At 29.9% G+C, this 72089-nt stretch overlaps 3 protein-coding genes and 2 pseudogenes across 4 annotated transcripts; all 5 read left to right on the top strand.

Annotated features, from left to right (window-relative positions):
• The first annotated feature begins 1791 nt into the window (after nucleotides 1-1791).
• LOC111286926 (pleiotropic drug resistance protein 1-like) lies at nucleotides 1792-9727 on the top strand. The gene is made up of 24 exons (XM_089757220.1): nucleotides 1792-2239; nucleotides 2785-2905; nucleotides 2999-3087; nucleotides 3204-3288; nucleotides 3402-3561; nucleotides 3722-3798; nucleotides 4106-4159; nucleotides 4246-4336; nucleotides 4425-4726; nucleotides 4813-5094; nucleotides 5183-5499; nucleotides 5614-5774; nucleotides 5870-5973; nucleotides 6060-6216; nucleotides 6299-6427; nucleotides 6509-6669; nucleotides 6788-7120; nucleotides 7531-7821; nucleotides 7916-7999; nucleotides 8105-8238; nucleotides 8381-8608; nucleotides 8698-8869; nucleotides 8979-9233; nucleotides 9345-9727. Exons 1-24 carry the CDS (start codon nucleotides 1902-1904, stop codon nucleotides 9609-9611), a joined length of 4392 nt encoding a protein of 1463 aa, XP_089613346.1. The 5' UTR covers nucleotides 1792-1901; the 3' UTR covers nucleotides 9612-9727.
• Nucleotides 9728-26632: 16905 nt separating this feature from the next.
• LOC149510699 (putative 2-oxoglutarate-dependent dioxygenase AOP1) lies at nucleotides 26633-28379 on the top strand. Its single transcript, XM_089757198.1, has 2 exons — nucleotides 26633-27582; nucleotides 27912-28379. The coding sequence occupies exons 1-2, from the start codon at nucleotides 27497-27499 to the stop codon at nucleotides 28300-28302; spliced, it is 477 nt and encodes a 158-aa protein (XP_089613324.1). The 5' UTR covers nucleotides 26633-27496; the 3' UTR covers nucleotides 28303-28379.
• A 16767-nt stretch (nucleotides 28380-45146) lies between these two features.
• Nucleotides 45147-49372, top strand: LOC149510698 (uncharacterized; annotated as a pseudogene).
• Nucleotides 49373-51234: 1862 nt separating this feature from the next.
• LOC111284129 (large ribosomal subunit protein uL10-like) lies at nucleotides 51235-53239 on the top strand (annotated as a pseudogene). Its single transcript, XR_016335093.1, has 2 exons — nucleotides 51235-52717; nucleotides 52901-53239. The product of XR_016335093.1 is annotated as a large ribosomal subunit protein uL10-like (transcript).
• Nucleotides 53240-63671: 10432 nt separating this feature from the next.
• On the top strand, nucleotides 63672-71816 carry LOC111280602 (pleiotropic drug resistance protein 1-like). Its single transcript, XM_089757186.1, has 24 exons — nucleotides 63672-64328; nucleotides 64874-64994; nucleotides 65088-65176; nucleotides 65293-65377; nucleotides 65491-65650; nucleotides 65811-65887; nucleotides 66195-66248; nucleotides 66335-66425; nucleotides 66514-66815; nucleotides 66902-67183; nucleotides 67272-67588; nucleotides 67703-67863; nucleotides 67959-68062; nucleotides 68149-68305; nucleotides 68388-68516; nucleotides 68598-68758; nucleotides 68877-69209; nucleotides 69620-69910; nucleotides 70005-70088; nucleotides 70194-70327; nucleotides 70470-70697; nucleotides 70787-70958; nucleotides 71068-71322; nucleotides 71434-71816. Exons 1-24 carry the CDS (start codon nucleotides 63991-63993, stop codon nucleotides 71698-71700), a joined length of 4392 nt encoding a protein of 1463 aa, XP_089613312.1. The 5' UTR covers nucleotides 63672-63990; the 3' UTR covers nucleotides 71701-71816.
• Nucleotides 71817-72089: the final 273 nt, after the last annotated feature.

Raw genomic sequence — 72089 nt, 5'->3', positions numbered from 1 at the left:
TAATTGAAATTCTATGTCGTTCCATAAATCTCTCTCTACTTATATTAAGATTTGGATTTAAACTAATTTTAAGATGAATTATGTTATGTGATATATAATTAATAACCAAGAAACTGAGAAAAAAAAAAAAACAATTGTCACATTTGAACATTCAACCTTACAACTTTGTGATGTGATGTACTTACTAAAAAGCAAGATACAGCGAAAAATCATAGAAGAAAAAAAAAAAAAAAAACCTAGATAACGGCATGTCTGATCTGAAGTAATTTTCTATCGGTTTGAAAAGTTACTTCTAAAAGAATTTTTTATCCTTTTTTTTTTTCTTCTACGTTTTCAAGTTGTCCAAAAAGTCAAGAATTTTCTTCTATTTTCCACCAAAACGTGCATAGATTTGATCCTTTTTCACCCTAAAATTCTCTGATGCTTTTAATCCGATTCCTTAAAATTACCTAGAAGTTAGTATAATTTTTTTTAAATTAATGTATGTCATAGGTCAGCAACTATGTAACCTAAACATCTAGACATAACAAAAAGATCTCCCGATAAAAATATATTGTCTAATAATAGAGATGTAATTTTATACAAATTTCATGGAAAATATTCAGTTTTTTTTTTTTTTTTAATCTCAACAAGAATGAATATAAATATTAAATTTAAAAAATAAAAATAAGAATGAGTTTAATTTTAAAATAAGCTTCTTGTATGAGGACGAAAATATAATATATCATTTGTTTTGTGCTCATATTTTATATGTATTTATATTTATTTAATAAATAAATTTTTATTAGAATTTTAAACATTGTTTTTTTTTTTTTTTAAGTTTTGATATATTTTAAAATTGTTATTGTTTAAACTTATTTTAATATATATTTGTTGTTCGTAAATTTTACTTATTTTTTTAAAATAATTATGGGTAACAAAAATTCTTAATATTTGTCTTCATAGTAATGGTCATGAATATAAATTTATAAAAAAAAAAAGAAAAAAAAAAAGGAGACACTACAAAAAATCTTGAACTAGGAGAAAGAATACTTTATCTGTCTATATCCGTTTTATTATCAATAATAGATATCATATTGGTTTTTTATGATTTGCCCTATTAAAACAAAGTTTATAAATTTTTGCCATTAATTTTTTTTAATGAAATTACAAATACAAAAAAATTATAACCATAATCAATTTACTTTCATATATAAAAAATTATTAAATACAAAATCAAAATATATAAATTAAAGAGCAAAAATATATGATTTTGGATTCTTCTAAACACAAGAAAAACATATCAACTTTTACTATTAATTTTCCACTCATTACTTTTTTTTTTACAAAGTTTTCCGGCCATTAACCAAAACAGAAGAGAAAAGGGGGTTAGAAATAGTTTGAATTGGATTAGTCTAATTAGCACGTGAAAAAGAAAAAGAAAAAAACAAATTGAAAAAGTTGACTCCAAATTTTGCTGAGGAATAAGACACGGCAAGAGTGGGAGACAAGAATCTTACAAATAAGTTACCATTCAATTTCAAAAAAGATGGCATGGAATGGATTTTGTCTGCATAAATTATTCAATCCCCACGAGCCACCATGGAAAAGGCCGCCAGAATTGTTGCAAACAAACTTTGTATATATGGCACAAATAACCTTACTTTTCTTGCACCAGGTTTTTCCATAACCTCATAGTGGGTTTTGTCTTCTGTTCTTACAGTTTCAAAACTCTTGACATTTCTTGTCCGGGTTCAAAGACAAAGCCTGATAACAAAACAAAACAAAACCAAACTTCTTCTTTTCCTCAATTCATCAAATTCTTGAGTTTCTAGGTTTTTAACAGGAAACCCCCTTCTTTTTTTTTTTTGATTCTTTGATTTGAGCTCTGGGAGCGTGAAAGTTTTGATATTGATTTGGTAATGGAGGGTGGTGATATTTATAAAGCGAGTAGTAGTTTAAGGAGAAGTTTACGAGCAGGTAGTTCTTCGATATGGAGAAACAATGGTGTGGAAGTTTTTTCAAGGTCATCTCGAGAAGAGGATGATGAAGAAGCTTTAAAGTGGGCTGCACTTGAGAAACTACCAACTGTTGCTCGTCTCAGGAAAGGAATACTGACCAGCTCTCAAGGTGGTGCCAATGAAATCGATGTTTATGACCTTGGATGGCAAGAAAGGAGGACTTTGCTTGAGAGGTTGGTCAAAGTTGCAGAGGAAGACAATGAGAAATTCTTGTTGAAGCTCAGGAAACGCTTAGATAGGTATGAAGTTGTTATATTTTAATGTTTGGTTACCAAGAAAACAGAAATGGAAAGAAATATTTTTGGAGGGAAAGATTTGGGGTCCGTTTGAATTACGCCACACCAAAAATCTACTTCTTTTTGGGTTAATTGCATTGTGTGATGTATGTAAATAGCAACTGGTGGTGCAATTGATTGCTATATTGTAAAAATGAAAATTTTACCCATTAGCATTCAAAAAGATTTCCACTATGAATTTTAATCTCACGTTACCTTATTTTTCTGTCATCACTGTTTTTAATATTGCGAAACCAATTTTAGACAGTTAGATTATTTTGATGTAAAATGAAAATTCCGACCATCAATTTCCATTTGCATTAAAATTAAAATTTTTGTTATCAATTTTAATTTCTTCATTATAGTATTCAATTTTAATGTCATCACTACTTTAAATATTACGAACCCAATCTCTCTGCACGTCCGGACACTTTAAATAAAATTGTAGGAACTCTATTCTAGTCTTTTATTATCCGTAACAATAATCATTTGCTTTGGATTTTTTTCAGGGTTGGCATTGATCTTCCCACAATTGAAGTTAGATTCGAACATCTAAATATTGAAGCTGAAGCTTTCGTAGGAACCAGTGCTTTGCCTACAGTTCTTAATTTCACTACTGGTATATTTGAGGTAGCAACCTGGAAAATACTCGTTACTTCAAAATTGTACAGATTTTCTTTTTTAGGATTCTTTCTCACGTTTCACTTTGTATTCTGATTAAAGGGCTTGTTGAATTATATGGGTATTCTTTCTAGTAGAAAGAGAAAGCTGACCATCCTCAAAGACGCCAGTGGCATCGTTAAGCCGGGCAGGTAACATGGCGATCTCAATTCTCATCAACACCTGATTTGGATTTTTCCCTCTGAAACATAAAGTTGGGAGGCCCTGCAATTCATCACTGATTTTTCTTTTCATGTATTTATTACAGGATGACGTTGCTTTTGGGTCCTCCAAGTTCTGGAAAGACCACTCTCTTATTGGCTTTAGTTGGGAAGCTTGATCCTGCTCTCAAGGTCCTCTAGACAATTCGCTTTTCTTTCAATGCTTTCCGTTCCAGGCTTCTTGTTTTTGCATTAAGTTCTGTCTTTTCTCTTTTTTCTAATTTGGAAGTGAAATTCTTTTGCAGTGTTCGGGGACAGTGACTTACAATGGGCATGGCATGGATGAGTTTGTGCCTCAGAGAACAGCTGCCTATATCAGTCAACATGATCTTCACATAGGAGAAATGACTGTGAGGGAAACTTTGGCCTTTTCTGCAAAATGCCAAGGGGTTGGAACGCGTTATGGTAAGTTTGATTGATTTCCACACTTTCGATTTTTTCTTTTGACTTTCTTTTTTTGGTCCAAACTCCGAACATAACATATAATATATATTTTTGGAACAATCTACCTGTTTTCTTTCTTTTTATTCTTCAAAGCATGAAATTTTGTTGTTTTGGAGTACAGAGATGTTAGCAGAGTTGTCAAGAAGAGAGAAACAAGCAAACATTAAACCTGATCCTGATATTGATGTCTTCATGAAGGTAAGAATTAAGAAGCCATTGTAGTGTAAAATATGGACATCTTTTATTCCCAAGGCAGAAGGCATCTCACTTTGGATTCTGCTTCAGGTGTCCTGTAAAATTAGTTCCATATGTCGCTTGAAATCATGTTCCATGCACTCAAGCCGATTCATTAACTTGGATTTGTCTTTTCGTTCATAACAATGGGAAATAAAATGGATTGAAAATCAGAAACGGAATTCAAATTAAGATTAATTTTATTTGACTGAAATCTCCATATAGAGAATCTTGTATTCATCGTGATTTACTGTGATTTTTAAAATTGCAGGCTGCAGCAACCGAAGGTCAGGAAGCAAATGTAGTCACAGATTATATTCTAAAGGTAATGTTAGAGAAAGCTGAAGTATACTGAAAGATATTAAAGGAGCACTAAACACTTATTGAATACCGTTGCCATAAATTTTGTAGATTTTAGGACTGGATGTATGTGCAGACACTATGGTAGGAGATGAAATGTTAAGGGGCATCTCTGGAGGACAAAGGAAGCGTGTCACAACAGGTAATTCATGAAATCAATTAAACCATTAAGTCCATTACCAAAGTACGAAATTTTATATCGTGGAATGTAATTATGTCAATGCAATTAGGTGAAATGCTGGTTGGACCAGCAAAAGCACTGTTTATGGATGAGATATCTACTGGTCTGGACAGCTCTACAACTTTCCAAATTGTGAACTCCCTCAAGCAAATTGTTCACATCCTTAATGGAACCGCAGTCATCTCTCTTCTCCAGCCAGCTCCAGAGACATATGATTTGTTTGATGACATTATTCTCCTTTCTGATGGCCAAATAGTATATCAGGGTCCTCGAGAACACGTGCTGAGCTTTTTTGAATCTATGGGCTTTAGGTGTCCTGAGAGAAAAGGTGTGGCTGACTTCTTGCAAGAAGTAAGTCTTGACAGAGGTTTTGTTCCTTTCTTCATTGGGATAAAGTTGCTCTTCTATCACATTTAACTCGACTTTGTTCATTGCAGATTACATCCAGGAAAGATCAAATGCAGTATTGGGTACGTAGAGATCAACCTTACAGGTTTATCACGGCTAATGAATTTGCTGAGGCATACCAATCATCCCATGTGGGAATGAAACTTGGCAATGAACTTAGAACTCCATTTGAAAAAACGAAGAGCCACCCAGCTGCTTTAACAACTAGAAAATATGGTGTTGGAAAGCGGGAGTTGCTGGAAGCTTGCATCTCAAGGGAATATCTGCTGATGAAGAGAAACTCTTTCGTCTACATCTTCAAGTTTACGCAAGTGCGTACTAATGATATTTAATTCTTGTACCACAATTATTATGGTTCATATGACTGTGACTAACTTTTCTTTTCCTTTCTGCTACAAGCTCACAATAATGGCATTAATTACCATGACACTCTTTCTGAGGACTGAGATGAAGCGAGATTCAGTTGAAGGTGGAGGAATCTATATGGGGGCCTTGTTTTTTGGCTTGACTATGCTCATGTTCAATGGGATGGCTGAGCTTTCTATGACTATTGCTAAGCTTCCCGTCTTTTACAAGCAAAGAGACTTCCTATTTTTTCCTGCATGGGCATATGCTCTACCAACTTGGATACTCAAGATCCCAATCACATTTGTAGAAGTTTCCATATGGGTATTTCTTACCTACTATGTCATTGGATTTGATCCAAATGTTGAAAGGTGAAAAAAAGAAATGACAACAAAAATTCATGGCGAACTTGATTATTATATACATGGTTGCTTGCTTATTAGCTCTGATCCAAATTGATGTGCAAGTAATTTTGTCTGGCGCAGGTTGTTTAGACAATACCTTTTACTCGTTCTCGTTAATCAGATGGCTTCAGGATTGTTTCGTTGCATTGCAGCTATAGCTAGAAACATGATTGTTGCTAACACTTTTGGGACATTTTCTTTGCTTGTACTTTTTGCATTGGGTGGCTTTGTCCTGTCACGAGGTATGATAAGTCTTAGACACAGAACAGGAATCAAACTTTAAATGAAAATTAAACTTTAAACAGTTCTAACCATTTTACCTTGTTTAATGAGACAGAGGACATAAAGAGTTGGTGGATATGGGGTTACTGGATTTCACCTATGATGTATGGACAAAATGCAATGATGGTTAATGAGTTCCTTGGGAACCAGTGGAGACGAGTAATATTTTGAATTTGCAATGTCTATGATTCTGCTTTTATCTCCTAACAATCAGCTGATCTTTTATATTTGCTTTCATATTGAAGGTTCTTCCGAACTCAACAGAATCACTGGGCATTGAAGTTTTGAAGTCTAGGGGTTTCTTCCAAGATGCACGCTGGTATTGGATCGGAGTAGGGGGATTGATTGGATTCAATTTATTGTTCAACTTTTGTTTTACTCTAGCTCTTACCTATCTAAACTGTGAGTAGTGCTTTACCTGCTTAAACTTATGCATCTTTGGAAGGGGGGCTAATTGTTTACTATTTGTCAAATAAATATGCAGCATTTGAGAAGCCTCGGGCTGTAATATCTGATGAACCTGAAAGCATCAAACAAGCCAAAGGAGTTGGAGTTGGTGGAAGCATTCAGTTATCAAACCATGGAAGTAGCTCAAGTCATGTAACTAAATCAGGTATTATAGCTCATCTATATTTGTGTCAGTGTGTTTGTGTACAAGCCATTTTGTATAATGCTAAATCTAATTGACATGCAGAGAATCAAGATGACATTCAAAGAAGCATCTCTTCTAAGTCCTCATCTATGACTGAGGCAACTGTTGGGGCCATAGGCAACAAGAAAAAGGGAATGGTTCTTCCATTTGAGCCACATTCTATCACATTTGATGACATTATCTATTCTGTTGATATGCCACTGGTAACGTAACTTTCCATGTACAAATACCATCTATGTCCGGTGGTTGGATTGTATCTTGTTTCAGTTTAATCAGGTCCAGATATATGAGAGTTTATTTGATTGAATTGAGACTTTGTAGGAAATGAAAGAGCAAGGTGTCGCTGAAGATAGATTGGTGCTATTGAAGGGTGTTAGTGGTGCTTTCAGACCAGGTGTTCTCACGGCTCTAATGGGTGTTAGTGGTGCTGGTAAAACCACTCTGATGGATGTGCTTGCTGGCAGAAAAACTGGTGGTTATATCGATGGGAACATCACAGTTTCAGGTTTCACAAAGAGGCAAGAAACATTTGCTCGAGTATCCGGATACTGTGAGCAAAATGACATTCACTCTCCTCATGTCACTGTGTATGAATCCTTGCTCTATTCTGCTTGGCTTCGACTACCGACAGAAGTTGATGCTGAAACCAGAAAGGTTGGCATTCATGAAACCTTAAGCTGTTTCAAGTCTCTTATTCTACTTTGGCACCTGTTAGAGGTTTTTACAAAGATAAGCCAATAGAAAATTCTATCTCAAACTCCACATTCAAGTTGAGAAGTTTTGAATGTGATAAAACATCTCTTTACTTACCCCTGCATTGCCTACAGAGTAGGATGAATTTAAGAAAGTCAACAGACATATATAACTGAGTTGAAAATGAAAAGGATTCTTTTTACCAATTTTTGTCTTGTTTCAAATAAACTTTTTTATTGCATTGACCATGGAGTATATAGGTCATTTTATCTAGATTGAATTTCTGACAACAGAGTCCAACAAAATAACACATTTTCCTAATGATCACTTTGGCCTGGATTAAGTTGGTTTATTTCAATATATATTTTCAGATGTTCATCGAGGAAGTCATGGAGCTTGTTGAGCTGAATCCATTAAGGCAAGCACTAGTTGGTTTACCTGGTGTAAATGGTTTATCAACTGAGCAGCGAAAGAGGCTTACTATTGCAGTTGAGCTTGTGGCAAACCCCTCTATTATTTTCATGGATGAGCCAACTTCAGGGCTTGATGCAAGAGCTGCTGCAATTGTTATGAGAACAGTTAGGAACACAGTGGACACCGGAAGAACAGTTGTGTGTACCATCCATCAGCCAAGTATTGACATATTTGAAGCATTTGATGAGGTGAAAATTTTTTAAAAGTAACCTGAAAAAAATTTGCTGCTATTTAGTTGGTTCTTTATGTAATTGTGTAACAAAAATAGACATGCCATTGCAGCTATTCCTTCTGAAGCGTGGAGGACAAGAGATATATGTGGGGCCATTAGGACACCATTCTAAACATCTTATTAAGTATTTTGAGGTGAGATGAAATCAATGATCACAAATTAAAAAGTTAATTAACTTATTCATTTCTCAGTTCACATGAACTATATATATCTAATACTATAATGTTCATTTCCTCCAGGGAATTGAAGGAGTTAGCAAAATCAAGGATGGCTACAATCCTGCAACTTGGATGTTGGAAGTTACCACAACAGCACAAGAATTAGCTTTAGGTGTTGATTTTGCTAATATTTACAAAAACTCAGAACTGTACAGGTAATAGGCTACTCAGGTTCAACATTGCAACAAAAAGTGTAAACTGATTCAAACTAATCACTTTAATTCATCATAAGATCTATACATGGCCTAGCTATCTTAGATACCTTGAATTTGCTACTTATATGTTTCATTTGTTCAGGAGAAATAAAGCTCTTATTGAAGATTTAAGCAAACCTGCTCCTGGTTCAAGGGAACTCTATTTTCCAACTCAGTACTCTCAGTCATTCTTGACTCAGTGTACAGCTTGCTTATGGAAGCAGCACTGGTCATATTGGCGCAACCCACCATATACTGCCGTCAGATTTCTTTTTACAACCGTTATAGCATTGATGTTTGGGACACTGTTCTGGGACCTTGGCTCTAAAACGTAAGCTACAACTCAAGTACAATGGTTCAAGCTTCAATGTTGGTATTTATCAGCTTCATATATCTAATTGTCACATTGTGAAATTACAGGAACAGGAGGCAAGATCTGATCAATGCAATGGGTTCAATGTATGCTGCTGTTCTTTTCCTTGGCTTCCAAAACGCCTCATCTGTGCAGCCTGTTGTGGCGGTTGAAAGGACAGTCTTTTATAGAGAAAAAGCTGCTGGCATGTATTCTGCCATGCCATATGCCATTGCCCAGGCAAGTTTTTTCTTTTTTTTTTCTTCCACATATTGAAGAGTCCAAAATGTAGAGAAAGTTGTACAAAATTTTAGTACATTATAGTTGATTTCCACTTTTGCAACTGCAGGTTGTGATTGAGATACCTTACGTTTTTATTCAATCTACTGTGTATAGCATTATAGTATATGCGATGATCGGGTTTGAATGGACTGCTGCTAAGTTCTTCTGGTATCTCTTCTTTATGTTCTTCTCCTTACTCTACTTCACCTTCTATGGCATGATGGCTGTGGCTGTCACACCAAACTACCACATTGCATCCATAGTTTCCTCAGCATTCTATGCATTATGGAATGCCTTTTCAGGATTCATCATCCCACGACCTGTAAGCACTGCTTTCACATAACTTTTTCTTTTCAAGTTCTTGATATATATCTTTAGCATACACCTCCTGAGGACTGACATTCTTCTCGCTTTCCAACTTGTTGAATTGCAGAGTATTCCTATATGGTGGAGATGGTACTATTGGATTTGTCCAGTAGCTTGGACCTTTTATGGATTGGTTGTTTCACAATTCGGAGACATACAAACCCCCCTTCTGGATGGCGACAGCGAAGAGACAGTTGAACAATTCTTGAGAAATTATTATGACTTCAAACATGATTTTCTGGGAGTAGTTGCAGCTGTAATTCTTGGTTTCGCTGTACTCTTTGGAGCAATCTTTACAGTGTCCATAAAGGCGTTCAATTTCCAAAGACGCTAGAATGTTTGGTTTGATACTTAATGTAGAGGGTTAAAAGGATCCATCTTTGTAATGTCAAAATGTTCCTTTATGTTTTTTTATTACCATATTAAATCTATGACATTTGAATTCTTATACATTTATTTCAAGATACAAATTCTTTCATTGTAATTGAAGATTTTGTTGTATGTAAAGTAACTATGAATCAATGAATAAAACTCTTCTTTCATATTTACAAAAATCTACAATTTCCGGTACCAAAGTCCATTTTTTCTTCAATTCTGTATTTGAAAATCTGAACACATACACTTGAAATTGGAATGCTTTGCACGTATAAATTCTTGGATACAAAATCAAATGATTTGGCGAAAGGGAAATGAAAAGCCAAACTAATTAAATATAGTGCATGGTGAAATGTTGATAGTTTGGGGCATTTTTCAAAAATATGATTCTTTTAAAATTTCATTTTATTCATGTAATCTCTTTAAAATTACATTTCAATAAATTTAAAATTTAAATCGAATATTTATAATTCTTTCACGATGCAATCTCCGTTGTATAAAAAAATATTTATGTTCTTGTGACAAAGCCCAGCAATTACTAGTTTTTAGTTTTTATTTACATGCTATGGTAGCAAAATCCAGCGACAAAATATCGGTCCTGAGGCCTGAGTCTATTGTTCATCACTTGGATCTTTGATAGAATTTTTTAAGGCACGTCCCAACTCAAGATTTTATTATATAAATAAAAATAATTTTAATCTAAAAATATATAATTAAAAACTCTCCAAAATCATCCTCCTAATCGTTTGATCTAATCCAGATACTTGATCTGTGAAAGTTTGTACTGTTTTGCTTTCAAAAATAATTTTTCAAGAGATTTATAGTTATTTCATTTAAAATCAAACAAATGGGAGGCTTTTTTTTTTTTTTTTTTGTAAATGGGGAAATTAAGGGGATTCCAATATAGTTTTTTAATCGAAGAAAACACGATAAATCATTAAATCAAATGTTAAAATGTAAATAAATAGTTTTTAAGTACAAATTAGGGTTGGGATGAAATGAAGGTAAAATAGGAGGTTGACTAAAGAAGGAATTTCATTATGGAGGAACAAAAGCGATGAACCAGAAACTTGTGTTTCCTTGGGGGCCATAAAGTGTTAGTCAGGTCTTCGATATTTTCAAACATAGTTGCATCGCTAATCCCCAGTGTTTCATGCAATGGTGCTTGCGGGAGTTGCGGCAACCTGCTAAAATAAAAGGCTGCTAACATGCCGTTTCCTTTCTTTTCCATTTGGTCAAATTTTTATATTTTTTGTATTGATAGAAATCTGACAGCCTTGAATCTGATTGTAGAAATATCACGAACTCCATGACCAAGAACTCTTTGGGCTAGAAATCAAATTCAAAATTTTAATTTTTAGTTTATTTTTAAATAAAATTTTAATTTTTTAAAAAAGTTTTGAAATTTTTATTTTTTTCAAATTTTTTTCAGATTTTTAAAAGTTTTAATTTCCAATTTTAAAAAATCATATTAATATTTTTTTGAAAATTTTTTAAACATTTGAATGTTTGTTTTTTTATTTTGATCTTTGATTTTTCTGTTTTTATTTTGAAAATTTTATAAAACATTTCAACATATATAATTTTTTTTATTTTTTGGAAAATTTCATTTTAAGATATTTTTATTTCATTCTAATGTGATAGTGTCACATCCCGTGTGAACATTATCAAGGCCAAGGCTTGAGCACTAGTGCAAAGAGACCAAACTCTCGCCTAAGCAGCAGGCCACAAGAATAAGTCCTTACTAGAGTTGCCTGATGAGCTTAAAGACCTTGTGGGAAAAGCTTCTAGAAAGCCCTAGAAGAATGGTGCGGGCATTGGGCATGAGAAGGCTTTAGATAAGCCTCACCCAGGCCACTATTTGGAAAAAAAAAAGGGCAAAAATACTGTAACGCCTAGCAAAGAAGCCTGGAGCCTTTTAGAACCAGTGCACCGCAGAGTGCTTGGAACTAGCCCCCTTCTAGACACTGCCCAATCGACCTTATATATGGCTAAGGGCTTTGAAACCCTCTAAAATGTATATAAGAGCTACACACTTGGCTCTCTAGTGATACATAGGCCATGGGGGTTCATGTATAAATAGGGGTGCCCCCTCTCTTTCGGAACACATATAAGAGTTAGTGATCTTGTAAGCCATTTAAGCTACTCAAGCACAATTGTATAAAGCAACAGTTTTTCATCAATAAAGGATCTTGTATTCTTTCGCCAAGTGCCTTCTTAGTGTGTATACCTACTCAACTTTGTTAGAGGCTAACTTACGCATACTTAAACGACATTTTCCTATTGAAGGCCACACGATTGCTAGGCTTAAGAGTAAAGCTCGTGACAATAACAGATCCACTAATGATATAACAATGACAAGGCGACAACTAATATTTTATCATTAGTTAAATAAACCACGTCATAACAAAGTTAACCCTTGAAGTAATGCAAATTTAGGTATTGAATTGTGAATTTTTAATTTTTTTTTTAAGTATCAAACCAATAAAAAATGACATAATAAAAAGGTTAAATAAGTATTTAGCCATTAAAAAAAACCTAGAGGAGCATGATTATGAGAGCCACCTTAATGAGAGAAAAACTTTGTTTAGATTATTGTTATAATTTATTAGTCCGAAGACTTGATTGTTAGATGTAAAAATTTAAAATCATACAGATATAAAAAGTAACCATCAATCATTTTTAAAGTGTGATTGGCCATAAAAAATTTTTATCTTTTTAATAAAATAATAAAACAAGTTTAAAGTTTATTAAAAAAATAATTTTAATTTACGAAATAAGATTGGATTTGGGAGTTGGTTATACGTCGAGAAAGATTAGCACCCCACAATGCCCATAAAATTGGTATCAATTAATCATGCATTATCATTGGTTTTGGATAAAAATGATTTCATTTTAAGATTTAATAATAATTCTCTTTCTTTTTAAGAAATAAAATAAAAAAATTTATTTAGAAATGTTGAAAAAATCTATAAATTAAAGAAATAATTTAAAAATTTCCAACATAAAGATAGAATTTGAAGATAATCTTTTTCGTCTAAGATTTATCACAATATTTTCTTAAAAATAAAATAATATTCTATGACAATAATAATTATTGGCAACTCTCCTATATCTAGATAGAGTATAAAAAATTATATTTCTTAAAATTTTATTTTAATTTTATTTATTTATTCATTTTTTAAACTAATTTTTTAGAGAACTTTTCATGTAGTAAAAAATGAAAAAAAATGATATAATTAATATTAATTATCAATAATTAAAATAAACATACATATATGCATGATAAATGTAAACATTAATCTAAAAATGAGATATACGCAAGTGACAATAAAATGCGAACTTTAGAAATTGGATTTTAAAATATAAATAGGCCACCTGAACTCTCTAACATTTAGCTAAAATTTGGATACGATTATTTATATTTAAAATCTTAATTTATTATTTATTATTCTTTATTTAATATTTTTTAAAAAATAAAATTATATGAAAATTTTTAATGAAATAAAATTTCTTAAATATCTTATCATTTAGGTAGTATTTAAAAATAAATTATTTCACAAAATGATTTCATATAAAACCTTGAATTTTGGGATGGTCTCAGGGTTTTAAGTGGATGAAGATTTCAAGGTTTTATTTAGAGTTTTAACTAAGGCTCAGAGTTTCAAGATTGTATTTTAGGGTCTTGGGTTTTATCTAGGGTTTAGGGTTCTACTTAAAGCTTTGTTTTAGGGTTTAAAAATCTGAGCTTAAACTTGTGTTTCCTTGGGGGCCATAAAGTGTTAGTCGGGTCTTTGATATTTTCAAACATAGTTGCATTGCTAATCCTCAGTGTTTTATGCAATGGTGCTTACGGGAGTTGCGGCAACCTGCTAAAATAAAAGGCTGCTAACATGCTGTTTCCTTTCTTTTCCATTTGGTCAAATTTATATGTTTTTTGTATTGATAGAAATCTGACAGCCTTGAATCTGATTGTAGAAATATCACGAACTCCATGACCAAGAATTCTTTGGGCTAGAAATCAAATTCAAAATTTTAATTTTTAGTTTATTTTTAAATAAAATTTTAATTTTTTAAAAAAGTTTTGAAAATTTTATTTTTTTCAAATTTTTAAAAGTTTTAATTTCCAATTTTAAAAAATCATATTAATATTTTTTTTGAAATTTTTTTAAATATTTGAACGTTTGTTTTTTTATTTTGATATTTGATTTTTTCTGTTTTTATTTTGAAAATTTTATAAAAAATTTCAACATATATAATTTTTTTATTTTTTGGAAAATTTCATTTTAAGACATTTTTATTTCATTCTAATGAGATAGTGTCACATCCCGCGTGAACATTATCAAGGCCAAGGCTTGAGCACCAGTGTAAAAAGACCAAACCCTCGCCCAAGCACGAGGCCACAAGAACAAGTCCTTACTAGAGTTGCTTGATGAGCTTAAAGTCCTTGCGAGAGAAGCTTCTAGAAAGCCCTAGAAGAATGGTGTGGGCATTGGGCATGAGAAGGCTCTAGATAAGCCTCACCCAGGCCACTCTCTAGAAAAAAAAAGGGCAGAAGTACTATAACGCCCAACAAAGAAACCCGAAGCCTTTTAGAACCAGTGCACCCTAGAGTGCTTGGAACTAGCCCCTTTCTAGAGACTGCCCAGTCGACCTTATATGTGGCTAGGGGCTTTGAAACCCTCTAGAATGTATATAAGAGCTACACACGTGGCTCTCTAGTGATACATAGGCCATGGGGGTTCATGTATAAATAAGGGTGCCCTCTCCCTTTAGGAACACACATGAGAGTTAATGATCTTGTAAGCCATTCAAGCTACTTAAGCACAATTGTATAAAGCCACATTTTTTCATCAATAAAGGATTTTGTATTCTTTCACCAAGTGCTTTTTTAGTGTGTACATCTACTCAACTTTGTTAGAGGCTAACTTACGCATACTTAGACGACAGTTTCCTATTGAAGGCCGCACGATTGCTAGGCTTAAGAGTAAAGCTCGTGACAATAGCAGATCCATTAATGATATAACGATGACAAGGCGACAGCTAACATTTTATCATTAGTTAAATAAACCATGTTATAACAAAGTTAACCCTTGAAGTAATGCAAAATTAGGTATTGAATTGTGAATTTTAATTTTTTTTAAAGTATCAAACCAATAAAAAATGACATAATAAAGAGGTTAAATGAGTATTTAGCCCTTAAAAAAACCTAGAGGAGCATGATTATGAGAGCCACCTTAATGAGAGAAAAACTTTGTTTAGATTATTGTTATAATGTATCAGTCCAAAAATTTAATTGTTAGATGTAAAAATTTAAAATCATATAGATATAAAAAGTAACCATCAATCATTTTTAAAGTGTGATTGGTCATAAAAAAATTTATCTTTTTAATAAAATAATAAAACAGATTTAAAGTTTATTAAAAAAATAATTTTGGTTTATGAAATAGGATTGGATTTAGGAGTTGGTTACACGTTGAAAAAGATAAGCACCCCACAATACCCATAAAATTGGTATCAATTAATCATGCATTATCATTGGTTTTGGATAAAAATGATTTCATTTTAAGATTTAATAATAATTCTCTTTCTTTTTAAGAAATAAAATAAAATAAATTTATTTAGAAATGTTGTAAAAATCGATAAATTAAAGAAACAATTTGAAATTCTTCAATATAAAGATAGAATTTGAAGATAATCTTTTTCGTCTAAGATTTATCATAATATTTTCTTTAAAATAAAATAACATTCTATGACAATAATAATTATTGGTAACTCTCCTATATATAGATAGAGTATAAAAAATTATATTTCTTGAAATATTATTTTAATTTTATTTATTTATTTATTTTTTAAACTAATTTTTTAGAGAACTTTTCATGTAGTAAAAAACGAAAAAATGATATAATCAATATTAATTATCAATAATGAAAATAAACATGTATATATGCATAATAAATGTAAACATTAATCTAAAAATGAGATATACGCAAGTGACAATAAAATGCGAACTTTAGAAATTGAATTTTGAAATATAAATAAACCACATAAACTCTTTAACCTTTAGCTAAAATTTGGATATGACTATTTATATTTAAAATCTTAATTTATTATTTATTATTTATTATTTTTTAAAAAATAAAGTTATATGAAAATTTTTAATGAAATAAAATTTCTGAAATATCTCATCATCTAGGCAGTATTTAGAAACAAATTATTTCACAAAAGGATTTCATATAAAACCTTGATTTTTGGGATGGTTTCAGGGTTTTAAATGGATGAATATTTCAAGGTTTTATTTAAAGTTTTAATTAAGGCTTAGAGTTTCAAGATTGTATTTTAGGGTCTTGGGTTTTATCTAGGGTTTAGGGTTCTACTTAAAGCTTTGTTTTAGGGTTTTATTTAGGCTTTTGAGGTTTTAAGAATTTACAAACTTCTTTAAAAATTTTTAACATCTAGATAAACTTTCAGAACAAACTCGTATTTTATAATTTTTTAAATAATGAATTTTTATATATTTTCCATTTTTATTAAAATTTTATTATTCTTATTATTTATTATTTTAGGTGGAAATAATAATAATAATAATATTATTATTATTATTATTATTATATTTTAAGTTTTATGAATTTATCTTGGAATTTTTTCACTACAATTTTTGTTGTGAATTTGGCATTCAAAGTGTAAAGGATTAAAGTTAACAAGTTGAAAGAAAAATAAAACCTACATGAAGATAGAATAAAATAGTAGCTAATTGTAATCACATCTACAAACTATTAAGTTTCAAACAGTAGCTAATTTGCTTAAGGGAAATTTTGCTGAGCTAAATAACTACTAAAACCAATTAAAGAAAGGTTTAAATGAAATTTAAAACAAAAAAATATATATACAAAGAGAAGTAAGCTAAACACCCAAGGATCTAACAACTAAAGAAACTTAAACTAAAAAGTAAGGTTTTAAATTTTATGAGCAAAGGATCAAGATATCAAAGCTAAGCACAGAAGATTTAAGCATGACATGCTCGAAAAGGTTCAAAGAGATTACCTTTCCTACGAGCTTCAACCCCCCCTTTTTTTTTGGTTGTTTTTCTGTTGAATATTTCCAGGTTTCCTTTTAGCTATTGCCTTTATACTTTTTCTTCTAATTTTACAATTTTTTTTTGCTACTCTTTTCAAGGTTTTCACTATAAGTTTCTTGATGCTATTATTGGTTCTTTCATTTTTTGTTTTGCTGAAAGTACCTCCTCTGTGTCCACAGTTTTGTTTTGTATTTTCCCACCATAGTTTTTCTTTTTGGCTGCTTCTCCTTTTCAAAAACTCTACCCTTTTTTCTTTTGTCTTCCATTTTTCATTCTGGTCTTTTTCGTGTTCTTCCTCATGCTACTATTGCATGATCACAAATTTTTATGGTTTTTGCATCTTGTCCTACAACTTCTCCTCTCCTATTCTTTTTGTATTTTTTTTAAATTTTCCTGTAATTTTTCCTTTTTGCCATTTTTCCCTTGTTCCCACTGTTGCCTCTATTTTTTTTTTAGTTTCTAGCTCTTCGTCTAAGTCACTTACTGCTAGTACCTTCTGGCAACTTTACCATCCGCTTTCTTTTCAAATTTTTTTACCCATTCACCTTTATATTTTACTTTTCCTTTCGCCCCTTCCTTTAACTGCCTTTCATTTGTTGCTTCTTCTCAATTCCTGGTTCACTCATTTTTGGTCACTCTCTTACTTCCTTTCACCACCCAACTTTTTTTTTTATTTTTTTTCCATTGCTTTCATTCCCTATTTTCTCCTATATTTTGTGTTTTCTACTCCTTTTCTTTTCTGCATTCTATTTTTTGTTGTTTAGTTTTTGGTTCTTTTTCTCTTCTTTTTCCATTAAACCATGGGTCTTTTTTCTCATTTTTACTTGCCTTTTTGCTTCAACAATTAGCAAAACTACCTAATCCACGTTTCTCCATACCTCCTTGCCATCTTCCTTGCACGTGCTTATGCATTTTTCTTCAAGCATAATGGCTTTTCATGCATTTTTTTTTTGGTTTGTTGTTTTTGTTTTTTTCACATGAAACTTGCTTCCATCAGTTTTTTTTTGTACTTTCATGTCCCATGCATGTATGTTTTTAAATTGAGTAGGTTAAACTTTTTTATTATATATATTTATTTTTATTTATATTATTTTTTATTATATATGTTTTAATATGTTTTAAATATTTCTTTATATCTATTACATACGTATTTTTTATTTTTAATATTTTACTTTTTATTATTATTATTTTTATATATGTAACGGCCAACAATGAGACATTGATGGGCTTTAAGAATAACTTTTTTATCATGCTTTTTATTGGAATGTTTCGGGTATTATTCAGGCCACTGTAATGGATCTCATTATGGTGCCCACACTGGGCTTCCTTCTCGAGCATCTAAACATGGACTATTAATGAACCCAAAAAATTGATGATCAAGGTACAATTACAAAAATAAACTCAATTTAAAAAATTAAAATATCCCGAATAAAATTAAGTATTTAAAGCTATCTTTTTTTGCATATTTTTGAGAATCATGAATAATGCAAAGACATAAACAACAATTTTATTTGGATATTATTTCCTAAGGTAATTTGGGCTGATGATTTACTAATTTGGGCTTATGATTTCTCAATGCCAACTAACATTGAGCTTATATGTCAGCTAGACTGAGCTTAAATTTCGATTGATGCTAGCTAAACTAACCTTACAACTTCATTGGTGCTAGCTAATATTGGCTTACATACTAACTAAACTAGGCTTAAATTTTGATTGATGCCAATGAAACTGGTTTAAAACTTCATTGATGCCAACTAATATGGGCTTACATGCTAGTTAAATTGGGTTTAAAACTTAAATGCTAGCTAAACTGAGCTTAAAATTTCACTAATGCTAGAAAAATTAGACCTAATTTTTTTTTAAAAAAAATTGGCAATCCCTACTAGAAATAAAGGAGGTGAAAAATTTCTTTCCAAATGGATTGAATAGCTTAGTGCATTGAGGTTTTTGTTCATTCAAAAGGGTTTCTCCATATGAAAGGAATAAAATAGGCTTATACTTTTCCATGTAAGCTCATAAATGGAATATAAGTTCTTCTAAAAATATGAATCCCTTGAATACCAAACATGTTCAACACTTTCTTTGACCTTCAAATGTAATATTTTGATATATGTCAAGCTTTAATATTTTCAGATCTTTCAAAAAAGCTTGGCTTATCTCTGTTCAGCATCTACAACATTTACCATTAGGAGTGGCCTTAAAGATTTGCCATAGACTGCCTTTTTTAGGGTTTTCACCCTAGAGTCACATTTTATTTTTTTATGTTTTTTTTTTAATTTTTTATTGATTATCACATCATGCACTTAAAAAATCAAAGCTAATCAAAAGGGATTAATGATCCAAAAAGAAAATTAAGTAATAAATAGAGACCAAAAGGTTTATTGATTTCAGAGCCATTTTCTTAAGAGAAGCTTTTCAATTTTTAAGCGTCCATACTTGATCCAATGTGAATTTTTCACAGGACGTAATGTAAGCTAACATTCAGGTTTTCGAAAGGAAATGGTAAATAGGCTTAAAGCAAGTATTTAAGGGTAATTAAAACCAAGAAACATTATTTTTTTTGAAGGATTCATTCTAAAGTATATGTCTTTTCATTTTCTTGTGCTTTTCACCCATTTATTTCATTTCTATTTTACTTTATTTTTTTTCATTTTTCCTCTTTTTTCTCACATTTTTCTTTTGTATTTTTTCATTGAGTGGATTCAAAAACTTTTAACAATTTTTATATTAGGCTTTTGCCCTAACATACATGATTTCATTTGGATATCACCATTTTTTTAACACCTACATGCATTTTTTTTTCTTAGTGTGAATGGTGATATTTATAGTTAGGATTTATTTTGAAAGAATTCTATCAAGCTCAATGGTGTAGCAAAGGATAAATTTCTACATTAGTTAAAGGATGATGAAATACAACCATTTGTCATTTTAAGCATAGTCACTTAAATTGAAAAGAAAATCCTATTGGAAAAATGAATTTGAAGAAATGTTTTTCACTTCAAAAGTTTTTTTTTTTTTTGAAATTATTGGTTTTCTTGACTTTTTTTTTGGCTTTTTGCATTTTAACTTTTAGCTTTTTCCTTGTTTTTTCTCCAAAAATTTTAGATTTGTCAGGACTCTATTTGGATTTATTTGAATTCCTTAAGTGCATGATATCATAACCATTTTTCTTTTTCTTTTCTTCTTTTCTTTTTTTGTGACATGCCTTCTATAAACTCATACCTAAATTCACTTTGCCACTAATGCATTTAATGAAAGATGCTCGAGAGAAAGAGTCATGTGAAATGAATAAGAAAAAATTCAAACGGTCTATGTCACTCCACAAAAATAGAACAAATGGGTTAATCATGACTAAAGTAATCTTAAGAGGCAATGAAGACTTTTTTTTTTCTAATCAATGTGCTCCCAAGAGATTGGACTAGATCAATTTTAAGATAGCAAGTTGATAAGTTGGTAAGTCTGAGGTCATTTTAAAAGATTTGGAATGGCTTTGATTTTGAAATTCTTTTAAGCTACAGCGTAACATTGAAATATCACATTACCACATATGAATTCTTAAAAAAAAAAAATTTGTATGCCTAATCTTATAGGAATCCCAATTTTTCTTTTTCAATTAGCTGTTTCATTGTTCATTGCCTTGAAAAAAAATATCACCTTTTGATATCATACATTATCAGGTGAGAACAAGATTCATGAATTCAAATTCATGGCTTTTATAGGGTCACAGTTGATGAAATGGACTCAACTAAATAATTTAAGGTGCTAAGGTATTTGAGAAATTTCTAATAGTGATCGCCAACTTATTCGAGACTCAAAACTTTCCTTTTTTTCCCTTTTTTCTTCTTTTTTCTTTTTTTTTTTTCACTTTTTCCATTTTCCCGTTTTTAAATGCATTTCTCTTTCTATAATCTTAGGATTTAACTATGTGAGATTTTATTCAAATATAATAATTTTCCCTTTTTACTAATTTTCTTTCAAAGTAAACCTATAAATCCAAAACTTAAAAGAAGTAAACAAACCTCAAATGATAATATAAATCTGTGAAACATTATGATGCACAATGTCCATTCATTCAATGCAAACATTCAGACTTGACCGAAAAATTCATATTCCCGATAGTGCTATTGAGATGACATTCAAAGTTATAGAAACAAAAGTTCCCCACTTGGCGTTTCAACTTTAGCATCATTATTTTGCAACTCCATCACTATCAATCATTAAAACTACTAACAAGTTCTTTAAACTTCACGGGATCTATGTCAATCAAAGCCTAAATTGTATTTTTTAAGGTAGTACAATTTCTATGAAATGCCTTTCGATCCCATCATGGAATTCACACTTAACATTGGGATTATACCACTCGGGTAAAGAGACCTTTTAGGTTTTGCAAGGATAACTGAAATCCTATGATTTTTATAAGGTAAAGAGCTCAGCATAAGACATTGGGAATGAATGATACATTTTGACTCTATTTCTTTTACGACTTTTTGAATGGTTTAGGTTGATCTTTTGTTCTGTGAATCTTTTTTTTTTTTTTTACCTTTTTTTGCTTTTTTTTCCCCTAACTTTATTTGCATTATTATTACCCTTAAACATAAACTATATCAAAGTGCCTCACATATCCTAATTTGGGTAATTTTTATGAAAGAAATTAGCTTGGCTTTTAGCTTTAAAATAATTTTTACAAAAGGTTAACACCACTGATGGCTCCATGATAACTTCTTTTTATGTATTTTTGCTGATGACTGACTTAAAACAAATGCCTTTTTCTAAAATATGATGCTTATATAATATATACAATAGAATTAAAGAATATAAAAATAAAATGAATCAATAATTCAAAACAAACAAATACTAGAAATAACATAGCAACCATATAATACAAGAAAATAACAGAATATAACAGCATCCTAACTTTTGGTTATTTTCTAAAAAAGCAATCATGGCTCTAACCTAGGCAGGCTTTCTATGGCTGATGCTGGTTAAGATTTATTCATCAAAAGGTTCTTAAATCAACCTTACTTCATCTTTCATTGCAGACTAATAAGGTAAACCAATCCTCACTTATTACAAGCTATAAATGAAAACGGTTCGATCTACGTGAAAATGTTTTGCTAGTAAATACAAATGTTATCACCTCATGAGAGTGTAGTTACTTCACTTCCTCTTAATAAGAACAGAGGTCGGGACAATAACTCATGTATGTAAATGAATATGCAAAAAATGTGCAAAGTGATATATTAATCAAATTAACATAAATAAATCACAAATACAAAATCAAAACAAGATAATAACTAACATGCGATTTATTTTATTTGTTTTTTTATTGCTTTTGAAAAACTTAAAATAAATGGAATTAAATTAAATATTAAATAAAACCAATTAAATCCAAAACTTTCAATAGTGCATGATTAAAAATTTTTGGCATGGCTCTTAAATATCCCAGTTGAGTCGCCAAGCTGTCATAACCTATTAATCCGAAAACTCGATTGTTAGACATAAAAATTCAAAATCGTTCAAACATGGAGAGTCGTCACCAATAAAAGTAAAATAATATTATGAGAAATATAATTTTTGTTACTTTATCTTTTTAATAAAACAATAAAATGAGTTTAAAATTTATTAAAAAGATAATTTTTATGTGCATGATTAAAAATTTTTACTTGACTCTTAAAATATCTGTAGTAGAGTCGTCAAGTTATCATAACGTATTAATTCGAAGACTCAATTGCTAGACGTAAAAATTTAAAATCATTTAAACACGAAGAGTCACCACTAATATTTTTTAGGGTGTGATTGGCTACCTAAAAATTTTATCTTTTTAATAAAACAATAAAATGAGTTTAAAATTTATTAAAAAGATAATTTTTGTCTACAAAACAAAATTGGGTTCAAAAGTCAATTACATATAGGAAAAGATTAGCACCCCCATAGTACCTATAAAATTGGTATTAATTAATCATGCACTATCATTGGTTTTGGATAAAAAAGGCTTCATTTTAAGATTTAATAATAAATCCCTTTCTTTTTAAGAAATAAAATCAATAAAAAAAGTCTTTATTTAGAAATGCTATGAAAATCTATAAATTAAACAATATCTTAAAATTCTCCGACACAAAGCTAGAATTCAAGGATAATCCTTTCTGTCTAAGATCTATCATAACATTTCCTTAAAAATAAAAATAATATTCTTTGACAATGATAATTATTGATGATGCTCCAACATCTAAGCAAAGTACCAAAAATTATATTTCTCGTAATATTATTTTACTTTTATTTATTTATTCATTTTTTAAACTAATTTTTTAGAGAACTTTTCATGAAGTAAAAAAACAAAAAAAAAATTAATATTAATATCAATAATTAGAATGAGCATATATATGCATAATGAATGTAAACATTAATCTAAAAATGAGAAATACACAAGCAACAATAAAATGTGAACTTTAGGAATCGAATTTTGAAATATAAAAAGACTACCCAGACTTTTTAACCTCTAGACAGAGTTTGGATGTGATTATTTATATTTAAAATCTCATTTTATTATTTTTTAAAAAATGAAATTATATGAAAATTCTTAATGAAATAAAATTTCTTAAATACCCCATCATTTAGGTAGTATTCAAAAATAGATTATTTTACAAAAGCATTTCATATAAAACCTTGAATTTTGGGATGGTCTTAGGGTTTTAAGTGAATGAAGACTTCAAGGTCTTATTTAGGGTTTTAACTAGGGCTTAGAGTTTCAAGGTTGTATTTTAGGGTCTCGAGTTTTACCTTGGGTTTAAAGTTCCACCTAGGGTTTTATTTTAGAGTTTTATTTAGGCTTTCTTTTTCAAGGTTTTGAGGTTTTAAAAATTTATGAACCTCTCTAAAAATTTTTAATATTTAGGCAAACTTTCGGAGTAAGCTTGTAATTTGTAATTTTCTAAATAATGAATTTTTATATATTTTATATATTTTTTATTTTTATTAAAATTTTATTATTCTTATTCTTTATTATTTTATTATTTAATAATTCTTTAACTTTTAGGTGAAATTATTATTATTATTATTATTATTATTATTATTATTATTATTATATTTTGAGTTGCATGAATTTATCTTAAAATTTTTTCACTCTAATTTTTGTAGTGAATTTGGCTTTCAAATTGTAAGGGATTAAAGTTAACAAGATGAAAGAAAAATAAAAACTGTAGGAAGATTGAATAAAATAATAGCTAATTGTAATCACATCTACAAACTATCAAGTTTTAAACAATATCTGATTTGCCTAAAGAAAATTTTGCTATACTAAATAACTACTACAACCAATTAAAGAAAGGTTTAAATGAAATGTAAAACAAAAAAAAAAAATACAAAGAGATGTGAGCTAAATAGCCAAAGATCTAACAACTAGAGAAACTAAAACTAAAAAGTAGGGTTTTAAATTTTATGAGCAAAGGATCAAGATATCAAAGCTAAGCATGGAAGATTTATGCATGACATGCTCGAAAAGGTCTAAAGAGATTACCTTTCCTGCGAACTTCAATCCTCACTTCTTTTTTGGTTTTTTTTTTTTGTTGAATATCTCTAGTTTTCCTTTCAGCTACTGCCTTTTTACTCTTTCTTTTAATTTTTTTTTGCTACTATTTTCAAGTTTTTCGCTACAGGTTTTCTATTGTTATTATTAGCTTTTTCACTTTTTGTTTTGCTTAAAGAACCTCCTCTACATCCCTAATTTTTTTTTATCTTTTTACGTTGTAGTTTTGTTTTCTTTTCTTCGGCTAGTTCTCCTTCTCCCTGAGAGCTTTGCCTTTTTTTTTTATCTTTTATTTTTCGTTCTGGTCTTTTTCGCATTCTTCCCTATGCTACTGTTATATGATCAATAGTTTTTCTTGTTTCTGCATCTTGTCCTCTAACTTCTCTTTGGCCATTCTTTTGCATTTTTCTTTTATTTTATTTTTTTTTGTAATTTGTTTTACTATATCTCCCTTGTTTCCACTGCTACCTCTATTTTTTTCTAGTTTCTAGCTCTTCGTTTATGTTGTCTGCTGTTAGTAGCTTTTGGCAGCTTCATCATCCCCTCTTTTTTTAAAATTTTTTTACCTAGTATCTATTCTGTTTTCCTTTTCCTTTTACCTTCTCTTTCAACTGCCTTTCATTTTTTGCTTTTTCCCCTTTCCTAGTTCACTCGTTTTTGGTCGCTATTCTGCTTCATTTCGCCAACCAACTTTTTTTTTGTTGCTTCATTCTCTATTTTCTTCTGTATTTTGCATTTTGCATTTTTTGTTCCTTTTCTTTTTTACATTTTGCTTTTTTTTTTTGGTTTGGATTTTTTCTTCATTTATTGGCACCTTTTTTTTTTGTCTCTTTTTTTTTTTTTGTTTTTGGTTCTTTTTCTCCCTTTTTTTCATTGAATCGTGCCTCTTTTTTTCTCATTTCTAGTTTTTTTTTTCTTTGGTAGTTAGCAAAATTGCTCATCCCACGTTGCACCATACCTTCTTGCCATTTACCTTGTACGCCCTTATGCATTTTTCTTCATGCATAATGGCTTTTCATGCAGTTTTGTTTTTCTTCTATTTTGTTGTTTTTGTTTTTCCATGTGAAGCTTACTTCCATCAGCTTTTTTTTTTTTTATATACTTTTATGTCCCATGCATGCATGTTTTTAAACCCAATAGGCCAAGCTTTTTTATTATATATATTTATTTATTATCATTTTTATTTATATTATTTTTTATTATATATATTTTAATATTTCTTTATATCTATTATATACATATTCTTTATTTTTAATATTTTAGTTTTTATTTTTTTATATTTAATGACCAACAATAAGCCATTGATGGGTTTTAAGAATAACTCTTTTATCAAACTTTTTATATGGTTATTTCGAGCATTATTTGAGCTAATGTAACGGACCTCATTATGGGATCAACATTGGGCTTCATCCTTGATCATCTAAAAATGAATCGTTAATGAATCTAAAAAATTGATGATAAAAACCTAATTATAAAAGCAAACCTGATTTAAAAAATATATATCTTGGACAAAATTAAGTATTTACAACTACCTTAATGTGAATGAGAGGTATATAAATTCCAATTTTTTTCTTTGTTTCACATCTTGTTGCTCCCAGGGGGCATGATCCTCAGAGCTAACTCAATATGAGAAAAATTTTGTTTACTTATTTCTTTTTTCAGGAATTTATTCAATTTTTCTTCCTTCATTAAGGCCCATTCGCATTAATAAACTATAAAATTGTCAACATCTAACAACTAAACAATTTGGCAAGAAATAATAACAAAAATAAAAAGAAAATGACTTTTATATGGTCTCTGATTCAATATACATGTTTATTATTATTGTTATTATTGTTATTGTTGTTATTATTATTAATGTAATACATTTATTTATTAATATGAATAAAATTATTTGATTGTGAGTTGTGACCTTATATGATCGGTTTTTAATTGTGAAGAATAAATTTAAAGAAATGGAATTCTTTCTTTATTTTTTTTAAATGAAAATGTTACGAAATTTTGTTTGTCAAAGTCCTAGTCATTGGACCTTCCTATATGGTCTTCGAAGATCAAGCCATTTTTCTTTTCATTTTTAGCCAAAGAAAAAAAAATCAATCCACATGAATGCTTTATGAGGGAAAGGAAAAAAAAATTAATACGGGTTTATATCCTTCTACATTATTGTTGCTTGTGTTATTAAATATATTATTAAATATTTTTATTGTATATAGGGAAAAAAATTACCATTATTTTAAAATTTGATTTTCCTGCATTATTGATATGATTGTAAGAAAATTGGATAAGTTATTATTTGATTATCTTTTTACATTTAATCAAATGTATTTTTTTTTTTTTTTGGCTTTTTTCTCTCCAGAACCATTTCCTTTTAACTCAGAAATTTTGTTTTGTTGTAACTAAGGTAGTCAGATATTAAATTTTGAATATTAAAATTCCAAAAGACAACATGACTGTTAATTAACTATAAGCTTACCGATAAGTGACATTATTGCTTGGAGCATATTTCGCATTGCAAGCTTTTATTCATTTTGATTTGAAATTCGTTTGACAATATCAATGAACCGTGCTTAAATGTAATTGTCATATATTTAATAAAATTCCGATTAAAAGATCTCATTTAATAGCAAAAACATCATCAAACATTATACAAAATTCCAATTAAAAATAACAATTATGGCGGACTTGTTTTCAATCATAGAAGCAAGTAGCCACCTGCAGTTGCTTTCAATGTAATTTTTTAATAGAAATCGCAATGTCAGTTTGATTCTTAATAGATCTCATAGATTTGTTTATAAAATAAAAAAAGCGTCATCCAAGTGTAAATTCAAGTCTTTATAAACATAATACAACAAATTCTCATAAATTTAAGATATGAATTGAAATTGTCACATTAATGAAACACCCCAAAGATCGAACTGTTCCGTTATTGTTTACATTAGGAAGAAAACAGAGATGAGCTCGGAAACTGCAGTTAGGCTTTCCGGTGATAGATTTCTCAAAAAAAAAAAAAAAAGACCTGAAGCCAGGCATCCCTGAGTGGAATTTGGTGAAAGCCCAAGTCCGGAGAGCACTCCAGGAGCACAGGTGTTTCGAGGCTTTGTTCGACAAAGTCCTGGACGTTCGGAAGGCAGTATTTGGAGACCTGGAAGAGCTATTTGACCTGCCTTTACAAACTAAAAAGCGCATTGTTTTCAAGAATCTGTTTATTGGCTATTATGGGTCTACGATACCACTGTATGAAAGCATGATCATTGATGATGCAAACATTGCTGAAAACTTTGAACAACGCCTGACTAGCATCTTGTGGCCTGAAGGAAACACACGATTCAGGTCCAGAAGAATAACTCTTTCATTTTACTTCCTGATTAAAATTCTTTTAACAAAATGTTATTTTTGGAAGACAACTTCCCAATTTTCTTGTTTTAGATTACTAGAAATTGAATTTTAATCACTGAAATTTTTTATTTTTATATTTAAAATTGTCAAAAATTAAATTTTAATCACTAAAATTAAAAATAAAATACTATATCAACTGACTATTGGGAAAACTTGCTAATTTTCACCCTTTCTTTTGACAGCAAAAGTATGCACTCATTCCATTTAAAATACTTAGTTTTTATGAATATAGTATATATAATTAACAGCTCTGCCTTTGGCAGCAAAAGTCTGCTATCTTTCTCAGAGCTAGCGTCAGGATTAGAGAAGACAATTAGAATCATGATTTTGGAGAGTTTTGGTGTGGAGAAATACATGGATGAGCACATGGATTCCGCCAATTATATTCTTTGGGTCATGAAATATGAAGGCCCCCAAACCAGCGAGGCAACTCTTGGGTCACGTGCTCACTCTGACCAGAACATGGTTACCCTATTGTATCAAAATGAGGTTAATGGATTGGAGATTCACACCCAAGACGGCGACTGGATTAGTGTAAAACCTTCATCGGACACTTCCATAGTCATGATTGGAGAGTCTTTCAGCGTTAGTCACTTTAATATGAACATATCGTTTTTAGAAAGCACAAATGGAGGAGAAAATTACTGTTTTTAGTATAATGCGCGTATAGTTTAACTTTTTAACACACTTCAATCTCTAGTTAAACTATTGTGTTATATTAAGCCTTCTACTGGGATTGAAAGTTGTTTAAACTAAAGCTCCATTTGTTTCGCAATAAATAATTTTTTGAAAATAATTTTTGAAAAATATTTATATTTTTTGAATTGAAAATTTTTTGTTGTTGTTTGGATTAGTTAATAAAAAATATTTCTTTTTTGCTTAATTGTTTTCTAGAAAATCTATTTTTTTCAAATAATATTAATATAACTATTAAAATATTAAAAATTATTTATTATTAAAATGTATTGAAATTATTTATTATAAAAATTATTAATATTAAAAAACAATTATATTTTAATAATATTTAATATTAAAATATTATGTTAATATAAAAATACTTAAAATAAAACTATTTATTATTCTTTATATTATTTATTAATATAGTATAATATTATTTATTAATAATATTTATTAATATATTATATTAATAGTATATTATTTATTAATAATATATTATTTATTAATATATTATAATATTATTTATTAATATTATATTATTTGTTAATATTGTAAAAAATTGATTCCTAACCAGATTTGATTAAGTGTCATTCATTTAGTATTTTGGTTGTTTATTAAATAAAAGAGATTTGATTCATTGATCAAATTCGTACTTGGTAGTTTTCATTTGTTGTTAGAGGATTTTTAAGTGATTTGTTATTATTTTTTGGATATTATGGGATTTGTCAGATTTGATGCTTTAGCTATATATATATATATATATATTCTTGTACTCTAGAAAGTTTCTTAAGAATTCATAAATAAAATTCTTATGAATTTTTTCATGGTATCAGAGCATTCAGCATGAACTATCAAAGCCTATATATATATTTTTCTTTTTATCTTTCTAACTATGCCATGGCCAGTAGCACAAGTGTGTTCGAGCCCTCTATTTTGCCTATCATTGATCATAAATTCAATGAACAAAACTTCATCCAGTGGTCTCAATCAATGATGTTGTTTGTCTATGGAAAAGGTAAGAAAGATTATTTAATGGAAATGGCTATTTCACCCAGCAAGAATCACCCGAAGTATTGAACCTGAAGGTTGGAAAATTGCATGGTAGATGGTTGATCAATTCTATGACCAACGAGATTGGTGAAAATTTCATTTACTACAAAACTACCAAGAAAATTTAGGATGCTATGAAAGAAACCTACTCCAACGTAGACAATATGTCTACAATATTCGAGATCAAAAGCACTCCGCATGACTTATGACAAGGAGACTCCTCTATCATGAAATATTTTAATTCTATAACTTATTATTAGCAGCAATTAGATATCTTTAAAGAAATAGCATGGAAGTGCCCTGATGATAGCCAATAATATAGTAAAATAGTAGAGAAGGATCGAGTTTATAAGTTTTTACTTGATCTAAACAAGAGCCTTGATGATGTTCGTGGGAGAATTCTTAGCATCAAGCCATTACCCAGCATCTGAGAAGTTTTCTTTGAGGTCCGTCGAGAAGAGAGTAAAAGGAAAGTGATGTTAAGGACATCATACAATCCATAAGAGACAAAAAATTCAGCCTCTACTATATAAGGACCAAAATCCTACCAATATGGTAAAAATCGATAAAAGAAAGGTAGCAGACCTTAGGTGTGACCACTATTAAAAAGCAAGACACACAAGGAAAAATTGTTCGCAAATCCATAGGAAACTTACTGACTACAAACCATATTTTACTAGAAATTAAGAGAGTTATGAAAATTCTGCTACCACTAAGACAACTCCAACACCTTCAAAATCAAGCCTGTTCAATAAAAAGCAATTGGAACTCTTTCAAAAAATTGTTCAATAATCTCTTAAGAACACTAAGTTAGTTGTAAGCATAGTATTTATTGCACAAAAAGATAACTCTCTCAATGCTATACTTGTGCTAAGTGAAAAATTAAGATCTTGAATTGTTGATTCAAGCGCATTAGACCACATGACTGGTGATGCATCGGTGTTCCATAAATATAACTTATGTTCTAAAAACCTGACCGTTTGAATAACAGATGGGTCACTTTCCTAGGTAGCTAGGACAAGTTTAATCATTATTTCAAAGACATAACACTTGACTTTGTTCTTCATATCTCTAATTTAAATTGCAACCTTCTCTCTATCAGTAAAATTACAAGATCTTAATTATGTTATTAAATTTCTTTTTAACATGTGTGAATTTTAGGGCTTGGATTCAAGGAAAAAGATTGGCAATGCTATGATGTGTGTTAAACCTATGTCTTTAGAGATGAAGAGTCTAAGAGACAATCATTGAAGTGTACTTGTTCGGTTTCATCTTCTAGTAAGAATAAGAAAAATACAATTATGTTACGGCACTATCATTTAGGACATCTAAATTTCTTGTACCTTAAAAAATTATTCCCTGATTTATTCAATAAAGATTTTGAGTTTTATCAATGTGAAATTTGTCAATTTTTCAAACACACTCACAATTCTTATCCAAGTCAACCATACTAATCAACTCATCATTTCTCTATGATCTATAATGATGTTTGGGGATCATCGAGGGTTAATAATATTACAGGCTTTAAATGGTTTGTTACCTTCATTGATGATCACACAAGAGTTACATGGCTATTCCTCATATGGTTGTTCTTCATGAAAGAAAAGTTAAAGGTTAGTTCAATATTTCAAAATTTCAATAAGATGGTGCAAACTTAATTTTAATAAAAAATTCAGGTGCTTGAAATAGATAATGGGTGAGAATACTATCACTCAGTTCTTGGATCTTACTTGTTAGATCGAGAAATTATTCATTAGAGCTCATGTACTGAAACTCCTCAACAAAATAAAGCTGTTGAGCAAAAAAATAAACATTTAATAAAAGCTGTAAGATCTATTATGCTAGCCTTTCATGTCCCAAAACATTTCTAAGGAGAGGCAATCCTAACAACGGCCTTTCTTATCAATAGGATGCTTTCTCGAGTGCTAAAATTTCAAACCCATTGTCAAACACTTCTCAAAACCTACCTTTATATCTAACTCATTTCTTCCATACCAATCAAAATGTTTGGATGTACTACCTTTGTTTATCTACACCAACAACAATGCAATAAACTAGACACCATATCATTCAGGTGTATATTTCTTGACTATTCACCAAACTAAAAGGCTACAGATGTTAATCACCAACTACCATAGAGTTTTACACTTTTATGGATGTCACATTTTTTGAGAATCAGTTATTCTATCATAAAGCCAATATTCAGGGGTAGAGTTTTAGGGAATATTAACTTTGGAAGATTGAATCATCATCTAATCCTTCATCCACTTATCTGTCAATTCAAATTCCTATTTAAAATAATTATTATTCTTTTTCTGAGTCAACTAGTCATCCTGAGTCTTCAAAATCTCCTGAAACCATGTAAGAGACAAAAGCTAAGGAAATGATTGTATACTTAAGAGACTGAAATCATAAAAAAAGATAGGGACTTGTACATCTCTAACACAGAACCAAGATTCTGAACTAAATCTAGGGACTTTTGAAATTCATACAGGTAACACAATTACTAAACCTATCTCTAATGATTTTCATAATGATCTTGATCAGTCCATTGCTATAAGAAAATGTGTAAAATCATGTACTTAGCACCCTATTAGTAACTTTGTTTCTTATAAAGGGTTGTTTTTTACTTATCGAGTATTGGTTACATCATTAACTAATGTTCATATACCGGATACCATTCACGAAATGCTTGAACAACCAAAGTGAAAGGCTATGGTATTGGAAGAAATGCAAGCACTAGAAAAGAATGGCACATAAAAAATTATTGATCTTTATAAAAAAAAAAGTCCAGTGGGATGTAAGTGGATTTTTACTATCAAACACAATACAGATGGAAGTGTGAACAGATTCAAAGCTTGTCTTATGGCTAAGAGGCTCTCTTAGTCTTACAAGATTGATTATGAAAAGATGTTTGCTATTGTAACAAAACTAAATTTTATCCATGTGTTGCTATCGCTTGCTGAAAACCTAGATTAGCCTCTTCACCAACTTGATATCAAAATACATTTTTGAATAGTGATCTAGTGGAAAAGGTTTACCTGATGATTTCTCCATGGTTTGACAATCAGGACAACATTGACAAGGTGTGTAAGCTTCAAAAATCCTTATATGGCCTCAAACAATCTCCTTACGTCTGGTTTGATCATTTGACTAAGGCTGTTAAAAAAATGAGTTTTCACAATGCCAATCTGACCACACTATGTTTGTCAAACATTCACCAAATAGCAAGATTGCTATTATGATTATTTATGTTAACGATATTGTCCTCACAGGAGATTATGAAGAGGAAATAATTGGATTGAAGACTCTTTTAACTAAAGAGCTTGAAATAAAGGACTTGAGATAGCTTTGATAATTTCTGGGTATAAACGTAGCTTGATCAAGAAATGGTATTTTTGTTTCACAACAAAAATATGTATTTGATCTTTTTAAAGAGATAGGGATGCTCGGGTGTAAACAATGGATACTCCAATGGACCAAAATGTCAAGATAGGAATCAAAAATGGAAATCCTCTTATAGACCAAAATAGATACCAGAGACTTGTGGGAAAATTAATTTATTTAGTGCATAATAGACCTAACATTGGCTTTTTTGTAAGTATGGTGAGTAGATTTATGAACAATCCTATAAAGACACACATGGAGGCAATATATTGGATCCTTCAATACTTGAAAAAGAAATCCAGGCAAAGGGTTGCACTTAAAAAAAATACTAAATAGAGATGTGAAGATTTTCTCATATGTAGATTGGGCTAGTTTTGTGACAGACCAAACATCAACTACAAGGTATTATACATATGTGTGGGTAACTTGGTCTCCTAAAGGAGCAAGAAACAAGTAGTGGTAACTCGAATTAGTGCTAAAGCTGAATTTAGGGCTATGTCTCATGAAATTTGTGAAGAAATTTGGCTTAATAGAATGCCATAAGAATTAAAAAAGTTAGTTGAGAATTTAATGAAATTATTTTGTGATAATAAAGTAGCTATTAACATTGCCAATAACCCTATTCATCATGATTGAACAAAACATGTAGAGATTGATAGCCACTTCATCAAAGAGAAGATTGAAAAAGGTGTAGTCAAATTGGTCTACACTTCAACAGAACATCAGACAGTTGACATCCTCACCAAAGCTCTTTATAATGGCAATTTCGAGAATTTAAAGTCTAAGTTGGGTATAATTGATATCTACCACCTAACTTGAGGGAGAGTATAGAAAACCGATTCCTAACCAGATTTGATTAGGTGTCGTTCGTTTGGTATTTTGGTTGTTTCATAAATAAAATGGATTTGTTTCATTAATTAAATTTCTACTTGATAGTTTTCATTTATTGTTAAAGGATTTTAGGTAATTTGTTGTTATCTTTAGGATATCATGGGATTTGCCAAATTTGATATTTTAGCTATATATATACTTTTGTACTCTAAAAAGTTTATTAAGAATTCGTAAATAAAATTCTCATGAATTTCTTCAAATACAATATTATTTATGAATATATTATAATATTATTTATTAATATTTTTATTAATATATTATATTAATAGTATTTATTTATTAATATAATATTATTTATAAGTAAATTATGCATAAAAGTATTAATAAATAGTTATACTCATAAACATTTATTTTTTGAAAAATATCTTTTTTTTTCAAATTCGTAAGATAATTTTCAAAAAAATGGTCTCATTTTCCATTGACTAATAAGTTATTTTTTGTTGACCAGCTAGTTTTTTACCAAACAAACACTTGAAAATGCAAAAATTATTTTTTGAAAGTCATTTTTCATGAAACAAATGGAGTCACTACAAAAAATTTTTCATATACTGAAACTTGATTATACTGACTATCAAATTGCATTAGTATAAGAGATTTTTACTAATGGATTTTTAATATCGTCATAATATACTATACCTTTACCATCACTTTATATGACCGTCGGTATAAATAAACTTTTTCTGATAGTATATAACTATTCGTCAATATAAGTATACTAGATACTGACATTTATCTATACTAAAGGTCAAATTATGTAACTAAAAAGTATTTATACTAACGAATTTTTGTTACTGTCAGTATAGACAAAGTGCCTATATCAACAATTTGTAAATTCGTCGTTATAGGTAAACTTTTTTTGACAGCATATAAATATCTATTAGTATAAATATGTTATATACTGATGGTTATAATAACCGTCAGTATAAGCTAAAAAAATATTTATTCCTAATTTTAAAAAATATTAATTCATAATATTTTCCTCTAATAAAAATTTTCAAAAGCTATAATTATTAATAAATAAAATTTGTAACTTAATTAATTTTAAATGATAATAAGTTTTAAATAAAATTTGTAAGTGTTATATTAATTAATAAATTTATAATTAAAAATTAGACTAAAAATTTTTTAAATTTAAATATTATATTAATTTGGTTTCAATTAATATTTCAGTTTTAATATGGTTTCATAAAATTTTAAAATCATTCTAGATCGAAAGTCAAATTATAAATAATCTACATATATAGTGGTATTTATATTCATATAAATATTTTTCTATATTATTTGTAAAAGTTGTTTTATAAAATAATATTTATTATTTACTGTATTAGCAATTTGGGACTCCAAAATTTAAGAAAAGGGAATGAATTTTAAAAATAATCACAAGGCGTTTGACAAAAAAAAAGTCTTTAATTTTTTGTAAGGGAATATTCAATGTGTTTTTTAGGCAAAAATGCCTTGAATATTCCCAAAAAAAAAGTAAGAATTATTGAAGGCATTTTTGATAGAAAACACCTTGAATAATCTCCTTTAAATGAATAATTCATTGATTATTAAAGACGTTTTTAGTCAAAAACACCTTCAATAACCCTATTTAATATTTTGTAAGGGATTATTCAAGATATTTTTTTGGCTAAAAATGCCTTCAATAATCCCATTATAAAAATTAAAAGGGATTATTCAAGGTATTTTTGGTCATAAACGCCTTGACTAACCCCATTCAATTTTTTCTATGGGATTATTCAAGGCATTTTCTCAAAAAAAAAAAAAACACTATCAATAATCCAAAAAAAATGGGAGGGGATTATTGAAGGCATTTTTGGCCAAAAACATCTTCAATAATCCACTCATAAAAATTTAAGGGGATTATTCAAGTCATTTTTGGCTAGAAAAGCCTTCAATTTAAGCCATTTGACTTGACTAAAAAATAGGGAAATAGCCATTACCATTTTGAAAAGCATGTTTGGAAATGAATGCAAGTTAGATGTAGGTTTATGCCCTGAAAACATTTGCTTTATATATATGTTACTACGAATTACATTTTGTAATTTATATTATGAATATTGTAGTATTTCAATAAATTGATCACACATCTGAATTTATAATTGATAATGTTGCCATATAAATATACCTTTTTCAAATAATCATACTCAATATATGTGTATTCATATAAGCTGCCAATTGATATAAAACAAATATATACCAATAATATTAAACCAACACACCAATCTAAAAACTTAAATTATCCATTCAACATTGCATGTTAAAAACATCCCATATAAAATGAAATGCAACTATTTACACCCAACCAACAATTTCCAACCTTAAGGTGCAGCGAATGATAATACATATTTAGCCCACTATTTATGAACTTCTTCAAGTTCTTTTCTTGTGAAGCTTCCTTTACTCTCTCACTATAAAAAAAAATCAAAAGTAAATGTAAGTAAATGAGAACATAATTTAGCTTTTTTTTTAAAGATATTACGATTGTATGAAATTAATACTAACCTTAAATGGTGTAGTCATAAAATGATATAAAACCATCTCCTTCATAAAACAAAGGACATAATATTCACATTCAGTATATCTTGGTTAATGAGGTACCTGAAAAATAAATTTAATGGGTTTAAGAAACATTTATCTAAACAAACTCCGCATAAAAGAATAATCTACATTGACCAGTAGTGACACCCGATTTATCTTTTCTTTTTATCAATTACAGATATTCTCCTAAATTGAACAAAAAAAAGTACTTAATAAAAATAAAAGTAATTATGAAGAAACACAAGATAATATAATAACATGTAATACCTTTTTATAAAATTCTGAATATCAGGGCTAGACTTCATCGTTGGTTAAGCAAAATTAAATAAGTATGACATTAAGGAATGGTATCAATCACAATAAGCTATCAATGATGACTGCAAAATAATAAGAATGATATACTCATATTAGGCATCATTTTAGATTCTGTAAGGTTGAAATAATTATTTGCATGAAAATAACTTACGCAGCATTATATGGGATCAAAAAATAATCAACCTATTTTTGCAAGCATTGACCCATATGACGACCACGAAAAATGACAATGCCACTCTGCTCACTAATGAAATTCAGATCAATGAATCTAAATCTATAGATCATTTGTTTTGCCTTGATCTCTTTATATAGGAAGCTACACGATAACAATCAATAATACTAGTTAGTAACACACCATAACATAGATTAATACATATTGACTTTGCATATTTAAATTTATAAGCTAACCTCATACAGATAACAATATCAGTAGTTGATATTTCATCTAGGATACAAAATGCCTTAATCTCAAGCTCCGCAATGTAAGAAACTGATGTATGATCAAATAACCCATCCTCGGACTCAACAGTAATGTAGTTTCCTCCAAATAAATATCAAGTGCATAATTAGATAACACATCAATGGAAGCTTGAACAAAGGTCATCTTCTGAGTCCCAACATCTTGCTACAATATATAATGAAATATAAATGTTAAAACCAAATCAATAAATATAATAAACAAATAAAAATTAAATGAATAAATAAAATCATACTTCATGGCTAGTACCAGAGGTCGGGTTTTTTGCCTGACTTGCAGTGGAAGCTTATCCTAGATGGGTGATGCTATCCGACTAGCCTATAGGCATGCTAGGCTACATTGCTACCAACATTGCCTCTAAAGTTGTGAGTTGTTACTATTGATCATTCAGGCATTCCTTTTGGTTATCAAGTCTTTACTATTGTTGTTTAATGATTGCTTCATATTGTTCATTCATCATTTGAGGGGTTTTGAGTTGATTACTAAAACACTTTGATGGTAACACAAATCTACCAACCCCACGAACTCAACCATGTCTTTATTTCACTCCTAATGCTAAAGACAAGGGATCTTCGTTATAGTGGGTTGCCAGTTCATGAGATTTAATTTTAGTAGCAAAATCATCCTAAAAGATAATAATACGATGGGCCATAATAACAAATCTATACAAGTATAGAGTCATGCATACAAGCACAAAGCCAATCATACGTGATATAATGAACAATTATACATATAATCTCTTTAGCCATTTTTTTGGTTGCTTCATCTACAAATGATCCATCCTTTCGCATATGTCCTTTTTTCCACACATTTTATTTACAAACTTTACTGCCAAAGCTAAATGATTCCTAATAAATTAACGTTATATAAGAATTAGAATCTATTAAACGAATGTTCAGAAATATTCATTTATGAGTATAAAATAAGTGTGTGAATACTTACAAGCTCATACTTGACATTTGCATAACCGTTTCTTGATGTATGATGGTGATATACTTATTTGGCCCAAATGTTCTTTTGTTGTTCTTTGATTTTCTAGAAAAAAAAAAAAGAAATTACATAAATCACATATTAAGATATCAAATATATTCCATAAAATCTTATAAACAATTTTTTGTAATGGGTATGTGTACCGAGAATTATTCTGATAGTCAATCTTGAACAAAATTCGTCCAATCTTAATAACTTATAACATTTATATATGACGAAGGTGGAACAGCCAAGACATCACCATGATCAACGAACGGTAAAATATATTAGGTATTCAATTTGTTTTTAAAGTCTCTAAATGCTTTCCCAATCGATTGCAACATAAGCTTTTTACACTCAATTGGGATGTCGAATAGTTCATAATAAACTTAACACAATTAGTATGAAAACATTGAATTTTAATTAAATAATTATTTAACAAATTTTATGAAATAGTTGAATAAACATACCACAACCGACTCCATATATGATCCCTTAGATCATTAGGGATACATCTTCAATTATGGTATGTAATAAAAATGCTACTACGGATGATCGCTCCAATATGACTAGCCAACTTGGCAGCTCTATCAAACATAGACTGTCCATTTTGATTGAAGTCAATATGAATTTTTGTGTCAGTCACTTGAATTTGTTTAGTTTGTTCCCTTGCATTTTTTTTTCAACTATAGGTGTGTCATCTTCATGTTTAGTAGCATGAGAAGTATGTTGTTCGGATTCCATAATACTTGCAATTTTGATCATAATTATATGAAATAAACCAAACTGTCTCTCTAAATTTCACACAATACGTAATAATCATACTACAGTTACTACACCAATATACGTAAAACATCCTCAAACCAATAATATTTTATGAATACAAGTCATACTGTGATTCTTACCTTAAATAAAAGTTCCATGCAAAATAAATGATGAGTAAAAAACATACACGCGATTTCCATAATACCATTCAGCAAACCAAAATATTTAAACCAAACTATAAAGAAACACTATACATGCAATGAAGGAAAATTAAACGACTAAGGTGACGATGGAATCAATGAAAAATATATATAGTAAAGAACGAAAAAATACCTATATCAAAGAATATAAATAATACAAAAAACAAATAAAATAAAGATATATCGATAAAAAAAAAAGTATGACGGTGTTCAGTTGTTGAAGATTGACGGTGACAAGAGACATAAAGAAACCAAAAGGTAAACTAAATGGGTTTTGAGGTTTAGTTTGATTGTAATACAACTTTTAATCATTCTCTATAATAACAGTTTGGGATTCCAAAGTTCAAGATAGGGGAATGAATTTTAAAAATGATTAGTAAAGGTGCTTTACCAAAAAAATGCCTTCAATTTTTTGTAAGGGAATATTCAAGGCATTTTCTGGACAAAAATGCCTTGAATAATCCCAATAAAAAAATCATAAATTATTTAAGGCATTTTTGGCAGAAAATGCCTCGAATAAGCCTCTCTAAAATTTGAAGGAGATTATTAAAGGCATTTTTGATCAAAAATAATTTCAATAATTCAAGAATTATGAAAGGTGTTTATGGTCAGAAATGCTTTCAATAACCCCATTCAATATTTTGTTAAAAATTATTCAAGATGTTTTTTGGGCCAAAACGCCTTCAATAATCTCCTTATAAATGCCTAAAGGAAATTATTCAAGGTGTTTTATTATAAAAATGCCTTGAATGATCACAAAAAAAAAATGAGAAAGGATTATTAAAAGCATTTTTGGCAGAAAACGCCTCGAATAATCAGTTTCAAAAAATTAAGGGATTATTAAAGGTGTTTTTGGCAAAAAATACCTTCAATAATCCAGGATTTATTCAAGTCATTTTTTGTCAGAAACGCCTTCAATAATGTAATTCAATATTTTGTTAGGGATTATTCAAGGTATTTTTTGGGTAAAAACGCCTTCAATAATCTTCTCATAAATGCTTGAAGGGGATTATTCAAGGTGTTTTATCAAAAAAATGGCTTGAATGATCCAAAAAAAAAAAGAGGATTATTGAAGGCATTTTTATCAAAAATGCTTCAAATAATCTCTTCAAAAAAATTGGAGGGGATTATTAAAGGCATTTTTGGCCAAATACATCTTCAATAATCCAGGATTTATTCAAGGCATTTTTGGCTAGAAACGCCTTCAATAGTCCCATTCAATATTTTGATAGAGATTATTCAAGGCATTTTCTAAGAAAAAATACCTTCAATAATCTCCTCATAAATGCCTAAAGGGGATTATTTAAAGCCTTTTTTGTCATAAATGCCTTGACTAACCCCAAGGGATTATTCAAGTCGTTTTATCACAAAAACACCTTAATTATCCCAAAAAAAGGAAGGTAATTTTCGAAGGCATTTTTGGTAGAAATTACCTTAAATAATCTCCTTTAAAAATTGGAGGAGATTATTAAAGGCATTTTTGGCCAAAAATACCTTCAATAACCTCATTTAATATTTTCTTAGGGATTATTCAAGGTGTTTTCTAGCAAAAATACCTTTAATAATCTCTTTATAAATGCTTGAAATGGATTATTCAAGGCATATTATAAAACATTTAAAATATTTAAAGTTTTTATAAAAAGAACAAACTGAGGTTTATGAAATCAAATTTTAGGTTTGGAAATCAATTATACATAGGGAAAGATTAGCACCCCCATAGTGTCCACTGAAGATAATACCAATTGATTGTATGCTATCTTTGAATTTTGGTAAGAATGATATTATTATAGTGTTTAGAAATTAATTCCCTTTCTAATTCCAAAAACTTGAATTTTCTTTTATCTTTTTGAAAGCAAATCAATCTTTTGAAAACAAAATATTTTATTTTTGGATTGAAGTGAAAATGCTTTAAATAGTAAGATATTTTTTTCACTCTCATATATTTAGGTAGAGCTTCAAAAATATTTCTAATTTAAAGGTTTTTAATTGCCCCACAAAGACCAAGATAACACCTCATGTAAATAATAACCATTGAGAGTCATCTTAAAGTTAGGCTAGATATTGATGGCTATGTTTAATTGAAATGTTATCTTATTTAAAAATATAATTTTTTGAAAACATATGCATGGTGTGCATGAATATAATAAAAATGAACAAATGAATGAATGATATAATATGAATGCATGATGATTTAAGTATGTACAACAAAATACAAATGAAAATGTAAATGAATACATGGGGTCAAGGGTTAATTTAAGGTTTGGGGTAACTTTTAAGGTTTAGGTTTTTAGGGCTTAGGGTTTAGATTTTAGAGTTTAAAGCTTAGGTTTTAGAGTTTAAGGTTTGGGGTTTAGGATTTAGGGTTTCATGGAATTATACATATGACATAAACAAATCATAACAATGTCAATAATAAAAATGTAAATATGCATGCATGACAAATACATGACAAGAGAACAAACTAATTATAAACCTATGCATTTACAAAACTAAATTACAAACAAGATGTGTATGTGAAAACAAGTTAAAAAATTATCAAACATAAAAAAATTTTCAAAATTTGAAAGGATGTGCCACAATTGTTCTTCATTAAAAGTTAACCAAACAAACATCAAAACATCACCGAACAACTTACTAAACTACATTTTTTTTCATTGAAAATTAAACCAAATATATAATAAACTTGACAAGCATAGCAAAACACAAGTCATTATGCATAAATCAAACAACATTTAGCCAAAAGTGAAGAAAGAGGATTCGACCAAGCATGGGGATGACTTGATCGAATGCCTCCATGGCCATTCCATAATCATACAATCATTCATCAAGCTAAATCATACTTCTCTTACTTACCAAATCATCAAATAATGGTATAGATCATAAGAAGAATTTGACCAAACATGAAGTAAACTAGAAAAAAAAAGTGCAAACAAGCCATGAACAACTAGAACATGAACCAAACACCAATATATATCATTATATAATCAAAATTCACATAAAACACAAATAAACTCATCATTTAAACTTCATAAACAACCTTTGGAAGTAAGACAAACAACAAAAAAAGCCAAAAAAAGGTTTAGCCATGGTGAAAGGTAGGTTAGTCGAACCTTCAGATAGTGTTAATGGTGGTCTTAAGTTTTTGTTGCTTGGTTTTCTAACTTCAATCCAAGCTATAAACTAGTTGAATGAAGTTTGATTCAAGTTTTGAGTAAAAAAAAAAATTAACTACAAACTTTCAAGAAACTAAAGAAAATGGAAAAATCAATATGAAAATATTATGTAAAATGTGATGAGAATGCCAAAAATGCAAGATAAAAACTAAAGAGATTATACCTTCAAGTTAGCAAAAAAATTTTTTTTTCTTTTTTTTTTCTTTTTTTATCTTTTTTTTTTTCGACTACAGTCCAACCTTTTTTTTGCAAAAACAATCTATCTCTTCCCTAAAAATAATATAAAAATATCCTCCACAATTGAGTTTTAGCCCTTGGATTGAAATTCCATCCAATGACCCATATTTCTCCCTTGTTTTCTTTGCAATAAGCCATTTTTTATCGTTAGATTAAGCTCCCCAAGGTGATCTTATGATCTAGAATGAACACTACCAAAGATTAGATTTTTAATGTCATTAGGATCAAATGAAAAGACCATTTTACCACTTATTATAAAGTTTTTGGTTTTTGGGTCTTTTTCTTAGAAACATTATTTCCTTGTTCATTGCAATTTTAAAGCACCACAAATCATAAAATAATATAGAATTAAGATCCAAAAATTTTCATGAAAATCCAACATTGAAAAGGTCAAATTACGAAATTACCTTTTTAACTTATGAAATTACCCTCAAGGGGTATTTTGGCAATTTCAGACCTCTCGAGGTACTGCCAAGGTTTTCAATGCATCAAAAATTATTAAATATTATAAAAACATTTTTGAAATGTTCTGCAAAAAATCGATCTCAAGAAAGTCAAATTACAAAATTACCTTTAAGGAGTAGTTTGGTAATTTCACATCCTCTAAAGTACAATCACAGTTTTAAAATTTCCAAAATCATCAAATAATATCAAATCAGGATCTAGAGTTTTTCAAAAAATTCTGACCTTGAAAAGTAATCTGAGTTTTTAATAAATAAAAAATTATTAAAAAATATTCAAGTATGATCTAAAAGTTTTCACCAAAATCTAATTTCGAAAATGTCAAATTACAAAAATATCTATATAGGCATTTAGGTAATTTTACACTTTTCAAAGTGCGATCAAACTTTTTAATATCTTAAAAATCACACATTTCAATTGAAAACCTTATTGATCCCAATTTGGTTGCGAATTGTGAAAGTTGACCCGATTTTCATCCATTTGAACTATTTTTTATCAAGTTTGACTTTTTTGACCATATTTGAACTTGGGCATTTGAGTCAAATTGGTCCAAATTTTGATTTTTAAAACTTATCAAAATAGAAGAAATATTGGATTTGTACTAGGTTGAATTTTAAAAGCTTCACAATTGACCAAATTTTACCCAGATAAAATTAAGTGTCTATACATTCCATTTTACATGACCAAAAGCATTTTTTTTCTTTATTCTCTTATATTTTCTCACATATTTTAGGACAACTTTCCTTTGTCCATTTAGAACATCTAGCCTTGTTATGTGCAATCCTTTGAATGACATAATGCCTAATTTTTTCAAGCATAGAAATAATGCTTGTATGATGGCAGCATTAAATGCCTCTACTATGCTATTGTCAATTACATCACACAATGATCTGGTATTAAGAAAGCTTTAGACTTATACTTGGGATTTACTTTCAACAAATCAATAAGAGCTGTCCTTTTAAATTCTCCAAGCTCCTTGACTCTTTTCCTAATGTCAACCTCTGTTCTGGCTTTGGAACACATCTAGAATTGCGTTTCTAAGTCACTGTCTCTATTATTACGTTTCTTCCAATTAATAAGTAATGTCTAGCACAATATCTATATTCAATTTTTAGTAACAAAGTTTCAATAGAATGAATTAAATGATGTAATTTAAAAATCCAAAAAACAAAAAATAAATCAATAATAATTTATTTTAAATATATTAATAATGAATATAAATGTTACAAAAAAAAATTTTATCTTTTGCATATCACTCATCATAGTAGATTTAACACCATTTTTCAAATGAAGGTTTGGTACATCCTTTTCAATGAACCATGCCTATCTTTCAAATGAAGATTAGATACAACCTTTTAAAATTTTGTTTATAATTTTTAATTTTAAAAAAAGTAAATTTATTTGTAAGTTGATTATAGCAATGCAAATTCTTATATATTGTGTTAAATATGGACTTTTCTCAAAATTTAAGTTGTTTTACAATTTATCCTTATATGTCATTCTTTCTCCAATTATCTATTCATGAATTTCTCAAAATTTATTTGGAAGTGAGAGTTTTTATGTGTAATTCTTCCTAATTTTCTAAATTGGTAGAAGAAACATAAAAATTCCTGCTTTTAAAAATTTTGAAAATTTATTTTTGTTTTTATTTTTTGAAAACAGAAAACATTATCAAATACCAAACATGTTTTTGTCGTTATTTTTTTTAATAAAAATTAAAAAAAAAGAAAATAAAAATAGTGTTAAACGATATGTAGCTTTCTTATTTGTTGCTCTATAATCATCTATAAAGCAAATTTTTATTTTTAATTTTATTTGCATAAATGACAGGTTTTGGACAAATTGTTTGTCGTATAATCCTTAAATTTTTTATGATATTAAATCATTAATTAAGTTAGTAAAAGGATACTAAATTCAAAATAATATATTAGAAGGATATTTATAAGGTTCAACACATATTTTGTCCAATTTCTCAAGCAACTTTTAGAAAATAAAAATTTAACCACTTTTTACAAAATAATAATTAATTGAAAAATTGAAGTCTAGTTTTCTGAAAATTTAAAATCTAAAATTTCAAATCAATATCTAGAAAGAATTGGGACAATAAAAATTTGATAGATGATCAAAAAAATTCTTATAAAGAAAATTTTTTTATAGGAAGAATTTTTTTAATTATTAATCACTCAAATAAATTTATTTTTAATCAATGAAGCTTTGATTTAATAGCAAAGAGGAGCTTCTAAAATTTTGAAATCGCAAATTATAATTTTACTATATGTGAATTTAATTTAATTTTTATTAAATTTATCTAATTATATTTTAAATTATTGACTGATTATTTAAATAAATGTAATTCTTGATCATACTAGTTATTGATTTTTTTTTCCCTATCTATAGACAATATATTGTTTTTGAAATATCTATTCAGTTAATTATTAAGTACACACGCCAGCATAACTTTGGTTAAAATTAATAGAAAGTAAAAAATTAAAATTAAAATTTAAAAAAAAAAATGGAGGGACAAACAAACGGACATTGACCTGTTAACGCTACAACACTTACGAAGTCTTTCACTTTAAGCATTCTCCATGATCCAAACTTTCACTGACTGAAGTTCCCAGAAACTTTGCAAGAACTTAAACCGGCACAACCAAAAATTTCAGGTTTGTCTTTCTTGTACTCAATTGAGTCATTGAATTTGGAAAAGCACCCACCAAGCAATAAGCTTGAATCTGATTCTAATGGTCGTGCTGCAGTCTTTATATGGCAATGTAGCAAAGCTGCAGTCTTTGTAATTTTTGTTTTGTGTTATGAGAAATTGGGTGTTGATTTTTAGTGGTATCTTCTAGGAAGTGGGTAGCTAAGAAATATTGAAAAAAGTGATTGAATATTGAAAATTTGGAAGCATGAGGAGTGTTTGTCTAGCTGTTGTTTGTATAATGTATGAGATGTTTATCATAGGGTTAACAAATTATGTCTCAGAAGTGGAGTTTGAGTTCAAAAAAGGATATTCTGTGGAAGTGGATTTCAAGTATGAAAGAATTGATGAGGTAAAGAAACATTGTAAACCAGTTTATAATCTGCTTCTAAATTTAAAGCTGAAGATAATAGGATAGCTGATATAAAAGAAGAGCTGAATTTTGGGTGTGGGGATTGGCGGCAGGATGTAGGTGATGCTCCCATTATGCCGTTTGATGATAGAAATATGCCTAAGAATTTATCACAGGCTCCTTCGATTATAGCTTCTTTCTGGATCACGGATGTTGATCTCGACTATCGGACTAACAAGTCTGTAAGTGTCAGTGGCATTTCGATGTTGGGGTTAACACTAGATACTTCATTTGCAGAGAGGCCGTATGAGGGAAGTCCTCGATTTCAGATATGGTCTAGTCATACACAGCTTGCAATTTCATTTGAAGGGATTTACACTGAAACCAAACAGAATGGTGGGGAAAGAGTGATGTGTTTGTTGGGGAATGCAATGTTGCCATCTAGGGCGTCTGACTCAAAGAATCCACGGGATTGGTTGAAAGGCTCTGATCTAAATTACAACCAAGCACCTCTTTTGCAAGATGATCGGATATTTCTTGTTCTTCATTACCCATTGACACATTCATTGACTAATAGGGTGATACGAGGGGAGTTGAAAAGTTTAAATCCAAAATCAAATGAGAAGTACTTTGATCAAGTTAACATTTTGGCCCAGATGCTCAGGTCAACAAAATATGAGTTTGGCTCTGAGAAGATTGTATCCAAGGCATGTAATCCTTATCCATATTGAGAAAACTTGATGAATGCTGGCATCAATGTCACAAAGGCAATAGCTTCTGTGCAATTCTTGAGCAAGTTACTAATAGTGGAACTTCCACCGTTGTGCCAAACTGGAAATGCAATGGCACGGATAACTACTGTAGTAAGTTGGGTCCTTTTGTGAAAGATAAAGAGATTAAAACCACAAATGGAAGCTTCAATACGTTACATGCAGGATGTGAGGTGCAAACCAACTAATGGGCATCAAAATGCTAGTATGGCCAGAGTTGCTGCAGTTTTTCAGGCTGCTCCTGCATCAGAGGATCAGTATAGAATGAGACGGAGCTCCGGGCTTAGCAACATGACTCTAGCTACTGAAGGAATATGGAATTCTTCTAGTGGGCAGCTTTGCATGGTTGGTTGTCTTGGCATAGTAGATGTAGAAGGGAGTAGCTGTAACTCTCGTATCTTTTTGTATATTCCTCTCTCATTCTCCATAAAGCAACGAAGCATAATTGGTGGGAGCATTTCAAGTATTGATGAAAGTAATAAGGTGTACTTCCCTTTATCATTTGAAAGGTTAGTGAGGCCCTCAAAGTTGTGGAATTACTTCAGAGCACCACATCCCTATTATAGTTACTCAAACTCCAATCAGCTGGTGTAATCCTAGAAAAAAATGACCCGTTCAGTTTTGGAACTCTAGTCAAGAAATCCTTGCTGCAGTTTCCTAAACTGGAAGACACAGATGACTTTCTATCCAACCTTTCTATCCTTGCAGAAGATCTGACCCTTCAAATCTCTGCAGTTCCTGATCAGTTTCCAAATTCTCATCCCCCAAGAGTAGATATTCAGATGGATATTTTTACACTTGGTCCATTGCTTGGGCGCTATTGGCACTCAAGAAATCCAACCACCAGAGAAGAAGACACACCTTATCACATTAAAGCTAAGCACACTGAAAAACAGCTCCTTTTGAATGTATCAGCTCAACTAACAACTATCAGAAAAGATGATAGCAATTTTTCTGTTCTTTTTCCAGAGGGTCTTTATGATCCACATTTTGGACGGATGGATCTTGTTGGCTGCAGGGATGTCCCGGCCTCGTGGAAGATCTTAGTTCAGACCATGGATCTTGAATCCGGGTTGGATTGCTTGACAGAAGTCATAGTGTCATACTCGTACCCTCCCACTACAGCTCTGTGGCTGGTCAATCCAACTCTGAGAATTTCAATAGCCGGCCAGAGAAATGAAGATGACCCACTATATTTTGGAATGAATAAGCTTCAAACTCTTCCAATTATGTACAGAAAGCAGAGGGAAGAGATTCTCTCTCGCCGGGTGTTGATGGAATCCGCTGTATTTTGACTCTTTCATTAGCAATTGCTTGCATTTCAAGTCAACTGTTTTACCTCAAGCAGAATGCTGATTCATCTCCTTTTATTTCCCTTGTCATGCTGGGTGTCCAAGCCATTGGGTATGGTCTTCCTCTTATTACTGGTGCCGAAGCTCTCTTCAAGTGAGAGGCTTCTGATTCTTATGAAATGCGATCTTATGATCTTGAGAAAAGTCAGTGGTTGAATTTAATTGATTACATGGTAAAGCTTCTTGTTCTAATGATGTTTCTTCTCACTCTTAGGCTTTTTCAGAAGGTGTGGAAATCTCAGATCAGATTACTTTCATGAACCCAACCTGAATCACATCGTGTCCCAAGTGACAAGCGGGTACTTATTGCAACCCTTACCATGCATGTCATTGGATACATAGTTGTTCTGATCATTCATTCTGTGAAAACTAGTCAGATACCACTTCGAACAGATAGGTTTATAGATTCAAGGGGTCACTCCCAATTGCTACGGGAATGGGAAATTGAACTAGAATATTGGCCTTGTTCAGGATTTCTTCTTGCTCCCTCAAATCATTGGTAATTTTATCTGGCAAATCGATTGTAAATCTCTTAGGAAACTATATTTTTGGGATTACGGTTGTCAGACTTCTCCCTCGTCTCTATGACTATATAAGAGCTCCAGTTTCCAACCCTTACTTCGCAGATTAGTATGAGTTTGTGAATCCAACTTTGGGCTTCTACTCTAATTTTGGGGATGTTGCCATTCTCATCACTGCAGTTTTCCTTGCAGCTGCCGTCTATTGTCAGCAAAGGTGGAATTATGAGCAACTTAGCCAGATTCTTGCCTTCAGACAGTGTAGGCTTCTTTCTGCAGGATCAAGAGTTTATGAGAGGTTGCCTTCCAAGTCATTTGAAGCTAAGCTTGCTTCTGATGTTAATGGGAACACCTCACATAAGCTAGAGCACGATGATGAAGAATAATTTAATGCCTCCTCAGTATTACTGACAGAAGAGTTGTTGTAAAACATATGGGAAAGTAGGTGATATTTTCATGTTTGTTTTCCAAGTAGAACATTTTGGCTTCTAAAACTGCAATTAAAAGCTTTATCTTGTCCTGCATGCTTTGACAGTTTCCCATCAATAGAAAACAATTAAAAACAATTATCTGAACTTCATGCTGGTTTTATCTTAGTCTAAAAGCACCATTCTTGCTGGTTAAATTTTCCATGGCTAAAGGCTGCTCTGCTACTCTTCTAAGGGTGTGTTGCCGAAAGAAAATAAAATCATTAGATCATGTTTTACATAGAACTTTCGAGTCTTCTTATGTTACTTGCTAGCATAAAAGGATAGTATTTCTGCCTCTGCATTTGTACTTTTCCAACACATGCTATTATTGAAACTTCATTTTATTTCGAAAATTTTTTTTAAAATTAAATTTTATCCGAAAAGTTTTTTGAAATTGAAAACGAACTTCAACCGCAAATTGAACTGGATTGGGAAGTTTCGGACCCAATTGAAAAAAATTTATTCCTACCTTAATTTTTGGTTTAATTTTACCCTTTAATTTTACTAAATAAAAAACAGAAAAGGGAAAGTTTCAATAAAAATTGCTGAAGATGATTTTAAAGGGGCATTTGGTTCAAAACAATCCATGCATTTTTTCTTAGAATCTTATTGTTTGGTATTTGATTTCAATATGTAATTTAAAAAAATCTCATGTTGAGGAAAAGTAATAAATTTTCAATAGTATCAAAGTTTTGGAATAAAAAATCCACATCTTCCTGTGATATTATAGAATTATGGGAAAAAAATTATGTTATTTTTAAATTTGACCTAAATAAAAAATTATAAAATAGTCGTTACTATTTTAAAAAACATGTTTGAAAGCAACTGCAAATCAATTGTAGATTTTTACTACTAAAATTTTTTTTTTATATTACAATTAATGACGTTTTCACATAAAAATGCCTTAAATAATTTTGTTTAATTTTTTTAAAAGATCATTTAAGTCATTTTCTGATAAAAATACCTTAAATAATTCTATTCATTTTTTTATTATTATTTAAGGTGTTTTCTGGCTAAAAACACATTAAATAATACCCTATATAAATATCTTAAATAATCTCCTAAAAAAATTGAACAATATTATTTAAGGCATTTTCTAACAAAAAACATCTTAAATAATCCAAAAAAAATCTTATAAGTAATCCTAAAAAAAATCAAACTTATAAACTTAAGATTAATAACCATACACTCTAACAAACTAAATTACTCTAATTTTTTTATATATTTTATCTTTTAAATCTTATAAGTAATGAAAGAGATTATTTAAAACACTTTTAGTCAAAAACGCCATAAACAATCCTCTTACCACAATTTTAAAGCGCTAAAAGAAAAAGGTTGAACTTTACATTTTTATGATTAATAATCATATGCTCTAACCGATTAAGCTATTCTAAATTTTTTATGTTTTATTTTTTAAATTTTATAAGTAATAAAAAAATTATTTAAAATGTTTTTAATAAAAAATACTTTAAATAATACGATCAAAAAAATTAAAATGTATTATTTAAAATATTTTTTTTATAAAAAACATTTATAAAAAATGCTTTAAATAATGTCCTTTAAAAATTTTTAAAGGATTATTTAAAACATTTTTTATTAAGATATTTTTAAATCAAAAATATCTTAAATAATCTCCTGATATATTTTTAAAAAAATTATTTAAGATTTTTTAAATAAAAAACACTTCAAATAATCTCCTTATATTTAGAAAAAAATTATTTAAGATATTTTTAAAAATAATCTCTTTTAAAAAACATTAAAAACTATTTAAAATATTTTTGAACCAAAACACTTTAAATAATTCTCTCATATTTTTTAAATGATATTTATTTAAAATATTTTTAGATAAAAATAACTTAAATAATTTCTTTTAAAAAAATAATCAAATAAACTATTTATTTATTTTTTATTGTTAAAAACATTATTTTTCATTTGAATATTTATTATTAATAAAAATTAATAAAAAATTATCATATATATATTAAAAAGATTGTGATAATTATTTAAATATTAATATATAAAAAAATTTTTTAATCAAATGAATGAATTATACTTAAAAAAAAACCTGCAAATATCACACTTTCTAAAAAGATCATATATATTTTTTTAAATTTAAAATTTTACGAGTTAAATGTCTTTAAAAAATTTTAAAATTTAATTTCAAAATTAATTAACATTAAAATCATATAAATTAAGTCAAATCACGTTCAGATTGGTTGATTGATTTCCCGTATTCAAAGGGATTAAATCCCTTACGAGCACACAAAAAAAAATAGGGGAGGCCATCCATCAGCCAAATTACTGGCATACACTAAACCCCCACATCTGGCACCCAATCACCATCATCGTCAAAACAGAACACCATCAAACCTCTTTTGTCTCCTCTCCCGTTAACCCAACATCAACCACGAAGCAATCGCCACAACACAGAGCAATCAACAGCTTCCAATCAATTTCCAGAACACCAAGCGGTCTGGAGCAAAGTCAAGGAATTCTCGGTCAAGGAAGCCAGTTCCAGAATTAGTCAGTAACCCAGAAGTGTCAAACAGGAATCCCAGCAAACCGTGAGCCTTAATCAGACACCGATCGGCTGCAAGAACCGAGAGCTAACACAATTGGCTAAAAATAAAGCAAAAACAGAAAGTCACAAATAAGGCATCAAGCAAAGAAGCAACAACAAGCAAGAAGGCAATCCAGGCAGAACAAAAAAAATCCAAAATTTGAGCCAATTTCCAGAAATAGCAGTTTAATACGTACACAGAATCCAAATAGAACCAAGAAACATTCATCAAATACAATTCCAGAAGCTAGAAATTGCACAAACCCAAATCCAAAATCAGTCCCCAGTTCGCACCCGAGTCAATCCAGCAAAAATTCAATTCCTAGAAACAAGAATTCATAGAAAATCCCAAATGCCCACAATCTAGTCCCGAAACCACCATCACCTGCCTCACTTCGTTTAAACCTGAAATTTCCCACACATCAACCCAGAACCAAGTTCACAAACAATATAGAATAGCAAGGAAACCAAAACCCAGAAAACCCATACTTCGAACCGAACTCACATAGAGCTTCCAACAGCCAACGTAGATAAAAGAATTCAGAAGCAATTAACAAAAAAAAAAAAAAAAGCAGCCAAAGCCCTCTAGGTTTTTTTTTCGCTCTCAACCACTCGCAAATAGAAGCAGAGGTTAAAGAGACGGCGTCGTCTGGCTGTCCGCCTTGGCTAAGCATCAGGCATCGTCTTGGCCCTCGATTTTGCCCTCTGTACAACTTTTTATCTTTAATACTAACTCTTTCGCGAAATGGCAGTGAAACCCTCCAAGGCAGACAAGAAAATCATGTTCGACGCGAAACTGTGCCAGCTCTGAGACAAGTATACCCGGATCTTAATCGCCGCAGCCAACAACGTGGGTTCGAACCAGCTCCAGAATATTCGCAAAGGTCTCCGAGGTGCCTCAGTTGTTCTCATGGGTAAAAATACTATGATGAAAAGGTCGATTAGGATGCATGCTGAGAAGACCGGGAACCAGGCTTCCTTAATCTTAACCCTTTGCTTCAGGGAAATGTGGGTTTAATCTTTACAAAGGACTTGAAGGAAAAGAGTGAGGAAGTTGCCAAGTACAAGGTTGCAGCTCCTGCACGTGCTGATCTGATTGTGCCCATTGATCTGGTTGTTCCACCCGGCAACACCGGGTTTGATCCTTCACAGACCTCTTTCTTCCAGGTGCTTAATATTCCAACCTAGATTAACAAGGGTATTGTTGAAATTATGAACAGGCAATCGGTTTAATGGTTAAGATTTATCTTTTTGACGAAAAAATTTTATGTTCAAATATCATTGAGATTATTTTAAATATAAAATTATCTTAACTTATTAAATATGATATATTTTTATTTTAATTTAAAAACTTGAACAATTTATTTAAATTTTTAACTTCCAAAGGGTATTGTTCAAATTATCACTCCTGTGGAGCTTATCAAGAAGGGTGATAAGGTTGTGTCATCCGAGGCTGCACTTCTTGCCGAGCTGGGAATTAGGCCCTTCTCTATGGTCTTTTTGCCCTGTGTGTTCATGACAATGGCTCAGTCTTTAGTCCAGGTGTATTTGACCCACTTCGGCCGTATGCAGTAGCTTGCATCAGGCACCCAGCCCGGTGGTCAGCCCAATTACTCCAGCTCGTGTGCCACCAAGAATAATCTTGGGCTCATTTGTGAACCCAAATCATCAAGGCCTTATTCCAGACTTGGATTAAGAGTTAACTTGGACCCATTTCATGTTCAATTTTTTCGACTTCAACTTTGACTTGACCCAACAATTAGTATGACTTTTTATCTTACCTTTTTATTTATTATTTATTTGGATCAAGATGTTTTAAAATATATAAGATGATAATAATAAATTTTTTTTAAAAAATAAATTTATGAGTTCTATCAAATTATTAGAGAATCTTTATGAGTTTAAAATTTTTTTATGAATTTTACTAAATTATTAGAGAATTTTATAACCTAATTTTTATATAAAAATTATTTTTTAATCATACTAAATTATTAAAGAATTTAAATCTTGAATTAAATCTTATCAAATTATTGAATGGTTTAATAGATTTTCTTAAAATAAATTTCATATATAATTTTACAATAAAATATCATTTAACTATTAAAAGATCTATATCAAAATAAGTTTTATTAAATTATTGAAAGATTTTATTGATTTTTTAAAATAAAATTTAAATGAATTTGATGACGAAATCTTTTCAGAGTAGAATACTAATCTTCATTAATAATTTTGAGGTAAAAAAATTATCTTGAATTACTATCAAGCTATTAGAGTAATTTTAAGATCAAGTTCTGATAATTAAATTATTTGGCTAATTATCAAAATGTTTTAATGCTTGGTTAAGTTAAAATCAAACTAGTATCATTATTTGAATGGGTATTATGAAGGTGCTATAATTTTTTTCATACGTAATCGTATTTTCAAACTTAAAATATGATTTTGTGAATCAAAATTTACTATTTAAAGATATTTAAATCAATCTTAAAACTCTTTTTTAAATACGATAAATTTTATCAAGTGAGTAATAATATCTCAACAAAAAAAATTGATAACAACTCTCAAATTTTATGTCTAATGATGAATCTACATATCTATACATATTGACAACTATTATTATGAGACCTATTATGTCATTATCATAGTTGTCTGCCGGTGAATGCAATTGTTATCAATAACATGCTTGGTTTCTCCAATGCAGTGAATGTAATTCAATTTCTGCTCTTTTCTACTTTTACTTCGAGCTAACTAATTTTGTGAGCTTCAAATTTTCCTTCAAATTCTCTTTTTTCCCCTCTTTAAGTATGTCTCTCATTTACAAAAGGAGGCTTTTGAATCTTGAAGTGTCAAGTTCAAGTTTCATTAAATATGGATGTTGTTCAATTAAATATTATTAATTTGATTAATTTGTTTTTATTTTTTACTTAATTTATGTTAAAAAAGCTTGTTTTAACGACTGTAATTTTTACTGATACATGTAATTCATAAAATAAAACATATAATTTTATTAAAAAATAAAGAAAATTAGTTAATTTAAAAATGGAATCGAAACTTTAAGTAAAGTATTGAATATTGACAATTCGGGCTGCGGAAAACAGGCGTAACAGTGTGTTCTTGGCAGTGGTAGGGAGAATCGAGGAAGCATGAAATTTAGGAAGCAGACTTTAGACTGAGAACTCAAACCTAAAATTGCAATTCAATGTTTTTCTTGTGTGACATTTGACCAAATTTCTATATAGAAAATCTTGTGGCCTATTGTTTTTTTCTTCACTTAAAAGTGGTCATGGATTGGAGAAGCTATGTATCAATCATCACATGGTGTTGATCTTTCATTTCTAGACGAACAGAGAGTTTGGGATCTTTATTTTTCAGGTTTTCAACTACAATCTTGAAAAAGAAAAAATATATATAAATGTAGGATAGGTAAGAACTATCGAAAAATATTTAGATGAAATTTTTTAGGTGATATTTGTGAAATATTTTATTAAATGATTAAAAAAATTAAAATAAAAAATAAATTAATAGATTAAAAAATTTTATTACATAAATCAAATGTATAAATTTTAAAAAAAATTTTAAAAAAATTTATATATTTTTGATATTTTTTTACTAAAAATTTTAACGAATTTTTTACATTTGAACAAATATTAATCAAATTTAAATTGTAAAGAACATTTTCAATATTTTTTTATATATATTATTGATATTCTCATTCAATTCTATCAATCAATCGATTTGAATTTTTTATTAACATTTTTATTAAATATTTTTAATAAATAACTCTGCAAATTTCACCTAAAAAATTATCACTTAACGAATTTCACATTGCCAAATCTTGTTAAATTTGAAATGAATTTTCAATATCATTACTTAATTAAATTTTCTAATTTCTATGCAACAAAAAATCATTATAAATATATTATCATATTTGTTATGGCAAACAAGCAATGCGAAATTTTATAATATTTACTATGATTTTTTAAAATTATTTCTTAATTAATTTTTTAAAATATTTTATACATCGACAAAAATTTCATTATGAAATCTTATTATATTTGTAACAAATTTTCACAGTGGTTGGCTAATTAATTTTTTTATTGTATTTATTATCGCAAATACAAAATAGTGAAACTATGAATTTTTTGCAACAATAATAATGGTTATCTAAAATAAATAAAATTTTTGTAAGAAAAAATTTTCAATGTTATTACTTAATTAATTCTTTTTAATATTTTATGAGATAAAATTTGTTACCAATATTTTATCATATTTGTTATGGCAAAAAAATTATTGCAAAATTTTATAATATTTGCCACGATTATTAAACTTATTTCTTAATTAAATTTTTTTAAAAATATTTGTTGTTTAAAATAAATAAACAAGAAAATATTTTGCAACAAAAAAATTTGTTGTGTAAACATATTTGCTACTACTATAGTTGCTGTTAAATATAAAACATTACAACGACAAAAACTTGGTGTCAATAATGATTTGCAACCAAATAAAGTTGCATAGTGTTATTAAGCAACCAAATAATATTGTTACAAAAAATTTTTACAATCAAAATATATGGTAATTAAAATAAAATTTAGACAATGATACCTAATCATTGTAAAAGCATAATTCATATAACAACAATCTAAAAGTTGTTGCAATATATTTTTTTTCAAAACGATAATAGAATTTATTGTGTTAACTTTTTATCAACATAAGTAAGGGTAAATTGCATTTATAGTTCTAAACCTTTTATTTAAGTTTCAGTTTGATTCTTAATATTTAAATTATTTCATAATAGTTTCAAACCTTTTAAAATAGTGTCAATATAGTCTTTTAATCAAATTTTGCATAAAAATAAGAGAGAATTATAACTTAAAATAATAGTTCCATAATTATTTTTTTACTATTATATTAAAACATATTCATTAGAAAGATAAATAAGACTCTCTGTCAACATATAATTTGTTACGTTAACCTTTTATCACCATCATTGATATAACAGAAAGTCATTGTAAAATATTTAGGAACAATAAAATAATGTTTTGCAACCATATTTCTGTCGCTAAAAACCATTTTGCTTATATGATTAAGTGCCCAATTCACTTTTCTATCTAACAAGCTAGAATTAAGGGGATATGGCTGGCAGCTCTATGCGGACTTTATAAATATGAAACCTTTGTATTCGGAGTTAAAAATTAATTATGAGAAGTGAAATGCAATATATATTTTACAAATAATAACAATAATTTTAAATTTACTGATGACTTTTGGATATTTATACATAATGAAAAGTAATATTTTTTTAAATTCAATTTAATTGATTCATGCAATTTTTTTAAGAGTATTAGTGGAGCTAGAATTTTTATTTAGTGGGAACTTAGTTTAAATATATTAAATTATAAAAAAAACAACAATAATAACATAATAATACTAAAAAATAAAACTTCCGTATCCAATTATAATTGTTAAAAATTTTATTATTGTTATTAATATGATTTTATATTTTGAAAACGTTGTACAATAACTTAGTTAGTAATACTTTTGATCACATTTTTTTAAAATACATAATTAAGTTACCATTCAACAAATTTTTTATTCAATTATACAAACAAATATTCCAAATATTGATTACTAAAAACTTTCTCTCTGCAATCAATTATAGTTTCAAAAACACAAAAGCTGAATTGATAAAATTTTTTTAATTTTATTAAAAATACATATAGCTTCATAATTTGTTTTGTCTTAATAGCTTTAGCCCCCATGAAACTATTGGACCTAAAGCGATAAATGTAATAATGCAAAAATAATATATCACAATATGCTCACAACAAACAAATAATAATCAATAATTAATAATGCAAGAAAGATAAAAGCATGTCAAAAATTACATGAAAAACTCTCAATGTAGAAAAAAAAATCACAGACTATTAAAAAATTTTAACTATCAAATAATGTGCATGCAAAGTTATTCTCTAGTTAAAATTAGAGCTAAACAATAATTAATTAGATAATTGGAGAAATCACGCTAAATAAATTACTCAATAAATATACTATAGATTTGTTTATAGAGAGCTTAAACTTCAATCTTCACTATTTAGAATGTAAAATGCTGAGTCATGAACGTGTTGATAAAATTTTAGATCAATCAGATCATAGATCAACCTTCATTCAATCTCTTGATAAACTAGCACTCTCCATTCTCCTTTTCATTTTTCTCTTTTTCTTTTTTTGGTTTCTTTTTTTTGCTATTCAATGTTGCTCTTTTTTCATGTCACTTTAAAAGTAGCCTTCACATCTAATTAAAAATAGGGCTCTTAGGTTAAAAAGAAACAAAGTCCCGTGGCCTTTAATTGGTAAACAATGAATGTGGTTTGATTCCACATCATAACAATCTCCCCTTCAGCCCCATTAAAAGGAGAGCCATCACTAGTAGTCTCATTCAGATGATTAACAAGATCATATATGTTTTTTTTGCAATAACTCAATTTTTTCTTTTATTACTTTTAACCAATGCTATTTATCTGAAGTAGTTTACACATCTTGGAAGTTTTCTAGCTCTTCCTCACTAGTAACTAAAATAAAATCTAAACTTGGATACTTAATGAATGGTCGATGCTTTTTACTAGATCTTCTAAGTTGAGACTTTACACTACTTGATGCCAAAGGTAGTTCCCCTATTCAACATTCTCTGACGAAAAGTATTGCTTACCCTATTCAACACTCTTTGAAGGAAATAACCCTTACTCAAAACCCATTGTATCTAGCTCATCATAAACTGTGATTGGCTCATTTGTATCCTCAAGTTATATCTCTTGTTCATTTTCACCATCTATGGCTCTTTAGGTGAAACCCCTATTAATGTTGTATCATCACACTTAACCGTAACTCATGTAGTTTTCTCACTCTTTTCAAAGTTTGCTATGGTTTCTTTTTCATAGAAGAATACATCTCTACTTTTTACTATCTTTTTCTTTATAGGATCCCATAATCTATAGCCAAATTCTTTGTCAGTATGTTTGACAAACACGCGCTGTATGATTTTACTGTCAAGCTTTGACCTTTGTTATTTCGACACTTTACACCCAAAAACTTTTAAGTGAGAGTATGATGCATCTTTTCGCATCCATACTCTTTCTAGAATGTCAAAGCCTAAAGGAATTGATAGTCATCTATTAATTAAATAATAAGATGTGTTAATTGCTTTACCTCAGAATGGCTTTGGTAATTTTATCATACTCAGCATTCATCTGACTTTTTTCATAATGATGCGGTTCATCATTTCAGCTACACCATTATGCTATGATGTTTCAGGTTTTGTCATCTTATACTTGATCCCATTATAAATAATATTCTTTAAAGTCTTTGGATATGTATTCCCCATAATTATTAGTCTGAATACACTTTAAGGGCAACCTTGTCATTCTTTCCATCCTAGCATAAAATTTTTGAAAATGTTATAGTATCTAACTTTTATTTTTTAATATATACATTTTAAGTTTTACGTGAAACATCATCAATAAAAGTAACAAAATACTTACTATCATCCAATGACTCAACTTCAATGGTACTACATACATCCAAATGAATCAATTTTAATATGTTTTTTTCCCTTTGAGAACGCTTACAAAAAGAAATTCTACGATACATGCCATATAAACATTGTTCACATAAAGGAAAAGACATATCTTTGGTCAAGGAAATAAAAGACTACCTCATCAAAATCTGTAATCCCTTATCATATATATGTGCCAGCCTTTTGTGCTGTAAATTTGCTGAAACATAATCTTTAACGGTATTTATCTTATTATCATTCAATTACATTTGTGCAACATTGTTTTTCTCTTACAACTATCATATAGATATTTTGAAAAGCTTTTACTGTCCATTTTGTAATTGACTTTCATATCATTTCTTATGAAGGACATTAATTTCAAGCAAATTCATTCTCATATTTGGAATGTGTCTGATATCCTTTAAAGTCAACATGTGACCTTATTAGGTTGTAAAATAATATCACCAACCCCAATAATTTATGACATACTCTTATTTTTCATATTGGTAAAACCAAAGTCTCATATTTTGTAAGTTGTAAACAACTCTTTCTTGGAAACACAATGATATGCCATTTTTATGTTAACTATCCACTCAATGTCTAAATGACCAACATGATTATAGTCACATGTATACAAATCAAAGTAATTGAATCACTATTTGAATTCACTGCTACAATATATATCATCATTTGAACTTTTTCCTTTCTTATCTTTTTGCTCTTGCTTTAAGATTTTGCAATTTGTTTTATGTTATTGAGTTTACCATAGTGGTAGCACTTTACTTATCTTTGAACTTGGATCTATGTCTAAACTTGCTACGACCTTTTGAATTATGACATTTATCGATGTTTTTGCCTCAATTCTTTTCTGTGACAAAAGCTTAATTCTTAGAGTCTAACTCTTTTTTCCTTTATTTCTTCATTAAGCATATTATTCTTTACCATCTCCACTGTCATCTAATAGTTAGAAGCTGAATCAAGAATAGTCACAACTAGAATATTCTAGCTATTTTACAATGAACCAAAAAAGAAAAAATGCCTTCATTTCATCATCTATTTTAAGCACTATAGTATTCATCCAATTGAATATATCTTGATAATCACGCAAGTGTTCTGTAATTAATCATCCATTATTATATTGTAAAGATGTAAACTTTTTAACAAGCATAAATTTATTCATGCCTGTCTTCCTCTTATACAATGCTGTTAATTTTTTTCAAACAATATAAGTATTTGTCTTCTGTACTACATTATAGAATACACTGATATTAACTCATTTTCTAATTATGACTAGTATATTTCTACCTAGTTTCTTACAGTTTTCATCTTTCATATCTGTTGCTTTAGTCAAATCATTTAATACTGGCTCATGCAATTTATTTGCAATATAAATGATATTCCATCATTAGATTCCAATTAAATAATTTGATACTGTTAATTTTATTATGAAACTTATGTCACCCTCCGTAATTGCAAATAAAATTTACTTATATATAGGGTTGCTACTATATTGATGTTTTAAAATAACCATAACTCTAACACCAATCATTGGGTCTAAAGTGACAAATATAATAACACAAAAACAATATATTGTAATAAAACTCACAGCGAATAGACAACAATTAATAATAAAAAATGCAACAAAGATAAAGCACACTAAAATTTTTGTGAAAAATTTTCTAGTGTAAAAGGAAAAATCAAGAATCACAAAAAAAATCTTTACTATCAAATATTAGGCATATAAAATTTTTTTCTAGTTAAAACTAGAGCTAAACAACAATTAGAAAAATAATTAGAGAAATTTTATTAAATAAGTGACTCAACAAATACACTCTAAATTTATTTTTAGAAAACTTCAACTTTGATTTTTATCGTTTAAAATGTAAAATACTGAATTGTTAATGTATTGACAAAATTTTAATTCAATCAAACTATGAATCAATATCCATTCAACCTTTTGATAAAGTAGTAGCTTTCTCATCTCTTTTTCTATTTTCTCTTTTTCTTTTTCAGGTTTCTTTTTGCTCTATTCATCGCCCCTATTTTTTTTCACGCCACTTTAAAAACAACCCTCGCATATCATTAAAAATAGAACTTTTGCGGTAAAACACCTTTGATTGGTTAACAATAAATGAGATTGGACTCCACATCAGAACATGAACCTCATGAGCCCCCGCCATGTTTAAGAGGTAACTTCAACAAGTTTACACTAATACCTATAATTTTTTTCTTTTTATCTCATGCTATGACTTTTCTTATAAAGAAATATGTATACCAAAAATTCTAAAATGTAACTTAGGATTCAAATTCCAATTCTGAAGTCGGAATCTTAAAATGCCTATGAAACAAACAGTTAATCTTAATTACTTGACCATACTCATTTTTTTCTTTTTATTTAACTAAGAATTAATTGCATTTGTCATAATAATATTGAGAAAATAAAGAGGATTATAGTCAATTATACAGTTAATTTTAATTATATATATATATATACTATATTTAATAAATCCAGAATTGGTTGCATAATGATTTCTTCTCACTCATGATTGTGCCTTTTACGTTTTATTATACTTAAATAAATCCTAATCATATGATTTGTATTCAAGTAGACGCTTATGTTGATCGAAAGATGTCACATTTATCGCCTAATCTTAAAGGTGTTACATTTACTTTTATAAGATTTGAAAAATATTTCTTGCTTAATATTCAGTTTTCTAGTCTGCTAATTTTTCACGTTATTATTACATGTGGGGTTGACTTTTATGATAAGTTAAATATCAATTCATTGTCAAATTTTGGAAAAGAATTTTATTTTCAACTTTATCAGTTTAGTTCTATTTCAAACTCGGATGTTGTTTCTAGATGATCAAATCGACTAGAACTCATTCAAAATATAACAAATTTTGGATTATTTTAACCTCTAAAGATTTTTTGATATAAAAAAAATTGCAGCATAAGAATAAAAAATATAAATTAAAATTTAAATCATAAATTTATTAAACGTCATATTTTAAAGATGTTTTTATGAGATAATTGAAATTCTATGTCGTTCCATAAATCTCTCTCTACTTATATTAAGATTTGGATTTAAACTAATTTTAAGATGAATTATGTTATGTGATATATAATTAATAACCAAGAAACTGAGAAAAAAAAAAAAACAATTGTCACATTTGAACATTCAACCTTACAACTTTGTGATGTGATGTACTTACTAAAAAGCAAGATACAGCGAAAAATCATAGAAGAAAAAAAAAAAAAACCTAGATAACGGCATGTCTGATCTAAAGTAATTTTCTATCGGTTTGAAAAGTTACTTCTAAAAGAATTTTTTATCCTTTTTTTTTTTCTTCTACGTTTTCAAGTTGTCCAAAAAGTCAAGAATTTTCTTCTATTTTCCACCAAAACGTGCATAGATTTGATCCTTTTTCACCATAAAATTCTCTGATGCTTTTAATCCGATTCCTTAAAATTACCTAGAAGTTAGTATAATTTTTTTTAAATTAATGTATGTCATAGGTCAGCAACTATGTAACCTAAACATCTAGACATAACAAAAAGATCTCCCGATAAAAATATATTGTCTAATAATAGAGATGTAATTTTATACAAATTTCATGGGAAATATTCAGTTTTTTTTTTTTTTTTAATCTCAACAAGAATGAATATAAATATTAAATTTAAAAAATAAAAATAAGAATGAGTTTAATTTTAAAATAAGCTTCTTGTATGAGGACGAAAATATAATATATCATTTGTTTTGTGCTCATATTTTATATGTATTTATATTTATTTAATAAATAAATTTTTATTAGAATTTTAAACATTGTTTTTTTTTTTTTTTTTAAGTTTTGATATATTTTAAAATTGTTATTGTTTAAACTTATTTTAATATATATTTGTTGTTCGTAAATTTTATAATTTTTTTAAAATAATTATGGGTAACAAAAATTCTTAATATTTGTCTTCATAGTAATGGTCATGAATATAAATTTATAAAAAAAAAAAGAAAAAAAAAAGGAGACATTACAAAAAATCTTGAACTAGGAGAAAGAATACTTTATCTGTCTATATCCGTTTTATTATCAATAATAGATATCATGTTGGTTTTTTATGATTTGCCCTATTAAAACAAAGTTTATAAATTTTTGCCATTAATTTTTTTTAATGAAATTACAAATACAAAAAAATTATAACCATAATCAATTTACTTTCATATATAAAAAATTATTAAATACAAAATCAAAATATATAAATTAAAGAGCAAAAATATATGATTTTGGATTCTTCTAAACACAAGAAAAACATATCAACTTTTACTATTAATTTTCCACTCATTACTTTTTTTTTTACAAAGTTTTCCGGCCATTAACCAAAACAGAAGAGAAAAGGGGGTTAGAAATAGTTTGAATTGGATTAGTCTAATTAGCACGTGAAAAAGAAAAAAAAAAAAAACAAATTGAAAAAGTTGACTCCAAATTTTGCTGAGGAATAAGACACGGCAAGAGTGGGAGACAAGAATCTTACAAATAAGTTACCATTCAATTTCAAAAAAGATGGCATGGAATGGATTTTGTCTGCATAAATTATTCAATCCCCACGAGCCACCATGGAAAAGGCCGCCAGAGTTGTTGCAAACAAACTTTGTATATATGGCACAAATAACCTTACTTTTCTTGCACCAGGTTTTTCCATAACCTCATAGTGGGTTTTGTCTTCTGTTCTTACAGTTTCAAAACTCTTGACATTTCTTGTCCGGGTTCAAAGACAAAGCCTGATAACAAAACAAAACAAAACCAAACTTCTTCTTTTCCTCAATTCATCAAATTCTTGAGTTTCTAGGTTTTTAACAGGAAACCCCCTTCTTTTTTTTTTTTTGATTCTTTGATTTGAGCTCTGGGAGCGTGAAAGTTTTGATATTGATTTGGTAATGGAGGGTGGTGATATTTATAAAGCGAGTAGTAGTTTAAGGAGAAGTTTACGAGCAGGTAGTTCTTCGATATGGAGAAACAATGGTGTGGAAGTTTTTTCAAGGTCATCTCGAGAAGAGGATGATGAAGAAGCTTTAAAGTGGGCTGCACTTGAGAAACTACCAACTGTTGCTCGTCTCAGGAAAGGAATACTGACCAGCTCTCAAGGTGGTGCCAATGAAATCGATGTTTATGACCTTGGATGGCAAGAAAGGAGGACTTTGCTTGAGAGGTTGGTCAAAGTTGCAGAGGAAGACAATGAGAAATTCTTGTTGAAGCTCAGGAAACGCTTAGATAGGTATGAAGTTGTTATATTTTAATGTTTGGTTACCAAGAAAACAGAAATGGAAAGAAATATTTTTGGAGGGAAAGATTTGGGGTCCGTTTGAATTACGCCACACCAAAAATCTACTTCTTTTTGGGTTAATTGCATTGTGTGATGTATGTAAATAGCAACTGGTGGTGCAATTGATTGCTATATTGTAAAAATGAAAATTTTACCCATTAGCATTCAAAAAGATTTCCACTATGAATTTTAATCTCACGTTACCTTATTTTTCTGTCATCACTGTTTTTAATATTGCGAAACCAATTTTAGACAGTTAGATTATTTTGATGTAAAATGAAAATTCCGACCATCAATTTCCATTTGCATTAAAATTAAAATTTTTGTTATCAATTTTAATTTCTTCATTATAGTATTCAATTTTAATGTCATCACTACTTTAAATATTACGAACCCAATCTCTCTGCACGTCCGGACACTTTAAATAAAATTGTAGGAACTCTATTCTAGTCTTTTATTATCCGTAACAATAATCATTTGCTTTGGATTTTTTTCAGGGTTGGCATTGATCTTCCCACAATTGAAGTTAGATTCGAACATCTAAATATTGAAGCTGAAGCTTTCGTAGGAACCAGTGCTTTGCCTACAGTTCTTAATTTCACTACTGGTATATTTGAGGTAGCAACCTGGAAAATACTCGTTACTTCAAAATTGTACAGATTTTCTTTTTTAGGATTCTTTCTCACGTTTCACTTTGTATTCTGATTAAAGGGCTTGTTGAATTATATGGGTATTCTTTCTAGTAGAAAGAGAAAGCTGACCATCCTCAAAGACGCCAGTGGCATCGTTAAGCCGGGCAGGTAACATGGCGATCTCAATTCTCATCAACACCTGATTTGGATTTTTCCCTCTGAAACATAAAGTTGGGAGGCCCTGCAATTCATCACTGATTTTTCTTTTCATGTATTTATTACAGGATGACGTTGCTTTTGGGTCCTCCAAGTTCTGGAAAGACCACTCTCTTATTGGCTTTAGTTGGGAAGCTTGATCCTGCTCTCAAGGTCCTCTAGACAATTCGCTTTTCTTTCAATGCTTTCCGTTCCAGGCTTCTTGTTTTTGCATTAAGTTCTGTCTTTTCTCTTTTTTCTAATTTGGAAGTGAAATTCTTTTGCAGTGTTCGGGGACAGTGACTTACAATGGGCATGGCATGGATGAGTTTGTGCCTCAGAGAACAGCTGCCTATATCAGTCAACATGATCTTCACATAGGAGAAATGACTGTGAGGGAAACTTTGGCCTTTTCTGCAAAATGCCAAGGGGTTGGAACGCGTTATGGTAAGTTTGATTGATTTCCACACTTTCGATTTTTTCTTTTGACTTTCTTTTTTTGGTCCAAACTCCGAACATAACATATAATATATATTTTTGGAACAATCTACCTGTTTTCTTTCTTTTTATTCTTCAAAGCATGAAATTTTGTTGTTTTGGAGTACAGAGATGTTAGCAGAGTTGTCAAGAAGAGAGAAACAAGCAAACATTAAACCTGATCCTGATATTGATGTCTTCATGAAGGTAAGAATTAAGAAGCCATTGTAGTGTAAAATATGGACATCTTTTATTCCCAAGGCAGAAGGCATCTCACTTTGGATTCTGCTTCAGGTGTCCTGTAAAATTAGTTCCATATGTCGCTTGAAATCATGTTCCATGCACTCAAGCCGATTCATTAACTTGGATTTGTCTTTTCGTTCATAACAATGGGAAATAAAATGGATTGAAAATCAGAAACGGAATTCAAATTAAGATTAATTTTATTTGACTGAAATCTCCATATAGAGAATCTTGTATTCATCGTGATTTACTGTGATTTTTAAAATTGCAGGCTGCAGCAACCGAAGGTCAGGAAGCAAATGTAGTCACAGATTATATTCTAAAGGTAATGTTAGAGAAAGCTGAAGTATACTGAAAGATATTAAAGGAGCACTAAACACTTATTGAATACCGTTGCCATAAATTTTGTAGATTTTAGGACTGGATGTATGTGCAGACACTATGGTAGGAGATGAAATGTTAAGGGGCATCTCTGGAGGACAAAGGAAGCGTGTCACAACAGGTAATTCATGAAATCAATTAAACCATTAAGTCCATTACCAAAGTACGAAATTTTATATCGTGGAATGTAATTATGTCAATGCAATTAGGTGAAATGCTGGTTGGACCAGCAAAAGCACTGTTTATGGATGAGATATCTACTGGTCTGGACAGCTCTACAACTTTCCAAATTGTGAACTCCCTCAAGCAAATTGTTCACATCCTTAATGGAACCGCAGTCATCTCTCTTCTCCAGCCAGCTCCAGAGACATATGATTTGTTTGATGACATTATTCTCCTTTCTGATGGCCAAATAGTATATCAGGGTCCTCGAGAACACGTGCTGAGCTTTTTTGAATCTATGGGCTTTAGGTGTCCTGAGAGAAAAGGTGTGGCTGACTTCTTGCAAGAAGTAAGTCTTGACAGAGGTTTTGTTCCTTTCTTCATTGGGATAAAGTTGCTCTTCTATCACATTTAACTCGACTTTGTTCATTGCAGATTACATCCAGGAAAGATCAAATGCAGTATTGGGTACGTAGAGATCAACCTTACAGGTTTATCACGGCTAATGAATTTGCTGAGGCATACCAATCATCCCATGTGGGAATGAAACTTGGCAATGAACTTAGAACTCCATTTGAAAAAACGAAGAGCCACCCAGCTGCTTTAACAACTAGAAAATATGGTGTTGGAAAGCGGGAGTTGCTGGAAGCTTGCATCTCAAGGGAATATCTGCTGATGAAGAGAAACTCTTTCGTCTACATCTTCAAGTTTACGCAAGTGCGTACTAATGATATTTAATTCTTGTACCACAATTATTATGGTTCATATGACTGTGACTAACTTTTCTTTTCCTTTCTGCTACAAGCTCACAATAATGGCATTAATTACCATGACACTCTTTCTGAGGACTGAGATGAAGCGAGATTCAGTTGAAGGTGGAGGAATCTATATGGGGGCCTTGTTTTTTGGCTTGACTATGCTCATGTTCAATGGGATGGCTGAGCTTTCTATGACTATTGCTAAGCTTCCCGTCTTTTACAAGCAAAGAGACTTCCTATTTTTTCCTGCATGGGCATATGCTCTACCAACTTGGATACTCAAGATCCCAATCACATTTGTAGAAGTTTCCATATGGGTATTTCTTACCTACTATGTCATTGGATTTGATCCAAATGTTGAAAGGTGAAAAAAAGAAATGACAACAAAAATTCATGGCGAACTTGATTATTATATACATGGTTGCTTGCTTATTAGCTCTGATCCAAATTGATGTGCAAGTAATTTTGTCTGGCGCAGGTTGTTTAGACAATACCTTTTACTCGTTCTCGTTAATCAGATGGCTTCAGGATTGTTTCGTTGCATTGCAGCTATAGCTAGAAACATGATTGTTGCTAACACTTTTGGGACATTTTCTTTGCTTGTACTTTTTGCATTGGGTGGCTTTGTCCTGTCACGAGGTATGATAAGTCTTAGACACAGAACAGGAATCAAACTTTAAATGAAAATTAAACTTTAAACAGTTCTAACCATTTTACCTTGTTTAATGAGACAGAGGACATAAAGAGTTGGTGGATATGGGGTTACTGGATTTCACCTATGATGTATGGACAAAATGCAATGATGGTTAATGAGTTCCTTGGGAACCAGTGGAGACGAGTAATATTTTGAATTTGCAATGTCTATGATTCTGCTTTTATCTCCTAACAATCAGCTGATCTTTTATATTTGCTTTCATATTGAAGGTTCTTCCGAACTCAACAGAATCACTGGGCATTGAAGTTTTGAAGTCTAGGGGTTTCTTCCAAGATGCACGCTGGTATTGGATCGGAGTAGGGGGATTGATTGGATTCAATTTATTGTTCAACTTTTGTTTTACTCTAGCTCTTACCTATCTAAACTGTGAGTAGTGCTTTACCTGCTTAAACTTATGCATCTTTGGAAGGGGGGCTAATTGTTTACTATTTGTCAAATAAATATGCAGCATTTGAGAAGCCTCGGGCTGTAATATCTGATGAACCTGAAAGCATCAAACAAGCCAAAGGAGTTGGAGTTGGTGGAAGCATTCAGTTATCAAACCATGGAAGTAGCTCAAGTCATGTAACTAAATCAGGTATTATAGCTCATCTATATTTGTGTCAGTGTGTTTGTGTACAAGCCATTTTGTATAATGCTAAATCTAATTGACATGCAGAGAATCAAGATGACATTCAAAGAAGCATCTCTTCTAAGTCCTCATCTATGACTGAGGCAACTGTTGGGGCCATAGGCAACAAGAAAAAGGGAATGGTTCTTCCATTTGAGCCACATTCTATCACATTTGATGACATTATCTATTCTGTTGATATGCCACTGGTAACGTAACTTTCCATGTACAAATACCATCTATGTCCGGTGGTTGGATTGTATCTTGTTTCAGTTTAATCAGGTCCAGATATATGAGAGTTTATTTGATTGAATTGAGACTTTGTAGGAAATGAAAGAGCAAGGTGTCGCTGAAGATAGATTGGTGCTATTGAAGGGTGTTAGTGGTGCTTTCAGACCAGGTGTTCTCACGGCTCTAATGGGTGTTAGTGGTGCTGGTAAAACCACTCTGATGGATGTGCTTGCTGGCAGAAAAACTGGTGGTTATATCGATGGGAACATCACAGTTTCAGGTTTCACAAAGAGGCAAGAAACATTTGCTCGAGTATCCGGATACTGTGAGCAAAATGACATTCACTCTCCTCATGTCACTGTGTATGAATCCTTGCTCTATTCTGCTTGGCTTCGACTACCGACAGAAGTTGATGCTGAAACCAGAAAGGTTGGCATTCATGAAACCTTAAGCTGTTTCAAGTCTCTTATTCTACTTTGGCACCTGTTAGAGGTTTTTACAAAGATAAGCCAATAGAAAATTCTATCTCAAACTCCACATTCAAGTTGAGAAGTTTTGAATGTGATAAAACATCTCTTTACTTACCCCTGCATTGCCTACAGAGTAGGATGAATTTAAGAAAGTCAACAGACATATATAACTGAGTTGAAAATGAAAAGGATTCTTTTTACCAATTTTTGTCTTGTTTCAAATAAACTTTTTTATTGCATTGACCATGGAGTATATAGGTCATTTTATCTAGATTGAATTTCTGACAACAGAGTCCAACAAAATAACACATTTTCCTAATGATCACTTTGGCCTGGATTAAGTTGGTTTATTTCAATATATATTTTCAGATGTTCATCGAGGAAGTCATGGAGCTTGTTGAGCTGAATCCATTAAGGCAAGCACTAGTTGGTTTACCTGGTGTAAATGGTTTATCAACTGAGCAGCGAAAGAGGCTTACTATTGCAGTTGAGCTTGTGGCAAACCCCTCTATTATTTTCATGGATGAGCCAACTTCAGGGCTTGATGCAAGAGCTGCTGCAATTGTTATGAGAACAGTTAGGAACACAGTGGACACCGGAAGAACAGTTGTGTGTACCATCCATCAGCCAAGTATTGACATATTTGAAGCATTTGATGAGGTGAAAATTTTTTAAAAGTAACCTGAAAAAAATTTGCTGCTATTTAGTTGGTTCTTTATGTAATTGTGTAACAAAAATAGACATGCCATTGCAGCTATTCCTTCTGAAGCGTGGAGGACAAGAGATATATGTGGGGCCATTAGGACACCATTCTAAACATCTTATTAAGTATTTTGAGGTGAGATGAAATCAATGATCACAAATTAAAAAGTTAATTAACTTATTCATTTCTCAGTTCACATGAACTATATATATCTAATACTATAATGTTCATTTCCTCCAGGGAATTGAAGGAGTTAGCAAAATCAAGGATGGCTACAATCCTGCAACTTGGATGTTGGAAGTTACCACAACAGCACAAGAATTAGCTTTAGGTGTTGATTTTGCTAATATTTACAAAAACTCAGAACTGTACAGGTAATAGGCTACTCAGGTTCAACATTGCAACAAAAAGTGTAAACTGATTCAAACTAATCACTTTAATTCATCATAAGATCTATACATGGCCTAGCTATCTTAGATACCTTGAATTTGCTACTTATATGTTTCATTTGTTCAGGAGAAATAAAGCTCTTATTGAAGATTTAAGCAAACCTGCTCCTGGTTCAAGGGAACTCTATTTTCCAACTCAGTACTCTCAGTCATTCTTGACTCAGTGTACAGCTTGCTTATGGAAGCAGCACTGGTCATATTGGCGCAACCCACCATATACTGCCGTCAGATTTCTTTTTACAACCGTTATAGCATTGATGTTTGGGACACTGTTCTGGGACCTTGGCTCTAAAACGTAAGCTACAACTCAAGTACAATGGTTCAAGCTTCAATGTTGGTATTTATCAGCTTCATATATCTAATTGTCACATTGTGAAATTACAGGAACAGGAGGCAAGATCTGATCAATGCAATGGGTTCAATGTATGCTGCTGTTCTTTTCCTTGGCTTCCAAAACGCCTCATCTGTGCAGCCTGTTGTGGCGGTTGAAAGGACAGTCTTTTATAGAGAAAAAGCTGCTGGCATGTATTCTGCCATGCCATATGCCATTGCCCAGGCAAGTTTTTTCTTTTTTTTTTCTTCCACATATTGAAGAGTCCAAAATGTAGAGAAAGTTGTACAAAATTTTAGTACATTATAGTTGATTTCCACTTTTGCAACTGCAGGTTGTGATCGAGATACCTTACGTTTTTATTCAATCTACTGTGTATAGCATTATAGTATATGCGATGATCGGGTTTGAATGGACTGCTGCTAAGTTCTTCTGGTATCTCTTCTTTATGTTCTTCTCCTTACTCTACTTCACCTTCTATGGCATGATGGCTGTGGCTGTCACACCAAACTACCACATTGCATCCATAGTTTCCGCAGCATTCTATGCATTATGGAATGCCTTTTCAGGATTCATCATCCCACGACCTGTAAGCACTGCTTTCACATAACTTTTTCTTTTCAAGTTCTTGATATATATCTTTAGCATACACTTCCTGAGGACTGACATTCTTCTCGCTTTCCAACTTGTTGAATTGCAGAGTATTCCTATATGGTGGAGATGGTACTATTGGATTTGTCCAGTAGCTTGGACCTTTTATGGATTGGTTGTTTCACAATTCGGAGACATACAAACCCCCCTTCTGGATGGCGACAGCGAAGAGACAGTTGAACAATTCTTGAGAAATTATTATGACTTCAAACATGATTTTCTGGGAGTAGTTGCAGCTGTAATTCTTGGTTTCGCTGTACTCTTTGGAGCAATCTTTACAGTGTCCATAAAGGCGTTCAATTTCCAAAGACGCTAGAATGTTTGGTTTGATACTTAATGTAGAGGGTTAAAAGGATCCATCTTTGTAATGTCAAAATGTTCCTTTATGTTTTTTTATTACCATATTAAATCTATGACATTTGAATTCTTATACATTTATTTCAAGATACAAATTCTTTCATTGTAATTGAAGATTTTGTTGTATGTAAAGTAACTATGAATCAATGAATAAAACTCTTCTTTCATATTTACAAAAATCTACAATTTCCGGTACCAAAGTCCATTTTTTCTTCAATTCTGTATTTGAAAATCTGAACACATACACTTGAAATTGGAATGCTTTGCACGTATAAATTCTTGGATACAAAATCAAATGATTTGGCGAAAGGGAAATGAAAAGCCAAACTAATTAAATATAGTGCATGG

This window comes from Durio zibethinus, chromosome 28, assembly GCF_047325235.1.
Source record: "Durio zibethinus cultivar Kanyao isolate XHJ-2024 chromosome 28, ASM4732523v1, whole genome shotgun sequence".
Lineage (NCBI taxonomy): Eukaryota > Viridiplantae > Streptophyta > Magnoliopsida > Malvales > Malvaceae > Durio > Durio zibethinus.
The sequence above is the reverse complement of the archived record's forward strand: the minus strand, read 5'-3'. Positions and strand labels throughout refer to the sequence as shown.

What these genes read in the sequence shown, in the direction of transcription:
- LOC111286926 (XM_089757220.1), top strand. Translation starts at nt 1,902, where the DNA reads ATGGAGGGTGGTGATATTTATAAAGCGAGTAGTAGTTTAAGGAGAAGT. An exon ending in ACATCTTCAAGTTTACGCAA is followed by an intron (nt 5,095 to 5,182) that starts GTGCGTACTAAT and finishes TTCTGCTACAAG; the next exon opens with CTCACAATAATGGCATTAAT. An exon ending in TTGGGAACCAGTGGAGACGA is followed by an intron (nt 5,974 to 6,059) that starts GTAATATTTTGA and finishes TTCATATTGAAG; the next exon opens with GTTCTTCCGAACTCAACAGA.
- LOC149510699 (XM_089757198.1), top strand. Translation starts at nt 27,497, where the DNA reads ATGATCATTGATGATGCAAACATTGCTGAAAACTTTGAACAACGCCTG. An exon ending in GAAGGAAACACACGATTCAG is followed by an intron (nt 27,583 to 27,911) that starts GTCCAGAAGAAT and finishes TGCCTTTGGCAG; the next exon opens with CAAAAGTCTGCTATCTTTCT.
- LOC111280602 (XM_089757186.1), top strand. Translation starts at nt 63,991, where the DNA reads ATGGAGGGTGGTGATATTTATAAAGCGAGTAGTAGTTTAAGGAGAAGT. An exon ending in AGGGGTTGGAACGCGTTATG is followed by an intron (nt 65,651 to 65,810) that starts GTAAGTTTGATT and finishes TTTGGAGTACAG; the next exon opens with AGATGTTAGCAGAGTTGTCA. An exon ending in TGGCTTTGTCCTGTCACGAG is followed by an intron (nt 67,864 to 67,958) that starts GTATGATAAGTC and finishes TTAATGAGACAG; the next exon opens with AGGACATAAAGAGTTGGTGG.